General features: G+C 34.9%; 4 protein-coding genes across 7 annotated transcripts; 2 read left to right on the forward strand and 2 right to left on the reverse strand.

The window, feature by feature from the left end:
• Positions 1–284: 284 nt before the first annotated feature.
• LOC6047786 (KH domain-containing, RNA-binding, signal transduction-associated protein 2) lies at positions 285–14,482 on the forward strand. 4 transcript variants are annotated; one of them, XM_038260591.1, is made up of 5 exons: positions 285–464; positions 544–762; positions 885–1,500; positions 8,252–8,451; positions 9,033–9,352. In XM_038260591.1, the coding sequence occupies exons 2-5, from the start codon at positions 555–557 to the stop codon at positions 9,197–9,199; spliced, it is 1,191 nt and encodes a 396-aa protein (XP_038116519.1). In that variant the 5' UTR covers positions 285–464; positions 544–554; the 3' UTR covers positions 9,200–9,352. The 4 variants fall into 4 exon arrangements, with proteins under 4 accessions (XP_038116519.1, XP_038116520.1, XP_038116518.1 ...); XM_038260592.1 differs by lacking the exon at positions 9,033–9,352 and adding an exon at positions 14,315–14,482 and having other exon boundaries at positions 285–762; XM_038260590.1 differs by having other exon boundaries at positions 285–762.
• Positions 14,483–23,581: 9,099 nt separating this feature from the next.
• On the reverse strand, positions 23,582–31,338 carry LOC6047788 (sugar transporter SWEET1). The gene is made up of 4 exons (XM_001864765.2): positions 31,033–31,338; positions 24,087–24,372; positions 23,901–24,020; positions 23,582–23,841 (listed from the first exon to the last, which is right to left on the reverse strand). The coding sequence occupies exons 1-4, from the start codon at positions 31,203–31,205 to the stop codon at positions 23,749–23,751; spliced, it is 672 nt and encodes a 223-aa protein (XP_001864800.2). The 5' UTR covers positions 31,206–31,338; the 3' UTR covers positions 23,582–23,748.
• A 5,348-nt stretch (positions 31,339–36,686) lies between these two features.
• On the reverse strand, positions 36,687–37,500 carry LOC119769688 (proteasome subunit alpha type-2-like). Its single transcript, XM_038263068.1, has one exon. The coding sequence runs from the start codon at positions 37,465–37,467 to the stop codon at positions 36,763–36,765; it is 705 nt and encodes a 234-aa protein (XP_038118996.1). The 5' UTR covers positions 37,468–37,500; the 3' UTR covers positions 36,687–36,762.
• A 4,146-nt stretch (positions 37,501–41,646) lies between these two features.
• Positions 41,647–48,109, forward strand: LOC6047791 (sugar transporter SWEET1). Its single transcript, XM_001864766.2, has 4 exons — positions 41,647–41,957; positions 42,010–42,298; positions 47,737–47,856; positions 47,933–48,109. Exons 1-4 carry the CDS (start codon positions 41,788–41,790, stop codon positions 48,059–48,061), a joined length of 708 nt encoding a protein of 235 aa, XP_001864801.2. The 5' UTR covers positions 41,647–41,787; the 3' UTR covers positions 48,062–48,109.
• The last annotated feature ends 20,959 nt before the right edge of the window (positions 48,110–69,068 follow it).

A 69,068-nucleotide genomic window follows, 5' to 3' on the forward strand; every position in this document is an offset into this window, starting at 1 on the left:
TTGGGGATCTGTGCAGGTCAAAATGTGAGGCATTGTGAGCTTCACAAAATGGCTTTCTTAACTCAATTTGACCCAAAATGCACGTACGATAAGTTAGCACGACGGCGACGATATGTTATCTAATCTGCAATCATAACAAATATATCTGTATCAGAGTCCGTTAATAGACCGCAAAAGTCTGTAACAAATACGCACACAGAAAAAGCTCCAACTGGCACTGCTGCGCAGTCATTACCTGTCATCATCGCCGTCATCCTGTTTACCTCCGCCCGTCCCTGTCATCATCATTCTTTCTACCAACCGCACCGAAGCCAAAAGTGACACATTCATCGTGCGGTGCTGCCTGCTTGGATCTCCTTCGTCGGCGTTCCCCGGAAGAAAAGTGACCACGGAAAAGCTGATTTTTGTCCAGTTTAGTGCGCCTACTTTGCCGGTGACGGAACGTTGTTCAACTTGCTGAAAAAGTAAGTTTTAGTGCAGAATCGACAATCGGCGTTGTTCCGGCGGAAGATTTTCGACTCAACTCGACCTCATCAAGCGCAGCAAGACACAAAATGGCTGACAACCAGGAGAATGGCTACGACGAGGCGAGCGACTTCAAGCGCAAAAACAACAACAAGCAAACGCCGGATGCGGACGAGGACATGGACGCCGAGAGCCAGCAGCAGTCCCAGAAGGCGCAGGAGTACATCAAGGGCATGATGGCCGAGCGGCAGGCGCTGGACCGCAAGTATCCGATTGCGGACCGGCTTCTGGAAGTGGGTGAGTTGGCGGGAGTGGGAGGGAAGAGGTAGGGGAAGGGGTGGCTTGATGCTTGGCAGGGTGGCTACTTGGATTTGGAAAGGGATAAAAAAATCTAAAACTTTAAAAATTTTCTTCCTTAGAAATTGAATCCGTCCAGAAATCGGGCAAACCGCCGGCGCGTCGTTACATCGACATCTACCGCGAGAAGCACATCAAGGTCGGGGTGAAAATCCTCGTCCCCATCAAGGAGCACCCGCGGTTCAACTTTGTCGGCAAGCTGCTCGGCCCGAAGGGAAACACGCTGAAGCGCCTCCAGGAGGACACCATGTGCAAGATGGCCATCCTGGGACGCGGCTCGATGAAGGACCGCAAAAAGGAGGAGGAACTGCGCGCCTCGATGGACACCAAGTACGCGCACCTGTCCGACGATCTGCACGTCGAAGTCAGCGCGAACGGACCGCCGGCGGAAGTGCACGCCCGGATCGCTTACGCAATGGCTGAACTGCGCAAGTACCTGATCCCGGACAGCAACGACTTCATCCGGCAGGAGCAGATGCGTGAACTGATGGAGGACCAGGACCCGGAGGTGGCGGTCCCGCCCAAGAAGGTGTACAAACCGAAGCCGATCCCGATGGAGCAGCCGACGCCGCCGCCACCGCCGCAGATTGCCATGTCGCGACCGCTGCCCGCCCAGAAGAAGGTGCTGTCGATTTTGGACAAGGCGCGCGCCGCCATGGAGGACACGCACGGACCAAGGTAAGATGGCGGGGCTATTCTAAAATAATTTGATTTCTTTCGATCTGAAATCTTAACAGCAAACAGCGAAAATTTAGAAGTGGGATGGAAGCCAAATCCTGTATCTCTACCTCAAAGAAATCAAACTGGTTGAGTACATTGTCGGAGGAACTCAAGATGAAACACTGCAAAATCAAGTTGAAGTTGTGTCCAAAAATAAATAGTTGGAGTTATCTCAACAAACTTTTTCCGTCTGTGTTTGGGAAGTGGTCTGCAATAAACAATTGGACGTCGTCGTGCTATCCTGTCGCACGTCGCTTTTTGACGTTACGAAAAAAATGTTTGATGTTTGACCGTGTAAACAATAACAAACACGTTTTGTTTGCTTGACCATGCTCTGCATTGTCCCGAAGCACTCGTGCTCAAACTCAATTCAATTCAACGAATCATCCTTGCGGTTAACTTTACGAAGTTGGCCTGGCCGCTTCAAGGTTTGTGATGTTTCAATGCAAGTGTTAATAATGACAAGAGGATGCTGGGCGTTAATCAACGTTCAACGTCATTATTGTTCATCGTACATCCGAAATTCGATAAAATTTGGTTAATTTTGACAGATGGCTTACCGATCTAATCTTTACCATTTTTTCAACTTCCGGATTCGGTAGAAAAAAATCCAAGTGTTTAGAATTACTTTTAAGTTATAACGAAAAATATTATCAGGAATTTGGATAATCTGTTGTTACTAAAACAAAATTGAATTTTCTATCGAAAAAGTTGCTTGTATTTTCTTAATACACACTTAGTTTTTTACCGAATTCGGTAGTTGAAAAATCGGTAAAGTTTATATTGGTAAACCATTTATCAAAATGAACCGATTTTTTATTGTTCAAAGTTGCAGAAATTAAAAATTCAAATATTTTTTGATTTTTTTTTTCAAATTTTTAATTTAGATTCAAAAATTTAAAAATCCTGAATTTCTAAATTCAGAATTAAAAAAATGTATTTCGAAACTTTAAAAAATTAAGAATTCGAATATTTCAAAAGTCAAGAATTTAAAAGTTTTCAAATTCTTAAATATTTTTTTTAATTTAAGAATTAAGACTTTGAAAACTTTTAAATTTTCGACTTTTAAAATTTTCGAATTCTTAAATTTCAAAAGTCATGAATTTAAATGTTTTCAAAGTCTAAATTCTTAAATCATTTTTTTTTAATTTAAGAATTTAGACTGAAAACTTTTAAATTCTTGACTTTTAAAATTTTCTAATTCTTAAATTTCAAAAGTCATGAATTTAAATGTTTTCAAAGTCTAAATTCTTAAATCATTTTTTTTTAATTTAAGAATTTAGACTGTGAAAACTTTTAAATTCTTGACTTTTAAAATTTTCTAATTCTTAAATTTCAAAAGTCAAGAATTTAAAGGTTTTCAAAGTCTAAATTCTTAAATATTTTTTTTAATTAAGAATTTAGACTTTGAAAGCTTTTAAATTCTTGACTTTTAAATTTTTCTAATTCTTAAATTTCAAAAGTCAAGAATTTAAAGGTTTTCAAAGTCTAAATTCTTAAATATTTTTTTTAATTAAGAATTTAGACTTTGAAAACTTTTAAATTCTTGACTTTTAAAATTTTCGAATTCTTAAATTTCAAAAGTCAAGAATTTAAAAGTTTTCAAATTCTTAAATATTTTTTTTAAATTTAAGAATTAAGACTTTGAAAACTTTTAAATTCTCGACTTTTAAAATTTTCGAATTCTTAAATTTCAAAAGTCATGAATTTAAATGTTTTCAAAGTCTAAATTCTTAAATCATTTTTTTTAATTTAAGAATTTAGACTGAAAACTTTTAAATTCTTGACTTTTAAAATATTCTAATTCTTAAATTTCAAAAGTCATGAATTTAAATGTTTTCAAAGTCTAAATTCTTAAATCATTTTTTTTTAATTTAAGAATTTAGACTGTGAAAACTTTTAAATTCTTGACTTTTAAAATTTTCTAATTTTTAAATTTCAAAAGTCAAGAATTTAAAGGTTTTCAAAGTCTAAATTCTTAAATATTTTTTTTAATTAAGAATTTAGACTTTGAAAACTTTTAAATTCTTGACTTTTAAAATTTTCTAATTCTTAAATTTCAAAAGTCAAGAATTTAAAGGTTTTCAAAGTCTAAATTCTTAAATATTTTTTTTAATTAAGAATTTAGACTTTGAAAACTTTTAAATTCTTGACTTTTAAAATTTTCGAATTCTTAAATTTCAAAAGTCAAGAATTTAAAAGTTTTCAAATTCTTAAATATTTTTTTTTAATTTAAGAATTAAGACTTTGAAAACTTTTAAATTCTCGACTTTTAAAATTTTCGAATTCTTAAATTTCAAAAGTCATGAATTTAAATGTTTTCAAAGTCTAAATTCTTAAATCATTTTTTTTAATTTAAGAATTTAGACTGAAAACTTTTAAATTCTTGACTTTTAAAATTTTCTAATTCTTAAATTTCAAAAGTCATGAATTTAAATGTTTTCAAAGTCTAAATTCTTAAATCATTTTTTTTTTAATTTAAGAATTTAGACTGTGAAAACTTTTAAATTCTTGACTTTTAAAATTTTCTAATTCTTAAATTTCAAAAGTCAAGAATTTAAAGGTTTTCAAAGTCTAAATTCTTAAATATTTTTTTTAATTAAGAATTTAGACTTTGAAAACTTTTAAATTCTTGACTTTTAAAATTTTCGAATTCTTAAATTTCAAAAGTCAAGAGTTTAAAAGTTTTCAAAGTCTAAATTCTTAAATATTTTTTTTTAATTAATAATTTAGACTTTGAAAACTTTTTAATTCTTGACTTTTGAAATTTTCGAATTCTTAAATTTTTTTAAGTTTCGAAATACATTTTTTTTATTCTGAATTCAGAAATTCAGGATTTTTAAATTTTTGAATCTGAATTAAAAATTAAAAAAAAAATCAAAAAAAGGTTTGAATTTTTAATTTCTGCAACTTCGAACAACAAAAATTAAAAACAATTAGGAGAACAAAAAATAAATTTCTCCAATGCTTGGATTCTTGGATTCTAAAATTTTGGACCTTTTACAAAATGAAAAACTGCACAATACTACAATTCTTAAATGCTAAAATTGTTGTCACCATCTTAGATTAGAGAAAATCCGAAAGCTTTGGAGCCTTTTTGGGGTCACATTTTAGGTTATCGAAGTTTTGGGAAGATTCTTCGATTTTTCTGAGTGACACTTTGGCTAGGATCATAAAGCAGAACTGTGTTTAAAACTGCGAAATCCCTAGATCAGATGTGCCCAACCTTTTGGCCCTGCGGGCCAGATCTGATTATTCTGAAGCAGTGACGGGCCGGAATTAATATTTGATAAAAGTAGAAAAAGTAAACACATTTTTTTATGATAAGGATCTAAATAAATAAAAGAACTAGTGTTGCAAATACGATTTATATATCTTGATTTCAAGAATGAAAAACGAAGATGAACGATTATTATTGTTATTTTATTAACTGTATAGTTTTTGTTTTTGACGATTTTTTGACCATAATATTATTTTTATTAAATAAAAACATATTTCAATGGTCGTTGTGTTTTTTTAAGTTAAATTTCCTCAACATTTCAGTATAAAAATTTAAAAGAAATAATACAATTTATTCAAACAAAGGTTGGATTCGAATACCCTATACAAAAGTAAACTTTTGCGTTGTTGTGCACTTTTATTGAAATATTAAAAAAAAAATATGTTAAATTGATTTTTGCAATTCCGTCGTGAAACTACTAACTTTTCCTGTCATTCTTGAACGACGAAATAGCCTACTTTTCTGTACCAAAAATGGCAGAATCGAATAGCAACACTATTCAAAATAAATGTTGAAAAGTTCTACTTTTCAGCACTCAAATGGGTGCTGAAAAGTTGAACTTTTCAGCACTTGTTTCAAAAAGTAACTCTTTTCAACATTTTTTTGATTTGAACGATTTATTGACAAAATACATGAAAATTTGACATAAAATTTCACTCAGTGTGTGTTTTTTGGAATTGCAAAAAATGTTGTATGGAACTCGTTGCAAAACTTGATTTTTTCAGCACTCTTCGTATTTATCCAACTCGGTGAACCTCGTTGGATAAATGTGCGACTCGTGCTGAAAAAAAACCACTTTTTGCAACTTGTTGCATAAACTACTATTTAAACACACTCAAAGTTAAAAAATATATTTAAAAAAAATTATTCAATTTCAATTCGTTATTCTTCGCAATTCAAAGTTTTAGAAAAATATTTTTTTCACTTCCTAATTTCTTGACTAGGCATTTTTTATTTTATTTTTTTATATTTGCAGCGATTAGTATGAATAATTTGCTTTTTTAAGCTTTTTTTTACAAAGTTGAGCAATTCTCTACGAAATCGGTCTTTTTTTCTTAAATTTTAATTTTTGTATTTTTTAATCCGAATGAAACTTTTTTGGTGCCTTCGGTATGCCCAAAGATGCCATTTTGCATCATTAGTTTTAGTGTCTTCGGCAAAGTTGTAGGTATTGATATGGACTACACTGAAAAAAAAAAAAATGATACAAGGTAAAAAAAAAATTGGTGATTTTTTATTCAACTTTATGTCACTAAAACTTGATTTGCAAAAAAACACTGTTTTTATTTTTTTTATATATATTTTTTAGAGGACATAAAATGCCAACTTTTCAGAAATTTCCAAGTTGTGCAAAAAATCTTTGACCGAGTTATGAATTTTTTAATCATTATTGATTTTTTCAAAAAAATCGAAATATAGGTCGAAAAAATTTCAACTTCCTTCTTCTATGTAAAATTGAATTTGCAATCAAAAAGTACTTCAGTGAAATTTTCATAAAGTGCACCGTTTCAAGTTAAAGCAATTTTTAAATAACTTTTTTGAAAACAGTCGCAGTTTTTCATTATTTTAAATCAGTGCACATGTTTGCTCACTTTTGAAAAAATATATTTTTGAAGAGCTGAGAAAATTCTCTATATTTTGCGATTTTGAACTTCGACCCTTAGTTGTTGAGATATTGCCATGCAAAGGTTTAAAAACATGTAAGTTGATGTTTTCAAGTATCACCCAAACGACCCACCATTTTCTAACGTCGATATCTCAACAACTAATGGTCCGATTTACAATGTTAAAATATGAAACAATCGTGAAATTTTCCGATCTTTTCGAAAACAATATTTTCATTTTTTTTTAATCAAGACTAACATTTCAAAAGGGCTAAATATTCAATATTACGCCCTTTTGAAATGTTAGTCTTGTTTGATTTTTTTTTTTGAAATTATGGCAATATCTCAGCAACTAAGGGTCGTATTAACTAAGTTTAAAATCGCAAAATATAGAGAATTTTCTCAGCTCTTCAAAAAAAATTTTTTTTTTCAAAAGTGGATGAACATGTGCGTGCACTGATTTTAAATAATGAAAAACTGCGACTGTTTTCAAAAAAGTTATTTAAAAATGGCTTTAACTTGAAAACGGTGCACTTTATCAAAATTTCACTGAAGTACTTTTTGATTGTAAATTTGATTTTACATTGAAAAATGAAGTTGAAAATTTTTTGCGACCAATATTTCGATTTTTTGAAAAAATCAATAATGATTAAAAAAATCATAACTCGGTCAAAGATTTTTGCACAACTTGAAAATTTCTGAAAAGTTGGCATTTTATGTCCTCTAAAACATATAAAAAAATTAAAAATAGTGTTTATTTTTGCAAATCAAGTTTTAGTTTCAAAAAGTTGAATAAAAAATCTCCAATTTTTTTTTACATTGTATCATTTTTTTTTCAGTGTAGTCCGTATCCATACCTACAACTTTGCCGAAGACACCAAATCGATCAAAAAATTCCTTCAAAAGATACAGATTTTTGAATTTTCATACATCATTTTTGTATGGACAGCTGCCAAATTTATATGGAAAATTATATGGACAAACTAATGATGCAAAATGGCTTCTTTGGGCATACCGAAGGCACCAAAAAAGTTTCAGTCGGATTAAAAAAAAAAAACAAAAAAATCGAATGACCGAAATCTGAGAGAACTGCTCCACTGTAAAGTTGTTCGAAAAAATACACTAGTTTTTGCTTGATTATTTTAAAAAATAGAAAGAAGAAAAAAAACACAATGGAAACTGAAATATGTTTAAATTGAGTGTCATTTTGTACATTTACGAAATGGATAATTTGGCCGGTCAAAGAACCATTTTGAAAAGCCATCGCGGGCTGTTGGGCAGGCCTGCCCTAGATTCATGTATTTAAAATTTCAAAAATCAATTTCGATTTTTTTATTTTTTAAATCTAATTTTCATTTAGTTTTTATATCTCAATTTTGTAAATGTTTCAATTCATATTATTATTTTTTGCCAACATTATGTTATGGATTTTCTCTTTGGTTTACTTCATCCTATTGTATTTATTTGGCGCGGATTATTTTTTCGACTTCTTCTTTTTTTCTCGGTTTTTATTGAATATTTCCGGATTGAAATCGAATTTAGGGGATCTGTTAAGGTCAAAAAGTGGGACAATGAAAGCTGCACAAAATGGCGTTCTTGACTCAATTTGGCCCAAAATCGACGTGCGGCAGGATAACACGATCACGACGATTTGTTAAATTGCTATTGAAAGACAATCCAAAAAGGACATTGAAACTTTATCAATGTGAGGAAGGCACCAACCACCTTAGGTGGATTAATTAACTGTTTTTATTGAAATATTCAAGAAGAAAGAACTAAACCAAACGAGGCATTTTACAATTTTTCTAATCAACCCCTTCGGCAGCGCTTCCACTTTCAGACAAATGGCCCCGGCCCAGCGCTACGAGGAACCGGTGTACGAGCACGGGTACGAACCGACGTACGCGTACCACCCGTCCGGTCCGCCCGCGCCCCGCCCCAAGTACGCCCCCGCCCCGCAGGAAGCCCCCGAGTACGAGCAGGAGTACCGCCGTGAGTACTACCGAGAGCCGGCCCCGTACGCAGGTAATTTGTACCCTCCTTCCTCCTACTACCGTCCTCCCTACTGATGACGATGCTGGCCACCTTCGGAACCGTTGTTAATTCTGCCACTTGTGTGGGTTGTTGTGCTGCTGCTGCCGCTACTGCTAACTGTGGCCATCGTCAGGGAAAGAGCACTTTCGTCGTCGTCGTCGTCGTCATTGGGTCGTGTCCCGCGATTTTTGGGGGGGACTTTCTTGTTGCTCACGTAAAATCAGGGACAACAGCCGAGAGATTTAAACCTCATAAATTGCAACCGATAAATGATTTTTTTTTTTTGAATAACATTTTCAAACCACCAACTTGGCAATTTGTCGGATTTGCTGCCTTAAAACTAAAGTTTTTCCACTAATTCCGTTCCCAAATCTGAGGTTCCGTACCTGCGATGCCTTGCAAACTAAACGAAATAACCATCAACAACCACAACAACAAAAAATATCAATTTTAAACCCAAACTCCGCACCAAATCAAACCAGCATAAAAAAACTTTTCTCAAACATCTCAACCTTCAAAATTAACCTAAAACCAACTCAAATCTTCTTCGTCGTCGTCGTCGCGCAACGCAGCCGCCAAGCCAGCCCCGGTCACGCCCGGCTCCCGCACCTGGAAGCCGTCGTCGTCGTACGTGACGCAGCCGCCGTCCCGCGTCGTCCACCTGGAGGAGGCGACCATGATGAAGCGCGAGCCGGTGCCCCGGTACCGCCACGCGCCGTACACGCGACCGCAGAAGTAAAGATCTCCCTCTCCCCCCCCGCGCGCCGCTGTCTGTCCAGCGTCAACTATTTTTGGGGCACTGTTCAAACAAAACTGTAACGAGAAAACATGAAATGGAATAAAAACCGATTTGAAATCAATTTCTTGTGGGGCCACGTCAAGCGGTATTTGGCAAAAATGTAGTTTGTAATAGTATTTTAAGATATTTTCTATAGCAGTATCAGCCAAGCTTGCTAACTTAGCCAACCTTTGAATTGTATTTGTGGAAATATCACAGCTTCTCTAGCGCTAAATTTAATGTTCGTTTATGTAATGCCAAGTTTCGAGAATTTGTCGGTCCGAGACGCCACAATCGAGCTATTTTTTATGGGGTGTTAGAAGCTGTCAAAACAATGAAGTACCACCAAGGTATGTAGATTAGTAAGGTAAGGCGGGGTTTGAAGCTGTCAAAATAACGAAACCCGGATTTTCTATGGCAATTTTCAGTCAAGTGAAAATTTTAATTTTATCAATTTTACGCAAATATTTTTCAAAAAAAAATTCATCTAAACGCGTTTTTCGGTTCAGTTTGGCATGCTTAACAACCCCACAGAAGAAAAAAAACCGGTGAAATTTGCCCGAAAAATGGTCAAATTTTCACTATTCTGAAAATTTCCATATAAAATCTGGGTTTCGTGCTAACTATTTTGACAGCTGGGAATTTCCGCCTTACCTTATCTAATCCACATACCTCATGGAAGTACCATTTGTCAAACTTCCTTTGGTCTCATCGAGAGTGGCTTCCTACTGAGTTTGACAGCTTGAGATTTCAAAGGTTGATTGGCGAAACTTCCCAGTCAAATCAATCCGAATTCTGAAACGGAATCTAATTAGAATCGTATACAAATTCCGTTTCAAACGCAACAACCGGTTCGAACACGGAACCGGTTGTTGCGTTTGAAACGGAATTTGTATACGATTCTAATTAGATTCCGTTTCAGAATTCGGATTGATTTGACTGGGTTGAAGCTGTCGAACTATTGGCCGATGCACGAAGTGATTTGTTTACATTTGTTTGGTACACTCCGCAAACGTCAAACCATACAAAATTGCTGCCGGGTCTCTTCCGGTTTTGACGTTTGCTGAGGGTGCCGAAAATTTTGGTTATGTGCTGCTTGCAGAGTCTCGGCCTGAAACTTCAAACACGAACAAAAGCAGCGAACCGAAGATTGGCAATGACGTTTTGGAATTTTGACAGTTTGGAACGCATGAATTACCCCATTATCGGTTTCCCGCATGGGTGATGTAGAAATTGTTGCACATGGCTGAATTGGAAATTTCGGAACTTATTTTAATTTATGCTAAATTTCAAAATTTAAACACGAATCTACAGTGAATCGAAGTGAAAACTGAAGATACACTAAAGCCACGATGATTTGATGTGCAATCTTGATCAGAATCGCGATAAAAGAGTTTTAAATTGAAAAAAAAAAAATAATAAAGCAAATTTTGGTCTAAAATTTAACGAAACTTTGTCTGTTTTGTAAGACTTAATGTTATTGCACAATGGTTATAGATTTTTTTACTAAAAAGTAAATTTTTCGGGTCGTCCACAAACAATCTCATGTTTGTAAACAAACGACGCCATATTGCCAATGTTGTTCGGTAGCTTATATCAGGACATCGCCGGGGCCCTGGCTGCTTGCAAAAGACAATGCAAACATCTGGCTTTCTAGTCGTAAATTTACGAAAACATTCAAAGTACGTTTACATGGCAGCTGGAGGTTTGTTTGCATCAGGTTTCCTGTCTCTTTCTAGCGAAAGATTGTTGTCATGCGACTCCTAGCGGGTTATTTTTACTGACCGCTCGATACGTCCGCCAACATACTTTGCAGGGCTGTGACAGCTCGAGCGCGATCATTGTTTGCATCAGGACACTGTGACAAGAAGTTCGTCATTTTTGGGTTAAATTTTATTTTTTTCACTGGGCCTAAAAAGCCTTATTAGAAGTTGAAATCTATGTTAGATCTTCAAAAAAAAAATGGTTCCATTGCAAAGTCTAAATATATTTTTTTAAAATTTTGGAATTATTGTTTTTTTTTGCTTTCAGATTTTTTTTATTAAAAATTTTAAATTCAGGGTGCCTCTCAAGTCAGGAATACGCCAAAATCCGCCGAAAATCGAGAAAAAGTCGAGAATTCCAAGCATTCTTGTTTAAAATTTATTTTTTATCCCTTGAAAACATTTGTATTTTTTTGTAGAATTTTCAAATTAAATTCACTCAATTCTGCTTTAGTAACTTACTTTAAATTGAAGGTTTTCACTATTTCCATATATTTGAGTTTGATCCAAGAAATTTTGAGTAATTGCAAAATTGTTTTAAAAAAAATGGTAAAAACAGTTAAATACTGACTGATTAATAAATTCAATATCATAAATTAGAAAATTTTAAAAGGATCTTGGCAAAAACATTTTTTTAGGAATTACTTGATATTTTTCTAAATTCTTTGAATGAATATTAACAGCAATTATGTTTTAATCATTCTTTGGGCGAAAAATAGTTAGAAAAATAAATCAGTTATCTTTAACTTTCCATTTCCAGTTGAAAAGAAGCATCAAAAACTATTTAAAAATAAGTATTGACATCTTCTTTTCTTTCACAAAGTTTATTGTTTGAAATCATTCTTTAGATAAGAAATACTTACTATTTGAGCTTCCTGAAAAAGTCGGGAATTTGAAAATGGGATTTGAATGGTCACCCTGAATTGTTCAATTTTAGATACTTGAATTTAAACCTTTTATAATTTTCAATGTATTTAATTTTAATTTTTGATAATTCTTTATTTTTGAACTTTTGAATTAAGGCTTATCTAGTTTCTTAGCCTACTAAATCTACAAAATTTTATGTACAATGACACGTGCTAACGCTACAAACGCTCGTTGGAATTGTCTCTCACGATTTGATTCGCTTTGAGAATTTCGTCAGCAATTTTCACCATTGATTGGCACAAAAAGTGATTTGTTTCTATTTTTTGATTACACCAGCAAACGTCAAACCGCACAAAATTGCTGCCGAATCTTTTACCGCAAAAAAAAGTTGAAATTGAAAAATGCGTGAAATCCTTGCAATTCTGCTATTTTTCTATCAGTCCTGATTTTCCGCTCAAAGATCAGAAATCACTCACTCATCGCCGAACGAATCTTTGCCGAGCGGAGCGCGCAACCATTCGCGAGCGAACACGACCCACTAGCTGCCAGCGCTTTGGCCAATAGCTTCACACAGCGAAACAAATACTTCGTGAATTTCTTTGCCTACTATGTCCGTCAACCCGACCCACAAACGAATATGTTCGGAGAGGAGAGAAACAATAAAATCTCAGCGAAGCGCTCACTTAGCCTGCACTACAGGCACAGTTTGTCGTCAATTTACACTTAGCATGGTGTTTAACAAATGATCAAAACAAAACCGATCGCAGACTATTTCAAGTCAGCTCTGAGCGACACAGCGCAAATCGCTGTACTACCCGGTTGGAATGAGAGGGAGAGCAAAGAGAGAGAGTATTCAGCGGCGATCGGTGTGGAAGAGACAAACGGTAGGAAACGGTCAGAGCAGTTTTTCGTCGCGTTCGATTTGTGATCGCGAGTGAATGAGTCTTTTTTGAGCAACCAGCACCCTTGATCTAAACAAAACAATTAGGGCCGATAAGGTTGGTTAAGTTAGTAAGCCGGCTCAGCACTGCTATTCAAATCTCTAAATTTAAATACGCAAGATTGAGAAGAGAACAAGAAATCTAACTCGCCCATTCCAAAACAATACACTTTTTGCGAATGAACAAAAAATAAAGAATTTTAATATTCGCATGAGCAAAACTTTTTTTTAAAGCGGATTGAAATTGCCAAATATTCAGCGTGACGAGAACCCTCTTCATATAAATAGTGTTTTGTTTTTTTGTGGCATTTGGCGCTGGACTCATCGAGGGAATGGCAAAAAAGACAGTGAAATTCAACAGATTTTTTTACTTTTTGAGATTTGGGAGACAGTCATGAAACAAAAGAAGAAAAAAAAACAACAAATGTTTAAAAGTAAATGTTTAAACCAGCAAAACGACGATTAAAAACCCATTAAATATCAACATGGCGAACAGTTTTGAGCTCTGCAAAATAACAAAAAAAAAACACAACAGCCGTTAATATTCAAATATTGTAAGCAAACAAAGCAAAACTCACATGCAAGTGGTACGAATAACAAAATATAAAAAAAATCTTTGAAAAAAAATAATATCGCAAAAATTTTAGCAAGTAGAAAATATTCAAATGGAAATAATAAAACCATAAAATATTTGTCGCTTAACACTATAATAAAAAATAAATAAATACACTTTATTGTCCCATAAAGCTTCTAATAAAGTATAACCAAAAAAAAAAAAAAAAAAAATAAAATTATAAAACAAATTAAGCAAACAAAACAAGTCTATTTTTGTGGCAAGATGTCACCTTGAAAAAAAAAACGACAGAAAAAAACACTTTATTTGATAGTTTGCACCCTAAAAGGTGTGATTTCGAACATTTGGTAGAAAGTCAAAAGTAAATTAAAATGATCAAAGGCTGTTTGTATTGTGTTTGCATTGAAGAGCAATTTGAAAACAGTTTTCGTGTCATCTATTCATCGAAGTAATGTCAGTTAAAATGCATAACAACTAAACTTGAAAGTAAAGAGTTGCTGAAATCATAACAACAAAGAACAATTGTAAGAGAAATACTTTGGCAAAATTAAATAGTTAGTAATAAAAGCAAATAACAGTTACAGAAAACATTGTCAAAAGAGAATACCTACAACAAATGCAAAAAGTGAATAATACATACATATAAAGGAAAGTAAAATTAAAGTAAAAGTAAACATACCTGTAATTTGCAACTTTACTCATAAATATTCTTCAACTATTCAATAACTACAACTAAAATTATATAAATAAATCATCATAAAAAGGAAAAACAAAAAAAAAACAATTTGTGTGGAATAAAATCTCCCGTCTCAGACAAAGAAAAACCAAGCTTTTATTCATTCCGTAGCAAATACTAACACATCCATTTAAATTTTAACTTACGATTATTGTTTGTCACCTACAGGTCGCCCTTTGTTTTGATTTCGTTCCAGCACGAGGTTTCGTCCGGGGCTCGTATCGGGGTATTTTCATGCCACGGCGGGGGCATCCTCCGCCGGCGACAGCGACGACGGGGTCGACATATCAGTGAGATTTTACTTGATAGTTATTTAAGAAATACGATTTTAAAAAATATTATCAGCGTCGCTGTGACATTTATTTATGAATTGTTTTATTTTCGTTGAGAAATTTGCGGCTCGAAATTCGCTAAATTATAAAATTTAGTTAAAATAATAAAGTCTAATTTTACTATTTTCATAGATTTAAGCTACCTAAAAAGGATTTGAAATTCTACACATAAAACATGTTTGTAGTAATGTAACTTTACTTCAATACCCTGAATGGTATTTTTATTGTGCTTTTTTAATTTTGTTTAATTTTATTTTATTTTTTGGATTTTGCATTGCCAAATTCCTCATCAAACATCTTACACAAGCCTCCTATCAACTCCATTTCCATTAGAATTTTTGAATTTTTGAATTTTTGAATTTTCGAATTTTTGAGTTTCTGAATTTTTGAATTTTTGAATTTTTAAATTTTTGAATTTTTGAATTTTTGAATTTTAGAATTTTAGAATTTTAGAGTTTTAGAATTTTAGAATTTTAGAATCTTTGAATTTTTGAATTTTTAAATTTTTAAATTTTTGAATTTTTGAATTTTTGAATTCTTGAATTTTTGAATTTTTGAATTTTTGAATTTTTGAATTTTTGAATTTTTGAATTTTTGAATTTTAGAATTTTAGAATTTTAGAATTTTAGAATTTTAGAATTTTAGAATTTTAGAATTTTAGAATTTTAGAATTTTAGAATTTTAGAATTTTAGAATTTTAGAATTTTAGAATTTTAGAATTTTAGAATTTTAGAATTTTAGAATTTAAAATTTTAAAATTTTAAATTTTAAATTTTAAATTTTAGAATTTTAGAATTTTAGAATTTTAGAATTTTAGAATTTTAGAATTTTAGAATTTTAGAATTTTAGAATTTTAGAATTTTAGAATTTTAGAATTTTAGAATTTTAGAATTTTAGAATCTTAGAATTTTTGAATTTTTGAATTTTTGAATTTTCGAATTTTTGAATTTTTGAATTTTCGAATTTTTGAATTTTTGAACTTTAGATTTTTGGAATTTTAGAATTTTAGAATTTTAGAACTTTGGAATTTTGGAATTTTAGAATTTTAGATTTTGAGAGTTTTAGAATTTTAGAGTTTAAGAATTTGATGATTGACGTTTGACCATTATTTTTTTTTTAAATTCTCAAATTTGGTACAATTTTTAAATAATACACCCAAACGGCGGTCGCATGATTGTGATGCATGGCGGCATGAAAGTATATCAGAATCTGCATGAAATCTGTCCTCATGCATTTTTTGCGATATAGGAGTATGACATTTTTGCCCGTTACCGACAATTATCGACATTACCGACGGCTTTTTGGTTGTATTTCACAAAAAAAAAACACTTAGCAGAACGAGGATTGAACCACCAACTTCTTGGTTATTGTTCCAACACGCTACCACCGCGCCATGGACGCTTGATGAAAAGTGAGTGAAAGAGCACCAACATATGCTTCTCTTTGGAGTGTTGCTCGGGGACGGGCCAGCTTTATATGTGTTGGTGAGAAATGCAGATCGCTGAAATATTTACACGCGGGCAAAAATGATCTACGGGCTTGCTGCAAAAAATGTTATAAAATATGACATTTTCTGCAGCAAATCCAATGTTGCAGATTTTGAGATATATTTTTCCTTTGGGTGTAGGTAGGTGTTTTTGTTTGACGTGAAGAGATGAACTGTTTGTTTACAAATCAAATCCATATTGGACCACACATTGTATTGCTTGTTACGTACAAAATAAAATACAATTTATGTATATGTTAAGTTTTTAAAATAACCTTTTAAACAGTTACAATCATCTATGTTCTAAAAATAATATATAACTTGTAATTGAATAGTTCCAGAGGCTTGGTAGCGGAAGTGTTGAATAAAATCCACTTGGAGGAAGAAAAGCCACCCTCTTCGTGGTGAAAAATATTGAAAATTTATATGATTTGAGTGAAAAATGTTCAACCCTTAGCAATTTTGAGGCTTATATTTAAAAATAGAACTGTTTCAAAAATGTTACCCCATTTTCTAAAATGTTTGTCCAAATAAAGACTAAAGAAGATTTAATAAACGGAATAACTTCCAGGGTTGTTACGGACGGCGCGGATGGCGCGTTTCGTGCGAATAGCGCGGATTTGGCGTGGATTTTCTGACTTATTTGGTCAGGCGCGAATTTCGCGCGGATTAAGTTATTATTAAGAAAAATATTATCAAGAATTACGAGAATTTGTTTTTTCCATTGAGTGCAATTTCAATTTCTTATTAATAGATTTTTTTCTGAAAATGTTTGTTTGTATTTTCTTAATACGAACCGTTGAAAAATTAAGATGAAGAATATCTAGGGATATTTTTTTAAATGTATGGTTGAGAATTTCTTTAATAAAATTATTACTACACTTAACTCATTTCTTAATATATCCGGCTCTGAATATGTAATTTCATTTGAGTTTTGAGTAATGTTTTTTTTAACCTTATTTATTTTTAATTTTACAGTGGATAAATTCAATTTGCCATTGAATTTAAGATGGGATTTACCCGTAGAAATATTTTTTTAAATTTAAAATTCTTTCTTGGCGAAAAATAAAAAGATTTGAACATTCAAAAATTTTTTTTTTTTTTTTTTTTTTTTTTTTTGAATTAAATATACTTTATTGAATCTTTCTTATAATAATTACATTTGGTTTACATAATAAGTGGTCAGCTGTGGCTCTTCAGCTTTAGTTTGCTTTTCGTGATTTAAACACTGTTCATTTTTATAACTTTAAAAGTATATGATTTATCATTTTTGTAACACTAGGTACAATGAGGAAAAAAATGTTAAGAAAACATAACCTAACCTAAAACTAACTTAATCTTACCATAAACTAAACCAATCCTTGAATCAAGGGGTATTCAGATATAGCACATTTTTCCCTGAATTTCAAACATTTTTCTTGAATCTTCTGATCCAACATTTTAACTTCTGCTAATTCATGAACCTCACTTGATCTTGTCCAGCCAGGAACATTCAAAACCATTTTGAGTACCTTGTTTTGGACACGCTGGAGCTTCAATTTATGAGTTCTAGCGCAACACTCCCAAACAGGTACTGCATACTCAATAACGGGGTAAATTATTTGTTTGTAAACTGCTAACTTATTTTTCAAAGATAGCTTTGATTTTCTGTTAATTAAAGGATACAAACACCTGATGAGAATGCTGCACTTGTTCAATATTTTATCTACATGCTGCCGAAACAAAGTTTCGAGTCAAGTATGAGACCTAAATAGACAACTTCCTTTGACCAGGGTATCGAAACATCATTCATTTTAATCAAAACATCATCCTTTGGGACAAATCTGGCCGATTTGGAAAGTGGAAAAATGATGGTTTGAGTTTTGGCTGCATTTATGCGAATTTTCCAGTCGCCAAAGTATTCGGAAAGAACGTCAAGACCCTTCTGAAGACGGCCAACTAAATATCTGGTTATTTTACCCTTATAAATAACGGCAGTGTCATCAGCAAAAAGTGACAACACACCATTACCAGGAAGAGTAGGCAAATCAGATGTAAAAATATTGTACAGAAGTGGGCCAAGAATACTTCCTTGGGAACCCCAGCATCAATGTTGAATAATCCAGAAGCAATCCCATTCAGAAAAACCTTGAACGATCTCTCCGAAAGATAGTGCTGGATAATTTTGATAAGATACATTGGAAAACCGTATAAATACAGTTTATGTATCAAACCATCATGCCAAACATTGTCAAAAGCCTTCTCAACATCCAACAAAGCCATAGCAGTTGATTTAGACTCAAGCTTGTTCTGCTTGATGATTTTAGTTACTCTCGTAAGCTGATGAGCAGTATTATGTCCCTTTCGGAAGCCAAACTGCTCGTTCAAAATTATATTATTATCGTTGGTAAAATCCAAAAGCCTTGAATAGATGACCTTCTCAAAGAGTTTGGACAGACTACTCAAAAGACTAATGGGACGATAACTTGTTGGCGATGTTGGATCTTTTGAGGCTTCAAAATTGGTATGACTTTGCCCAGTTTCCAATTGGTGGGGAAGTAACCAAGTTGCAAACATTTATTGAAAATATTGGCTAGATGTTGAAAGAACTGATCACTCTGTTTTTCAACACTAGATTAAAATGTTATCAAAGCCTGGAGCTTTCATATTTTTCATTTGTTTAACTGCAACTTTGACTTCCTCACCAGAAACATGGGAATCTGCAGGAAATTCAAAGGTAGAGTCATTGATTGTTGAAATACTATTGGCAACTGATGTTTCTTTACGGCTGGTCATGGAAGCGCCAAGATTATGTGAACTAACAAAATGAAGCCCAAGTGCATTTGCCTTTTCCTCGGATGTAATCAAAGGAGAATCCTCAACAATAAGAGGAGGAATAGGCTTTGGTTTGTTTTTAAGAACTTTTGAAAGTTTCCAAAATGGTTTTGAATAATTCCCAAGCTGGCTTACATGTTTTGAAAATTCTTGATTTCTGATATTGTCAAGTCGGTCTTGTATGATTTTGTTCAAATTGTTCACTGAAATCTTTTGTCATAGTCCCCAGTCCGTTGATATTGTCTCCTATAAACATTCCTAAGTCTAATCAAGTGTTTAGTATCTACGTCAATATCAGTTACCTTAAAATTAACAGGAACCTCCCGAACGTTGGCAGCCTCTGCTTGGTTGATAGCCTGCTGGATCACCTCCAGCGAACGATCAATATCAGCAGAAGTTTCCGGGTGTTGATCATAGTCGATGTTGCTGTCGACCACTTGCTGAAACTGCTGCCAGTCAACGTTGTGGTAATCTTTCCGGGTTGGTTGCCGCTGCGGAGTAACGGAAGCTCCAACCTCCACAACCACCGGATAGTGATCAGAACTCAACTCTTCAAACACCTCAGGATGAGCCACGTTCTCAGCCATATTGGTAATGAAGAAGTCGATGATTGAGTGATTCCCAGACCGAGCCACCCTCGTTGGACGATCCGGACTCACAACGTTGTAGTATCCGTTTTGCAGATCGTTGTGCAGAATCACTCCGTTCCGATTCCTCCTGCTGTTGCCCCAAACTTCATGCTTCGCGTTGAGGTCACCAGCGATGATGTACTTTGCGCTCCGCCGTGTCAGCTTCTGGATATCGCTCTTCAGTTTTGCTGCTGAACCATCTCTGGCATTCACCTGACGTGGGCAGTATGCAGCAATGAAGAGTACTGGGCCAACCGAAGTGGGAATTTCCACTCCAACGGCCTCGATGATGTCCAGCTTAAAGTGTGGCAGCCGGCGTGGCTTGAGATCACGATGAACAGCGACAAGCACACCTCCTCCTCCAGAGGTGGTCCTATCGAGCTGCGTCGCGATCTTGTAGTTTTGCAGATAAACTTTTTCACCGGGCTTCAGATGAGTTTCCGTGATGGCAGCTACGTCGATCTCCTTCTCGCGAAGAAAATCCACCAGCTCTAAATTCTTCCTCCTAATGGAGCAAGCGTTCCAATTCAGCAGCTTGAGGGACCTACGATCCATACTGGATGACGAACGAGGTCAGCACTTCAATCTGCTGGGTCTTGGTTTTGCATCCACGCAGTGCAGCGGACATCTGTTTGAAAATATTGAGGAGTTCGGTTGAGGTGTAAAGATCATTACCATTTTCCTCAACTGCTGGTTCTTGGGTTGGTCTTGGCTCCTGGCTGAAGCCCGGTGGTGGCGGTCTCGGCTCCTGGCTGGAACCCGGCCGTGGATGATTCATCTCAGCTCTCTTCCTGGGATCCAACGGCAACGGTGCCAAGTTCGGGACCTGGCGTCGCGGTTGAAGAGGTGGAAAATTTTGCTCCACCAGGGCTGGAGGAGTTCTACGACGCTGAGGCTGATTCTTCGTCGATGCTTGCTGCCGAATTTTCACGAACTCAGCTCTCTTGGGGCACTTTCGGTCGGTTGACGAGTGCTCACCGTTGCAGTTGAGGCACTTCACCAGCGAATCTTGGATGCACTGGGATGTGATGTGCGCATCGGTACCACATTTGGCGCAACGACGCTTCAGGTGGCAGTTCTTACCTCCGTGCCCGAAGCCCAGGCAGTTGAAGCATTGTGTGACGTCACGATGCACTGGTCGGTATCGCTCCCACGACACGATAATGTTGAAAACCGCTCGAATTGCCTTCAGCTCAGGAAGCGTCGTCGATCCCTTAGCCAAATGCAGCAGGTAGAGCTGGTCACGGTACTTGATGTCTTTGTTGCGTCGGCTCATTTTGTGCACGGCCAACACATCCAGTTTCAAAACTTTTAGCTCGGCAGCTAATTCCTCCACTGGCATGTCGTACAGACCTCTGACGACGATTTTGTACGGCTTATCCATGGCGACATCATGGGTAAAGTACTCCGCCTCGTTTTCGGTCAAGTAATCCTTGACCAGTTGATAGTGCTGCCTGGATTGCACCAGCACCTTAAATCCGTCCTGACACAGACGAATGTTGCCTAGGACTTTCCCAGACTTGATGAGTTCAACCAGCCCCGCTCGAAAGTCGATCGTTGCTGCTGATTGCCGCACATAAAAAGGAGGCAGTTTCTCCTTTCGCTGTTTCACTTCATTCTCCTTTGCTTCCGCTACCTGGTCCTCGTCAGGCAGTCCAGCAAACTTGTTGTTCTTCAATAGCTGCTCCTCGTGCGACGAAGAGTTCTCCTCCTCCTCATCCATCGGTACAGTACCGTCGCTCTTTTTCGTCTTTTTGCTGTTCGATGTCACTTCCAAAAGCACCTTCCTTTTGGAAATCCCCGGTTTTTGGCCATCAGTTGAGGCCTCAACCTTTCTTTTGGAAATTCCCACTTTTTTGCCTGCTTGAGCCGCAGGTAGGGCAATATTGCCGGCGTTTTGCGCCGGGACGCGACGAGTCATGTTGATTCAGACAACCTTCACCAACGAATGCTCGGATAACAATCACATTCAAAAATTAATGCTCCTTCATTCATATATTTTAAAAGTTGTTTTAATCAAAAAATTTAAAACTCAGATTACAAATGTTTCGAATTTCTTTCGCGCAATTCCCACTAACTTGGACTTCGCACTAAATTATTGCTATCGATCGCACTATTGTGTTTTGCCAAACTGCCTTGGGAAATTTTTTTTTTTTCTAAAAAAATATCAAATTACTCGCTTGTTTTTCAGTTGTCAATCGCACTTTTAAAATGCGAATGTCTAGTTTTGTGGAAACTGCGACTGGCAGTGTAAACAAACAACAACTGGTTGCCTAGTTTTTCGAATTCTTGTTGTCAAAAGTGCGAGAGAAAATTGCTGGCAAAATCCAAGTTACAGTGCAAGGATCAATAAAATCGTAATAAAAAAATCCGAAATTTCTAAATTCAATATTTAATGAAAAATTTAAAATTACAAATAATCAAAATTAAAAAAAAACAGTATGAAAAATAAATCAAAATTTAAAAACTAATATTTTTTAAGTTCAAAACAATTTTAAAAACAAAAAAAACGAAATCTCAAATAAAATTTAAATTCTTAAATTGTTAAATCCTTAAATTCTTAAATTCTTAAATTCTTAAATTCTTAAATCCTTAAATTCTTAAATTCTTAAATTCTTAAATTCTTAAATTCTTAAATTCTTACATTCTTAAATTCTTAAATTCTTAAATTCTTAAATTCTTAATTTCTTAAATTCTTAAATTCTTAATTTCTTAAATTCTTAAATTCTCAAATTCTTAAATTCTTAAATTCTTAAATTCTTAAATTCTTAAATTCTTAAATTCTTAAATTCTTAAATTCTTAAATTCTTAAATTCTTAAATTCTTAAATTCTTAAATTCTTAAATTCTTAAATTCTTAAATTCTTAAATTCTTAAATTCTTAAATTCTTGAATTCTTAAATTCTTAAATTCTTAAATTCTTAAATTCTTAAATTCTTAGATTCTTAAATTTTTAAATTCTTAAATTCTTAAATTCTTAGATTCTTAAATTCTTAGATTCTTAAATTCTTAAATTCTTGAATTCTCGAATTCTTAAATTCCTAAATTCTTAAATTCTTAGTTTTTTTAGAAGAAAATATTTCAAATATTGGAAATGCAATTTGTTTTGGAATGACATTTTAGTGAGGAATTTAAAATACAACCGGTATTAAAATTCATATATTTTGAATTAAATAGTTAAATTTCATTTATTAGATTTTTAAATTTTGTTTATATTGTTTTATAATTTTCTATTTTGTTTAAATTGGTCGAAATTATTGTAGTGTCTGATTTGCAAAAAGATTTTTTTTGGTGACACTTTTCTTGACGTCTCTTGATGTATTCTTAAATGGATTTTTTGCTTTCATTCCTTCAAACATAAAACGAGTTTCATTATTTTATAAAATACTTTCAATATTAGTTTTATTTTCTTTTGAAATAACATTTCTTGAATGGTGGTCGCGATTTTTTTATATGTCGTTGATTGAAGTTACGGTCGGCGCGGATTTGGCGCGGATTTTTTTTTCGACTTTCCCGTAACAACCCTGAATGGTAGCTAATTCTGACCCGCACTCTGGAAATGTAGTCCAAGCACTGATTATGTACATAAATTAGTTTAATGTTATATTTTAATCAACCAAGCACATAATATTGAATCCAACCTACCAAAGCATAAATCCTCTTGAATCAATTCAAGCTAAAAATGAGCTATTCCAATTCATACATCATAAATTTTTTCCACAAAGTGATATTTCCACAGCCCTACTGCGCCTTAAGCAAAAAAAAAAACATCTAGAAATGAAAAAAAAAACTTTCCCAAAAACGTTAAATGATTAGCCTCATACAAAATGAGCGCTCCGTGAGCGAAACATGAGCGCGAGCGTGGAGCAAACGCGAGCTAAAAAATCGGAGCAAACGTGAGCTAGCTCGCGCGGCGCTCCTCCTCACGAATGAGCGAAAAGTGAGCGCTCAGGAGCGCGCGAGGAACGCAACACTGCATGCCAAACACAAATTTATAGGCCCAGTAAATAAATATAAACTCAAAAATGACTAATTCCTCGTCACAGTTTCCTGTCCCAGTACCTTCTAGTAAGACGTACTCTACGTCAAAATACAAATTAAATCCATGTCCGGTTTTGGTGGAAAATTGCTCAGTTGCAACAAAATTGATTCAAATTTTGCTTGAGCGTTTTAATTTTTTTCAAATATAAACCAACGCAAAGCGATTTTTCATCTACTTTATTTTATTTTAAGGAACGTCGATCAATAATACTACCGGTCCAACCAATATCTGTGATAGGCACATTGGACAATCGAACTCAACCTTAGAGGTTAAGCTAACGCTAGTGTATAAAAAAAAATAAAGAATTTGCTACTGCTAATCATAACTTTTAGTTTTTCTTTTTCTTCGAATCCTTGGACGGGTAAATGGCAAACAGTGCCAGCTGGATTGCACTGAGCGTCACACCGGCCAAATTTTGCAGCTGAAAAATAAATTGAATTAAGTTCGTCAAGTCAAACTCTGGTTTCCAGATCAACTTACAATCACAAACATGTTGTTCAGAATCACGCCGTACAGCAGCCACATAAATCCGACGATCGTTCCGGACAGAATCATCGCAAACGGAAGTCCTTCGGTGCTCTTCTTGCGCATAATCTCGGGCTGTAAACGACAAAGTGTCCCATAAGTCTACCTACAACATACCCCCCCTCAAAATATGTGTCATACCAGTCCAAACAGTGGCTGCGCGATCAGCATCAACATCAGAATGGTCACGATCAGCCCGAAGCGGTCTTCGACGACGGCCGGATTCTCGACCTGGGCGTAGGCTAGCAGGGCCGCCGTTAGAGCCGTGGACATGGCGACCTGCTTCCAAAAGTCCGCACGACCATTTCGGGGGGTGTACAGCAGGAAGAACGTGGCGTAGACTGCGCTGATGCCGAAACCGACCACGTTGGCCTTTATCATGGCCGGATCGCCCATCAGGAGGGCGTGCTGGAGGAAGAGGACGGTTCTGGGGAGGTGGAGAAGGATTAGTCCTAAGTTGCTTTCTTTCACGAATATAAAGTAATAAAATGTATAAAAATGTAGTTTTTTTAATCATATAATTCTTGAATTCCCATATTTATCAATTCTTAAATTTTTGAACTCTTTAATTCTTAAATTCTGATTTTCTGATATCTTACATCCTTAGATATTTAAATTCTTAAATTCATGAATTCTTAAATTTTAAATATTTCAAGTTTTGAATTAAATAAATTAAATAAATAATTTTTAAACTCTTAAATTCTTTAAATTTTAAAATCTTTAATTCTTAGATTTTGAAATTCTTACATTCCTGAACTCCTTAATTCATAGACTCTTTAATTTGTAAAATATTATTCGCCCTTTTTGTCAACAATTACAAAAAATCAGTTAATTTTGGAGCATTTTTGAAGTCAAATTTTAAATTGGAGACCCAAATTTCAATAAATTGTATTTTACAAAGCCAATATTTTTGAACTGTTGATTTTTGAATTTTCGAATTTATAGTTATTTATTCTGAATATAATCATGTAGGAAACTGTATTTAAATTTCGCATATCCCGAGATTTCGTGGGGTGTTAAATTTCCATATTTTGCAATTCTTAAATTCTTGAACTCTTATATTCTTAAATTCATAAAACTTTAAGATCCTTAAATTCGTAAATTCTTAAGTTCCTCATTTCTTATATTTTTGAATTTCTTAAGTTTTGAATTTGTAAATTTTTAAATTTTATTATTTTTAAATGTTTTAACTCTAAAATTCTTAAATTTGTAAATTCTTAAATTCTTAAATTTTTAACTTCTTAAATTCTTAAATTATTAAATTCTTAAATTCTTTATGTCTTTAATTCTTTAATTCTTGAATTCTTAAATTTCTAAATTCTTAAATTTTTATCTTTTGAAATTATTAGATTTTTAAATTCTCAAAATTTTTATTTTTTGAGATTTTGAAATTCTTCAATTCTCTAATTGTTAATTTCTGTAATTCTTAGATTATTAGATTCTTAACTCTTGAATTCCTTAATTCCTAAACTCTTTAATTCGTAAATTATTATTCGCCATTTTTTGCCTACAATTACAAAAAAACAGCTAATTTTGGAGAATTTTTGATGTCAAATATTAATTGGGAGACGCAAAATTAAACGAACTGCCTTTATTGCGCCTTGCAGCAATTTCTAGAGTTTTGTGTCAATCGTGCTATGCCTAGATTTTTTCATCACACTGCCTTGCAGGACTGAGAACTGTCAACTTTGCGCACTTTGCACCTCAGTAGAGTGCTGCGGGATTATTTTCATCACAGTTGGCAAACTGAATTTCAATCACACCATCAAAACAAAACAAGTGAAATGCATCGACTTCTGACCCCAATCTAGTCACCAAGCTGTGGTGGCCGAGGCAGTTAAGTCATTGAGATGGTCTGTTTTTTAAAAGGTTCCTGGCTCGATTCTAAGGGTTGGAACTTTTGAGATTACTTTTTATTTTTTTATTTATTATTTATTTTCTAGAAAGGCTCAATTGATGCCATATTCCACCTTTGGCCTGAACACTCAAATACCGGAAGTTATTAAAATTTGAATTATGATTGTTTCGTTAATTGTCTAAATGAATTTAATGACCTAGACAGTTTTTGATGTTTTATAAAGATCATATAATGTACTGAAGAAGAACCGTTTATATTTTAATGTCCAATTTTGTGCCAATCTATGGAATACTTTCAGTAGACTTCATGATTTTGCCAACAGGAATTTATTTTACCCTTCACATCAGTAGTGAGGGGACTTCTGCAACCTGGTGTCATAATGGATAAGACGTGATCCTCGGTGTGTTGATCATCAATGACCGCACAAAAGATGGAACTCAGAGATTTCGCGAGCGTGCGTCCGTTTCGGTTTTATCGGCCTGGACAGTGTTAGTCCTGTATGGCATTTGCCTACATCCAACTGTTATAAGAGCACCTCTGTCGTCTGGCGCCTCATCGCGCCGTCAACGCCAATGACGAATACTCAGAAGCCACTCGCCTCCAACGCCAAGGAGGGCACGCCCGCCCTCTCAGCACAGATCAGACGCTAGGGCTGCCGATTCAACAGAGAAGGAAGATTTCTGCGTAAAACGAATCCAACAGCTGGTCGTCCATCCACATCCGGCACTGAAGTCTAAGTCGAAGACAGCCTCAAAACCGCAGTTTAGAAGCTACATCCGGCAACAAAGACTGGAGATCGCAGCTGGGAAAACCCGCCACCGCCAAAGCTAAAAAGCCAAGAAAGTGAAGTTTTTTGAGTGTTCAAATATTTCACACATTTTATTCCCACAAAACTGTCTTGCACTTCCAATGAATCTGTTCCGTCTCTCTTCAGATTGGGTCCTGAAACACAAAGGATGAGTAGAATTTTCGTAACATGGCCCGACATTCCAAAAATAGAAATCAAAACATACCTTGACAACCCTTGGAAACGACACACCTGTGATGAAAAATCACTGTGATAAAAAGTTACTGTGATGAAAATAACTGCGCAAGACTCTAGTAAAGTGCAAAATGCGCAATAACTGTATTGACATTTTTCCTAAGCCGTAATTTTGAACTTTTGATTTATGAATTTTCGTATTCATAGTTTTTTTTTATTCTGATAATAATCGTTTAGGAAATTTTATATTTTAAGGTTTTTCTATTCTGCAATATTTTAAAAAAATTTAAATTGCTGATTTTTTACACGTTTTTATTCCTAAATTTTTCAGCATGTAAATTTAAAAATTATTATTTTTATTTTTTTATTTTTTCAATATTTAGATTTGTTAACTACAACACGTTTCAAATCTTTAATTTTAAATTATTTAACTTTTGAACTCTCAATTTTTTTATTTTCAGAATTCTTGTTTTTTTTTACTTATTTCAAAATAATTTTTAATACATAAAATATTTAAATATAAGAATTTCTAAATGATTCATTCTTTGAGTTTTGAAATTTTCTTAATTTTTATTTTACCGACAAATGACAAAACAAATCTTCGAACCTTGGTGGTCGATTGGACAAAGGCGCGGTCCCTATTTGTCAAATGGCTTGGGTTCGATTCTCGGCATCGGTACATTTCCAGAGTTTTTTTTTTAAAGGACCTATAAGCTATTATCTTTCATTTGTTTATAGGACCTTTTCAAAAACAACTCTAGATTTTTATAGTTGACCTTTTTGAAAAACAATCCATGAAAAAAAGTTACTTAATCCACCTTTAGGTGCTTGGTGCCTTCCTCACATTTATGTAGTTAATAAATTCAGTCAGAATTGCATCATTTCCCCTGAACACGTTTAACAAATAATTAATACTTCATGACTATCTTTTTTTAACACTCTTCAGCCCAATTTTTCGATTTTTTTTATTTTCCTCGTATTCAGGAGGTCATTTTGAGCAACTTTTGTCCTACGAAAAACTTTACTTCTCTTGTTTCTGGTTTTTGATTTTTCTTGGTATATCTTTTGACAATTAAAACGGATTTACAAATCTTAAACAGCGTTTTAAAGGTGACAAATTTCTCTACAAATTTGCAATAACAAATATTTTTTAAAGATTGATCCACCTATAAGGCCAGATCAATTCAAAATCTGTACCAAAACTAAAAAAACCCTAAAATTTTGAAAAACGCAATTTTCACCGATAGATTATTTTCATATATGAGCAGTTCTCTAGGATTTCGGTCATTCGAGTTTTTTTATATTTTAAAACGACTGAAACTTTTTTGGTGCCTTCGGTATGCCCAAAGAAGCCATTTTGCATCATTAGTTTGTCCATAAAATTTTCCATACAAATTTGGCAGCTGTCCATACAAAAATGATGTATGAAAATTCAAAAATCTGTATCTTTTGAAGGAATTTTTTGATCGATTTGGTGTCTTCGGCAAAGTTGTAGGTATGGATACAGACTACACTGAAAAAAAATGATACACTGTAAAAAAAATTTGGTGATTTTTTTATTTAACTTTTTATCAGTAAAACCTGATTTGCAAAAAAAACACTATTTTTATTTTTTGATATGTTTCATAGGACATAAAATGCAAACTTCTCAGAAATTTCCAGGTTGTGCAAAAAATCTTTGACCGAGTTATGATTTTTTTCAAAAAATCGAAATATTGGTCGCAAAAAAATTTCAACTTCATTTTTCGATGTAAAATCAAATTTGCAATCAAAAAGTACTTTAGTGAAATTTTAATAAAGTGCACCGTTTTCAAGTTATAGCCATTTTTAGGTAACTTTTTTGAAAAAAGTCGCAGTTTTTCATTTTTTTAAATAGTGCACATGTTTGCACACTTTTGAAAAAAATATTTTTGAAAAGCTGAGAAAATTCTCTATATTTTGCTTTTCCGGACTTTGTTGATACGACCTTTAGTTGCTGAGATATTGCAATGCAAAGGTTTAAAAATAGGAAAATTGATGTTTTCTAAGTCTCACCCAAACAACCCACCATTTTTTATTGTCGATATCTCAGCAAGTAATGGTCCGATTTTCAATGTTAATATATGAAACATTCGTGAAATTATCCGATCTTTTCGAAAAAAATGTTATCAAAATTTTTAAATCAAGACTAACAAATCAAAAGGGCATAATATTGAATGTTTGGTCTTTTTAAAATGTTAGTCTTGATTTGAAAATTTTGAAAATATTTTTTTCGAAAAGATCGGAAAATTTCACAAATGTTTCATATTTTAACATTGAAAATCGGACCATTAGTTGCTGAGATATTGACGATAGAAAATGGTTGGTTGTTTGGGTGAGACTTAGAAAACATCAATTTTCCTGTTACCTTTGCATTGCAATATCTCAGCAACTAAAGGTCGTATCAACAAAGTCCGAAAAAGCAAAATGTAGAGAATTTTCTCAGCTTTTCAAAAATATTTTTTCCAAAAGTGTGCAAACATGTGCACTATTTAAAAAAATGAAAAACTGCGACTATTTTCGAGAAAGTTACCTAAAAATGGTTATAACTAGAAAACGGTGCACTTTATCAAAATTTCACTAAAGTACTTTTTGATTGCAAATTTGATTTTACATCGAAAAATGAAGTTGAAATTTTTTTGCGACCAATATTTCGATTTTTTGAAAAAATCAGTATTGATTAAAAAATGCATAACTCGGTCAAAGATTTTTTGCACAACCTGGAAATTTCTGAAAAGTTGGCATTCTATGTCCTCTAAAACATATCAAAAAATAAAAAAAAAATAAAAATAGTGTTTTTTTGCAAATCAAGTTTTAGTGATAAACAGTTAAATAAAAAAATCAACAATTTTTTTTACCGTGTATCATTTTTTTCAGTGTAGTCTGTATTCATACCTACAACTTTGCCGAAGACACCAAATCGATCAAAAAATTCCATCAAAAGATACAGATTTTTGAATTTTCATACATCATTTTTGTATGGACAGCTGCCAAATTTGTATGGAAAATTTTATGGACAAACTAATGATGCAAAATGGCTTCTTTAAGCATACCGAAGGCACCGAAAAAGTTTCAGTCGGATTAAAAAATACAAAAACTAAAATTGAAGAAAAAAGACCGATTTCGTAGAGAACTGCTCATATATAGATTCTGATTCAGGCCGGTAAAACACAACTTTCTACGTATAAATCTCCGATGTGGTATCTCGGTTTATAATATTTTGTTCCAGGCACGCCGTGGGGAAAATGATCCTCAGGACCATACGAAAATTATAGGCTACTTTTGAAAATTTTTATTTTTGGGCCATCAGGCCTAAAAGGGTTAAAGCCAATTTGCCCTGTTTTTTATGTTTTTATTAATTTTATTCAGTTTTAAATACGGAATACGTTTTCATCAAAATATCTGAGATCCGGCATCTGAAAAGTGTATAAATAACAGTGAGTACTTATAACTTTTGATAGGGTTACCAGATCTTCAATGTTTTGGACTGTTTAGAATAGTCTTTCAATTATCTTTTTAGATTTTTTTTTAATTTGAATTTGATTCTGAGTCGATATGATTACGTGAAGGTGGGTCTAGAAGGTCAAATTAAGAAGTTCATTTTCGAGTGATTTTATAGCCATTCCTCAGTAGCTAAGAAAGGCAAAACGCTCTCGGCAATCTCGGGAGTTTCTAATGTGAAATTTGCCGCTCTTCAACTTTGTCGAAGAAGGCAAAGCAATCCAAGTTGATCCTGAAAAGTTACCAGCTTTAACGTTCTATGGCCACTCCTGAACCTTAACCATTTAGGCATAAAATTGGCACATATGCCTAATTTTTCTGGTTGTCATCCTAGTGTACATTGTACATTTTTTATTGTTCAATGAGGCTACAAGTGTTAATGATAAAGTTCCAAAAATCACTGACTATTTGCATAAAACCTAGCAGGTGAAGATGCCGTTCCAAGTACAGATTGTCAAGGGAGACAGATTGGTCGATGCAAAATAAATTGGCACTGGCAACGTATGTTTTGCGCTTGCAACACTGCCAGTTTTGCTGGACGTGAATGGCGGTTGGTGTCCAGCGCGTTTGGTGTCCAAAAACATTGGCCAATCTGTTTGCCTTGACAATCTGTAGTTCCAAGTACTTCCACTCAAGAATCCAGCGTACCGTCACCGCGCGTCGCAATGACACGGCACAAACGTTGCCCATCAGTCAAAGTCTAATCGTATACACCTAGACCTACTCACAGCGCACAACCGCCGATGAACGGCATCGGCGAGAAACCGCTGGACGTTCCCTTCCGGCGGATGTCGTTGCAAACGAAGCAACCGCTGAACATCTGCAGCACGGTCACGATCGCGGCCGCATTCCCCACCAGCTCCTTGTACGGCTGCAGCACCTCGGACAGAGCGTCCAGCATTTTTATTTATTTTTTTTAAATATATTTTAGTGACGGCGAATTACGACCTTGAACCTCAATGAATGGAACGGAGCGCTGAACGTAACTAGCACGCGCACGAAGCCGGTTGAACTGAGTCTGCTCAAGTGACTGCTGACTGCTAGATTGAGAATCTCTCACGGGGTGTGCGTTATCTGGTCATTACTGTACGGCGTACAACTACTACTACTGAAATAGAAGTCGATTGTGTCACATTAGACAAAGCTATGACGTCGACCGCTGGATCATGCTGAAGTCAGTCGCTGAATCTCAATCTGATCAACATGACGAGTAGTACCGAAATGTAAACTTATTATCAGAGTAATAGAATCTAATAGGTTTTTTTTTAGATTAAATAACATTGGAAAATATCCAATACGTTGCCATCGATTCAAAAGGTTGACTTACATTGACTTCTTATCGTCGCTAGTGTGCTATCTTGTGACTCAGCCTACTTCACATTGATAAAACTTGTCATGAGATAGCACAAAAGCAGCAGCATTGTTATCAACGTGGCTCCGTTCGGTTATCTATCGATTGGTTCATGATGACATTTTAAATTTATTTTAAGGTGAGGTCAGCGATTCCACATCAAACCAGCAGGATCCACACCAAAAGAGTTCTGATTTTATTCAAATTTGGTATGGGAGTTCTTTGGTCAAAATCGCCACGTTGCAAAAGGATGACGATAAGGTGGGCTTCTAATGAAAAACATTACTTAATCCACCCTTAGGTGGTTGGCGCCTTCCTCACATTTAAAGGGTGCTATCCAAAATGCAAAAAGTGCGTTGATATCACTTAAGTGCTTATAACTTTTGATAGGTTTGTCAGATCTTCAAAGTTTTGGACGCGTTAGAAAGGTCTTTTAAATACCTATCCAACGATAGGTCGTATGAGAGGTCCGGACAACGTTTTCATCAACATATCTGAGATCCGGCCTCCAAAAAGCGTATAAATAACACTTAAGTGCTTATAACTTTTGATAGATTTGTCAGATCTTCAATGTCTTGGACGCGTTGGAAAGGTCTTTTGAATACCTTTCTGAAAATGTATAGCATGACGGGTTTTCTTACAAAAACCACCCTTTTTACAATCTTCCGGACTTTTGTTAAATTCGTTTTTTTAGCATAACTTTTGAAGTACTTAACTAAACTGCATAATTTTTAATAGCGACTTATGGGACCCCAAGACGGATCGAATGACGCCAAAACGGACAAAATCGGTTAAGCCAATGTCGAGATAATCGAGTGACAATTTTTTGATCAACATCCCACCACACACACAGACATTTGCTCAGAATTTGATTCTGAGTCGATAGGTATACATGAAGGTGGGTCTAGGAGGTCTAATTGAGAAGTTCATTTTTCGAGTGATTTTATAGCCTTTCCTCAGTAATGTGAGGAAGGCAAAAACTTAGATATTTTAAAAACATTTACTGATCGAACGAAAACTTGATATGCTAATTTGGAGGTTTCGGAAATTTGGAACTCACTGCTGAGAATATTTTCTTATGACTTTTCCGAGCAGACAGAAATAACTTAAGAATAACTTTTTTTGATATTTGAAAATACTAGGCCAATAACATTTTATGTTATTTATAACAAGATTTGTTATTGGAATAAGGGTCATTCCATCTGAAGCGGAACAGCACTTGAAAATTACCATCTCCGATTCTGCTCAAATTTGGCAGAGCTGATGAGACTATCAAAACATGCAAAAATCCCGAATTTCATCCAAATCGGACCACCCTTTCCATTTTTGTACCCTCCCAAAAAATCGACTTTTTGGCGATTTTTGAGCGAAACCCCTATCTTGAAACGGCGATAACTCAGGAACCACAAATCTTAGAGGGTCGGTCTTAGACTCAATTTTGAAGGAAATTGGACGTAGAATCCATTTCTGTGATCAAAATTTAGATTAAAATATGTTTTCTACCTGTATTGCGCAATTGAAAACTTTAAATGGCCGTATCTCAAAACAGCCCTATTTATTTTTTGAATTTGACCTCACCATCGTATTCCCCGTCCGATTTTACATAAGAATCACTTATCGACAGAAAGGAATATGTTTCGTTCCAGAGATATCGAATTTTAAAGTTTTGAGTATTTGAGATTACCTACATCTGCTACACTCGCCGCCTCTGCTAGAAGCACTCAGGCGCGCTGATGAATAATTACTACCTGGTGTTCTGTAAGATGAATCATTTTTATAATTTTATACCATTTTGAGATAATCAATACCTTGAACAACCTATTTTTTGTTTTATTCCTCATTTCTTCCCATTTTATCAAATTATTTCTTTTATTTGAAGTGAGAACAAATGTAGAGCTGGCTGTGGTAGATGAAATAACTCTGTGCGGTAGCAAAATATTGCCATTCAGCAATAACTTCAAAAAATCTGCCTTACGGTTTGAAAGGTTGATCATATTAAACCGATTTTTATATTGTGAGCCAGTTTCATCTGAATAATTGACAGCAGCTTTATCGTATTTCAAGATTTCTAAATGATAATCAAGTTACTTTTGGCGTTTCTCTTTGTTTCGTCGTCCGTGTCTGTCGCGGGTGACCATGAACGGCCATGATCGATGACGACCAACTTTTTCAAAACTTTTTTTTCGTAAAATCGCGATAACTCGTGATGTTTATAAGCAAACCCCTTATGTCTGTATATCAAAATTTTTGTAATTGTCTGCTCTACAACTTTGTAGAACATTGTTACACTCTAAAAAATAACCCTGCAAAGTTAGAAAAAACACGAAATTTTAAAATGAAAAATTTTGTTCTAAATGAAAAAATGACCCTTCTGGGACAATGTAGATTCGAAAAGTACATTAAATTTCCCATAAAATGACATGTTCCAAAAATTTTTACAGTCAAGTAACGGAAAATGGGAGAATTTTTAAAAATTTTTTAGTGTTTTTTTCGATGAAAAATACGTTTATTCGGAATTCTGAGTACGCCATCAAATCGGGCGTCTAATTTTACACAAAAGTCCCTTTGACACCAAATTTCTATCTCATTTCCGTTTCAGGCTGCAAATTATTGAAAAACACCTCTTTTTCACATGTTCAAAAATGGAAGGGGTCGTACCACCCCTCCGTCACGAGATATCAAAAAACGGACCTCGGATTCGTGATCAGAGACAAAAGTTACCCCTTAGGACAAAGTTTCACGCAAATCGAAGAGGGGTCGGGGCAACTGCTGTGTGAGTTGGCGGAGAATTACCCAGGTAACAGTTATTGATCAGCGCGCCCGAGTGCATCTAGCAGAGGCGGCGAGTGTAGCAGATGTAGGTAATCTCAAATACTCAAAACTTTAAAATTCGATATCTCTGGAACGAAGCATATTCCTTTCTGTCGATAAGTGATTCTTATGTAAAATCGGACGGGGAATACGATGGCGAGGTCAAATTCAAAAAATAAATAGGGCTGTTTTGAGATACGGCCATTTAAAGTTTTCAATTGCGCAATACAGGTAGAAAACATATTTTAATCTAAATTTTGATCACAGAAATGGATTCTACGTCCAATTTCCTTCAAAATTGAGTCTAAGACCGACCCTCTAAGATGTGTGGTTCCTGAGTTATCGTCGTTTGAAGATAGTTGCTTTGCTCAAAAATCGCCAAAAAGTCGATTTTTTGGGAGGGTACAAAAATGGAGGGGGTGGTCCGATTTGGATGAAATTCGGGATTTTTGCATGTTTTGATAGTCTCATCAGCTCTGCCAAATTTGAGCAGAATCGGAGATGGTAATTTTCAAATTTGCATTTTTTCTTGCACACTTCAGGTGGAATGACCCATATGTATACCTAGGGGAGTGTGGGGTAATTTGGACACCCTAAGGAAATCACTCTGTCACGGGCTGTATGGATATTTTAAAGGAATGTGGATGACACCAGAGGATAATAGAGACCATATTTGACGGAAAAATATCATTCATTTCGATAAATTTTGATGAAAAACCCATTTTTATCCTAAAAATTAAAAGGTGTCCAAATTACCCCCACATTTTTGTGTAGGGGTAATATGAACACCCCTATGGGGTAATTTGGACATGCCTTGTGGGGTAATTTGGACATGCCTTGTGGCATAGATTATTAATTACCTAGATGTCTCACTTCGAGATTTTTCCATACATCCAGTTGGCGACACCCCTTTAGCGCTCCGAGCGCCACCATAGTCAAGTTACAGGTACTAAATTGTTAAACAAAATCGTAGCACCCTTGCACTTTCGACCAAAAGTTGGATGACATCAAAAAGTGTCACTTATTTAGTTTTGATTGCTGGTTTGTGATAAATAAATTTTCACGGAATAAAAACGGTGGTGTTGACGGCTGTGAATGAGTTCCAGTGGACACTACAGGGCACCGATGGACCGAGAAGATTCGACAGTCAGCGGATGAAAAAATGTCACGCCAAGTGTAAGAAAAACATCTCTTATCGATAGAAGCAAGCGCCAAAACGCTTCTCTTCTGATAAAACAGTTATTTCGTTTTCCTTTTTTCAGGTTGACCAGGAGACAACAGCAGTAAAATTATAAAATGCATAACCACAATCTGCAGCAGCCGGTTGGACCAATCGTTGAATGTTTGATACTCGATATGAAGGCCCGAAAGATGATAGCGGAAATGGCGATTACGTGAGTCCAGCGAATCGCTGATTGATAAGGCCTTCGCAGAAATCCACAGCCGCTCTGTCATGTTGTCAACAACCTGATTGAATGCAAGTCCGTTCGGGGTTGTTCCGTGGGTTGTTCAAATAACGTCCAGAGATTTTCGGGATTTCAGACCCTATTCCCCTGTCACGCACTGTTCCTATCTATTTAACATGGGCTGTCACAAACTCTAGAACAACCCTCCCCCTTACCCACTCCTCTTTTCATGGACGTAGTTTTTGAACAAAACCTTCCTGGCAGAGTACCTCAGACCCATTCAGACCTCTTATCAAGTTTAATTCTGGTATTGTGAAAAATGTGTGCGACAAGAATAATAAAAATAAATTCAGTTCGTTTTTTATTACAAGGAGTCTTTTATTTCGAAAACATACATTAAAACTGATTGTTCCTCAGTAATGGGACATAAGGCTGCGTTACATTCGTTCTAAACTGTTTCAAAACTTGGTTCCAAGGTGCGTCTCGTGTGATGATCAGAGGCCAAAGATGAGCTTTTCCGGCATAAACGAGGTCGGAACTGCATGTGCCGAATGATTTGTTCCGTGAAGAGCCACAAATCACAGAAGCTTCTTATGCGGAGGTCAGCATTTGTGCCGATGCTTGCTCAGTAATCGGGGTCGTGATGGCCAGAAAGGTGGAAGTGGTCGTGACTGGAGGCCAAATTACTTGGTAGCGTCAACGTAGAACTGAATCTTGTCCATCGGCATGCAGAAAGCATTCAATTTCAATCACTGTGGATGGAAAAGCCGACTTCCGTTTCATTAACCTTCCAAGAGTTTGAATACCAAGTGCAAAAGATCACCAATTTTAATCATTCAGAGCGAAAAAATAATGAATGCGTTGTATGTTAAGCCTAAACTTTGCCACATTTACGGGATGTTGGCTAGATAGTCCTTGACGTCGGACGGGTCCAGCCGGCGAAACCCGTTCGCATCACAGATTCCCACCTCGATGTTGTCCGCGTTCATCTGGCCCTCGAAGCCCTCCTTGAGCGTCAGGATCGCCGTGTGGACGGCATCGTCCAGCTCCAGGTCCTCGCTGTAGCGCTTCTCCAGTAAGGTCTTACCGTTGATGGCGTTCTTGCCCATGGCGGTGGCCATCCAGGCAAAGTACGCCCCAGACGGATTGCACTGGAACAGATACGGACGGTCCTCGTCCCAGCCGCAAATCAGCAGCGAAACCCCGAACGGACGAACGCCACCCGACTGGGTGTACTCCTGCATCACGGTGGCGATCTTCTGCACTAGCTGCGACGTCGGAATCGGCTCGCGGTACGTCAGGAAGTAGTTCTGGGCAATCTTGTGGGCCTGCTTGACCAGCAGCCGATAGTCCGGTCCCATTCCGGAGTAGATCATTCCGATGTGGTTCGTGACCATCTCGACCTTGTGGACGCTGTGCTCGTCGTACAGGATCGACTTCTGCTTGTTCTCCGTCGCGATCACGACCCCGTTAGAGGCCTTAATACCGACCGACGGCGCGCCGGCCGATACCGCGGCCAGAGCATACTCGATCTGGACCAGCTTCCCGGAAGGGCTGAAAGTGGTCAGCGAGAAGCTGTACCGTTCGGAGGCCATCCTGAACCGGGTGGACCGTAACTGGGAGACCGATTTATCGGGATATTTCGGGTTTTAAACGCACTATTTCCGAGACACCGAACCAGCTTGCTCCAAACGCGGCACCGAAAACCATCGGTTTCATCGCTTCCACCAAAGCATGGCCATAGTTTTCCGCAAACTCACGTGACTACGAAAAACAAAACAAGCTGAATTATTTATAAAGGATTTTTCGGTTGACCCTTTTTCTCACCTGCTTCTTGAACAAGAGCACATAATTGCACCAGAATCTTCATGTTTTAGCATTTTCAGACATTTTCAAACTTTTCGCGAAGGGTGTCGACGGATGCAGCATGAATGAAAATAACCGGAACGCCAGTGTTTTGACATTTTGTGAAAAAATCAGTTGCCACCCGAGTTGCTTTGATTAAATCACTGTTCGCTGAACTGAAATTGGTGAAGTCAACTTTTTCAAACATTCCCTAAGGGCATCATACCTGTGAATTGCCACCAGGTGCAATTTTGGCGTGGCGGTAGTGTCGCCAGCCCCAACAGTGGAGTGGCGTATCTATATATATTTAGTCTATGCTTGTGGGGTAGTTTGGACATGCCTTGTGGGGTAATATGGTCATACCTTGTGGGGTAATATGAACACCTTTTGTGGGGTAATTTGGACACACGTTGAAGAATAAGTTTAACATTTGATTTTTGAGCATGTTTTTTATCCTTCAACCTGGTTTTGTAATTGCTTTATATTTTGAAGTGTTGTTTTGCTCACAATATTTCATCAAAGGTTTAAATAATGATTTTGTGATAGAACTATAATTCAATAGGAAGATAACAAATAGTTCAGTGTAGTATACATAATTTAATCATAAATACTGAAATGATTTAAACATTGATTCTGGATTAGGCACAAGTATAGTTTTTAGTGAATAAGGTATCGTTTATGTTTATATAAATCAATCTTTATATAGAATTTATTAGTCTGAAAATATCATTTTTTTTAATTTTAAATTCTGTAGCCCTTCAAATTTAAATATTATTGTAAACCAGCATAGAAATTAGAAAAGTCAAAGAAATTAATTAAAAGCAATCAACATTAGAGTCTTGTTGAACGCCAAACGTACAGTAATCAGATTTTCATTAATTCGAATATTGGAATAAAGTTATCTAAATTTAAAAAAATAGGGGTTTCGTGAAAGTTCTCATTGCTCACATTCCTTTTTGATTGTTTTGACATATTAAATCCCTCTAAATTTATCTAAATCCCTTTAAAAACTCATCCAACCATGAAAGTTACTTTTTTGTTGCCTGACAGGTAGACATTCAGGTATGTCCAAATTACCCCACAAGCCATGTCCAAATTACCCCCACAGCATGTTCTATCATTAATCGCAATTTTTGATGATAAAAATGGATAAAATGCACAATTTTAATACGTACATATCTCAGGCATCGTCCAAGCAACCCCCTTAAACAAAAAATGTCCACTTTTTTGCCATATAACCCCTGCAAAACCTTATTTCCTAACCTTCAAATATTAGAATTTAAGGCCGTGCCAACCGGCTTTTGGAAACTTTTACATATTATACCAAAACTACTTAACCCATTCCATTTTTTTTGGTTTGTCCATACTCCTAGGCCATTACTAGTACTAGCCTTATCACTTAAATTGCCGTTTTCACTTTATATCCGAAGAAAATGTGATTTTTAAAGGGGTGTCCAAATTACCCCCACTGTCCATATTACCCCAAACTCCCCTAATAGAAGCTATTACTGAAGAATTAAGTTTAGGTTTAGAAATTAGATTTTGATAAAAAAATAAATTTTTCGTTTGGTTTTCCAAAAAACCAATGCACAGTGGTCCGAAACCGAAATCTAGCGTGACAAAATTGATAGCGGCCACACGTTAAGATTTAGAGCTTTGGTGTCTTCAGGACAAATGATCAAGGTCAATTGGGGCATCTTTTGGTATGGTGGACATTAGGGTGGTCCAAATTTTAGGGTGGTTCAAAATTTTTATGTTGGCGGGATGACGAGATAGCGCCTTCAGAAAAGTTGTAGAGAACACCATTCTGAGCAACTTTGCTGAAGAGCACAAAGCTCTATCTTCAAACGGGAAGTTTCTAGAGCCATTTTTGTAATTTAGGTTGAAGTGTTTATGAAAACATGAGTTTTTTGAATTTATCAACTAAGGCTTGTGTCTTAGCGAGTTGGTTTCTTCTAGACATTTGTAGAACTTTTCAAAACACACATTTATCTTCACCCAAAACTGGCAGCGCTAGTCCGAGAGAATGATGGTCTCGAGTCGAGAGAATAGTGGTACCATTCACGGACGCAGAGAACACAGCTCGAGATGGGCGATAGAACTATTCTCTCGAGGTTCATTTGCAAAAAAAAGTTCATCCGTCAAACAAAAAACCAAAAGTGTCGACAACGGGAATCGAACCAGAGACCTTTGACAAACCAATCCAATGACTTAGCTGCCTCGGCCACCACAGCTTGGTGACCAAGGAGAAGTCAGAAGTCGATGTATGGCACTTGTTGGAGATTTATTGATTCAACTAACGAATGAACTCATTTGTTATGATAGTGTGAGTTGGTACCATTATTTATCGATTTTGGCACTGAGCCCTCAATAAATTTTGAGAGAACGATTATCTCGATTCTGAATTTTGGGTGTTCCAAGAGAGCAAAAATCGGACCTTTAAAACAAAAGCTATAGCCATAATACGACGAAAAAGACGCCATTTTGAAATGTGAATAACTAGAAAAGGTGGTGGAGTTTGACCTCGTTCTTAGAAGCATCTGAAAGTACACATTTTAGAGTACATTTGCTGAAAATATCTCAGAGGTCTTTTTTGTTTAACTTATTTAATCTCAATTTGAAAATGAGCACTTTTTAATCGTTTTTTGCTCATAACTTTTGATAGAATTGACCAAAATTCATTTTTCAAGAAAAAAAATGTTCATTTTGACAAGTTCTACAATTGTCTAGAAGGGCTCAAAAATGTACAAAATGATCTAGTGGTTGTAAAAGAATAAACTAGTTTTGCCTGAAATATTTCAGGAATTAACAAAATAATTAAATTTATTCTTAGACAATTGTAGAACTTGTCAAAATGAACATTTTTATTCTTGAAAAATGAATTTTGATCAATTCTATCACAAGTTATTGGCAAAAAACGATTCAAAAATGCTCATTTGCAAATTGAGATTAAATAAGTTAAACAAAAAAGACCTCCGAGATATTTTCAGCAAATGTACTCTAAAATGTGTACTTTCAGATGCTTCTAAGAGCGAGGTCAAACTTCACCACCTTTTCGAGTTATTCACATTTCAAAATGGCGTCTTTTTCGTCGTATTATGGCTATAGCTTTTGTTTTAAAGGTCCGATTTTTGCTCTCTTGGAAGATAAATGTGTGTTTTAATAAGCTCTACAAATGTTTAGAAGACACCAACTCGCTACGACACAAGCCTGAGTTGATAAATTCAAAAAACTCATTTTTTCATAAACACTTCAAGCTAAATTACAAAAATGACTCTAGAAACATCCCGTTTGAAGATACAGCTTTGTGCTCTTCAGCAAAGTTGCTCAGAATGGTGTTTTCTGCAACTTTTCTGAAGACACCAAAGCGCTATCTCGTCATCCCGCCAACATAAAAATTCTGAACCACCCTAAAATTTGGACCACCCTAATGTCCACCATACCAAAAGATGCCCCTATTGACCCTGATCATTTGTCCCGAAGATACCAAAACTCTAAATCTTAACGTGTGGCCGCTATCAATTTTGTCACGCTAGATTTCGGTTTCGGACCACTGTGCAATGTCACCCCCGCTTACGGTACCAAAATTCGATCTCGTTCAACCCGATTCGAGCAGTCCTGGATGGAACGGGCCAACTCATGACGTGCTGCTGCTGTTACAATCAATGGTTGCGACCTCCCAAAAGTATGCCGTCAGCGTGCGCGCCAACAAACTGCTAATCCATCAACCAAACAAACTGACTGCCCGGTATCAGCCCGGTCACCGTTGGTTGCATTTCCACTATCTCCAGCGTAGTAAAGCTGGTTTGAGGGTGGTTCTTAAAAGTATATTATTCGTTTTTCATGGGAAGTATAAAAATAAGTATTTTTGATGAAAATTTGAGCAATATTAGATTAGACAGGAAAAAAAATCATTGACATTTTTCGTAGCACAACCCTAACCAAGCAAAATCACGACAAGAGGCTTGCTCTTAAAAGTGCGATTTTGTGGTTCAGTGCGCGATCTTCAGCGCGCGCCAGTATTGTAGCAGACTTCCAGCGGAGAGGCAACTCGCAGATCGTAGGACGTCATGGATTCGCTAGCACGTGGTTTGCTGCCCTACCGGGATGTGATCGGTAATGTGGCCGGCATGCTGACCGTGGCCCAGTTCCTGAGTGGGTGCTTCACGTGTAACAATATCCGACTTAAGGGCACTTCCGAGGGATTTTCCGCGCTGCAGTTTGTGCTGGGATGTGGACTGTGAGTAGAATTTAAAAAATGCTTAAACTCAAAATTAATTAACTCCCACCAGGACGGCCCTCCAGCTGCGGTACTCCCAGATGGTCGGTGCCGTGGCCATGATCCGGACCAGTGCGTACGCGTTCGCGATCTGCGCCGTGTATTCGGTGTGGTTCGCGGCGTACACACCACGAGGCCCACGGCGAACGGAGTTGTGGCAGCTGGTTCTGCGGACGGTGCTGGTCGTGGGCGGGATTCTGCTGTATGCCGGATTTGAACAACCCTCGAAGGTGGAGTACCGGTTCGGGTTGGTGGTGACCGGACTAACGCTGGGGTACATCGGACTGCCGCTGCTGAAGTTGGTGAGTTATGGTTGTAAATATCAGGGTCAAAATGGCAAAGGTTTCAAAACTATTTGTATTTTTTTATTGAAAAATACGAAAGTTCAAAAATGTTGTTGGCATGAGTGCTTTCCTTGGTACAGTATTTTGGAATTGCAAAAAAGAACATTTTTCAAAGAAATTTATCTCAAGGTGCAAGTTTTCAAGAACAAACTTTTAAGGAAAAAATAGTCATCGCTACTTCTAAATGTGTCTTATAGGAAATTTTCTCAGCTTCCCTATGATTCAAAGGGCGAAATGTTTTATCAAGACATTTCTGAGATATCTTATTTTAATGGTTTTTTTTTTGTTTTATATTCCTTCATTATTTATTGCAATTATTAAAATAACAGTTCTAGAAGCTTGTCAAGCGATGTGTCTTATAAGTAATAAACTCATCAAAATGTGCAAAATAATACATGGAACAACATTGTTAATGGTTTTAAAAAGATACACATTTTGAAAATTAAATTAGTAGAGTTTAAAACATGTGAGATTTTTTTCAGAAATTAAAATTATAAAACCATATTAAAATATATAATTTACAAGAAAACATAGATTATTGCATTTATCCTGAAGTTTATAACAATAATTTGTAGTGCAATTTTGATTATAAAACATGATTTGTATCCATTCAACTGTTTAATGTTTGGTAAAGGAAATATGTTATTTATTCACAAAAATCCAATAATTTCCTTAACAATCTCAAACCTGCAAAAATTTAAGTTGTAGGGGGAGAGGGGGTAATTTGCACCCCCGGGGCAAAATGCACCCCTGCTTTCCTCGGTTTTTGTAAGAATTTTCCGGGGAAAAAATCATAGAAATTGGAAGCATATCATTGCTAAACCATGCTGGAAAAAATTGAGCATCGTAGTATGAAAACAGCTTAAGTTATTTGCAAAACTTAAAATGTTGTGTTTTCATCTAATTTTCATTGAACTTTCATTATGATATTTGGACAATATAAAAAGCATTTATTGATATTGTAAGTGATGAGGTATATAGTTTTTGCCATAATCTTCCTTTTTCTATAGATAGATGTGTCCAAAAACATAAAAAAATGTATTTTTATTAAATTTTCTGCAAAAAGCGTGTGATGTCATCTAGTGGTGACTAGTGAAAACTACTTTTACCCGGTGCATTTTGCCCCGTTGTTGTAGTGCATTTTGCCTCAATGTTGTGATGCATATTGCCCCGCATGTTTGTATGAAATGAATCAAAAATGTTTTTGGAAATTTTATATTTTCGAACAATTTTGAGGTTTTTTAAGACTCTTTTCACATGGATGACAAAGAATAATAGTTGTTTTAGAACATCGAACAAAATTCTTCCACAGTAATGCTGTAATGGTTGAGAAATCACAGTTTTCCCTTAGGGGGTGCATATTACCCCCTCTCCCCCTAGCATCTAAATCCAAGATAAATCAGAGCAGATAGGTGATATTATGCAATAATCTTTTTCTTGTAAAAAATATATTATAATTCATTTTATGATTTTAATTTCAAAATAAACCCCACATATTTAAAGCTCGGTTAAAACATAATTTTCACAATGTTCAGCAATTTGCAACCTTTCATAATGTTGTTCCTTGTTTTATTTTGCACATTTTAATGAGTAAATGACACATAAATCACATCATTTGACAAGCTTCCTGAACTGTTATTACAAAGTTTCCAATAAAAAATTAAGGAATTTAAAACGAAAGACTTAAAAAATATATTTCTCAAAAATTTCTCGTTGAAACATTTCGCTCTAAGCAGCATTTGAAAGCTGAGAAAATTTCCTTTAAAACACATTAGAAAGTAGCGATGACCATTTTTTTTCTTCTTAAAATTGCCAAGAAAACACGCCGTGTGAAAACAAATAAAAAATGAAAATAACAAAAAAAAATTATGGTGAAAAAATTAAATAAAATGAGATTGTTTAGCATGTACGTTTTATTTTCCTGAAAAGTCGTACAACCTACAACTTTGCCGAAGACACCAACTCGTTAAGAAAATCCCTTCTCAAGATAGAGATTTTCAAATATTCACATGCTCATTTTGTATGTATGAATAAATAGTATAATAAAAACGGAATCTCAAAGAAATTCTCATTCAAATCAAAAATATACCAAAAAATCTTATCTCAGCAAATATTAGTCAAGTCGGTAATGTGTTGTATGAAATTATGTGATCTTTAAAATAATTAAATAAAATAAATAAATAAATTTTTCAAGAAATTTACCTGTAAGTGACTAGAATATGCTAAGCTTATGTAAGCCATTTTTCTATTTATGAAGCAAATTGAACTAGAGAATGACATTTGAGAAGGGTGTAACTTGTTTGAATATTTCGTCTTAATTTTAAAAGTTGCTGTATCTCGAAGCCGTATCAAAAAGTAGTCAAATCAAACTTGTAGAAAATTTTTGACGGGCTTTCTGTTAACAAACACTGAAATAATAATACACGCCGTTTCTATAAGATGTTTTGGTCATAAGGCTCAAAAGTTAAATTTGAAGGAGAGCCCTTGATTTTTTTTTTTCGTTGAATTTTTTTTAGAAATAGCCTAAAATATTGCAAATAGCCTCACACAAAATGCCGAATGGTTTGCCTCTCTGAGAAAAAATAATTCAACTATTTTTAATTTTTTTAAAAGATTTTTCTGAACGTAATTTTTTTTAAAGCCATCGCGGGAATCTATTCTCCTGACAATTTTTCATAAAAGTTTCTATATTGGCCTTTGTCATAAGTGCAAACCTTGTAAAGATTCAGTGGTTTAAAAAATAAAAATGTAGGAATACTGGAGTTTTGGCCGTTTTCTGTAAATTTTCACCATTTATATATGCGATACTTGATTTTTGATAAGTTTAACTTTGACAGCACTGCGATTTACCGTTTAGACCACTTTTCAAAAAAACTTTTTAACATTTTTTTGAAATTTTATTTTCTGTGTTAAAAGTTAATTATAAAAATGTTTTTTGAGCCGTATAATGCTCCAACATGGTTAAGGAATCATCCATATACTACGTGGAAACCTTAGGAAGGGCAGGGGGTTGGTTTCGATTATCCAAAAAAGATTTTATTTGTATGGAAATTGTCCACAAAAAAGTGTCCACGTGCTTTGTGGATGATCCCTAAACATCTGTTCTCAATTGGCCCGATTCGCCCCAGTTGATGGTGCACGTATTTTTCCTAAGTTTTTTTAACTCTACTTACATCTTTGCCGAAGATACCAAACAAATCAAAAAGTTACAGATTTTTCAACATTTACATAGCATGATTGCATGAACACTTGCCAAAATTGTATGGAGACTTGTATGAACGAAAGGATGATGCAAAATTGCTCTTTTGGGCAAACCAAAAGTGTATACAAAGTTTTAGCCCAAACAGTCAAGACTCGTTTATCCGATAAGGCTGGTACAAATATTTTTAAAAGTTTTTGTCACCCCCCCTTCAAAATTGGCCCGAAAAATCAGGGGGCAAAAAAAATATTTTTACAATAAACTTCAAAATTTCAATGAAAATTCAAGTGCAACCAGCACAGCAGAAATCAAATTAAAATACATTCTTCTGCGTTTAAAATCATTTTTTGCATGTTTGGGTTTATTAAAAAATCTTAAGATTTTTTTAAAATTTTCGATACAATTTTTGTTTTTGTCAGATCTAATGATTGCAAAACAACTGAACTAGTGTAAAATGCATTTTAAAACACTTTTTTCATTTAAATGTGAAGACTATGGCTTGTTATTTAAATTTTTATTTTTTTATTTTTTTGCCCCCCCTTGACCTCGGCCAGGGCCGAGGGACAAAAACTTTTTTAAATATTTGCATCGGCCTAATCTGTTGATTGACTCGTTTTTTAAAGTATTTGGTTATTCCAACTCAGAGAAATTTCAGCGATTTAAAAAAAAATTGTGGATAAATAAAAAAAAATGAAAATCAGCTTTAACATTTTTGAGTTTCAAGTAATTTTAGCGCAAAATTAATTACCTCGTCAAAATTTATAAAAAATTTGCTTTAGTTTCAGAGGAATTTGATAAAACATTTTAATACCAAAATATTAGCAAAATGTGCCATCCTGACTTAGAAAATTTTCCACAATTTCAAGCCATTTCTTTAGGGGGTTTATCAAAAATGTTTAAAATCAAGTTTGAAATTTCCGGTTTTCAATGAAAGCATTCGCTTTGAGACATCATTTTAGCGCAAAATTAATTATTTTGTCAAAATTTTCTCATAGGTTCAGAGGAATTTGATTAAACACTGTAATACCAAAAGAATACCAAAATGTGGTGTTCGACCATTGACAAATTCTGCAATTATGCAAACAATACCTTAAATTGGTATGATACCACATTTTGCTCTAGTATAATCTTTAAGACAAATTTTAAAGGGTCCAGAAACGCATTTCCTTTGTTATTTACCCATGCTCGGGTACAAACTTAATAAAAGCATAAACAAGAGCATGTGTGAGATCTCTGTTAAATGAAATTTTGGTGAAATGATTGCACGCATGAAATTCACGACAAATATTTTTTCAAACTTCTAAGCTCGTTTTCTCAATTTGCAGAAATTGTATATGGGACATTTATGCGAACAAGGCCAGTGTAAGCTGTTGTGTTTCATATTTTTATAGGACCTACTAAAAAAACTCTAAATTTCATTACCGCCATCTTGGATTTTAAATCTATGAATCACTTTTGAGTAGATAAGGGGTCATACGTAAGCTCGACAATCAAGAATGGGACAAAGAAATAAATCGCGATTCGACTATCGGAAGATTCGATAACTCTTAGACTTAGTGTATTTTTTCCAAGGCCTTCGCTGCCGTTCTACGCATAATTGTCCCATGTTCAAAGAAGTGCAACTGAGAAAAACGCGATTGAAATTTTTCGACCGATTTCTGAGTTTCTACGCATAATTGTCCCATGGGTTCCTATTCGCTCTATGTGTCCCTAATGGCCCCAGTTAGTAGTTAATCACCCTTATTTGTGATTCTCTTGCTATACAACAGGTAAACAAGACATATTCCTTAGTAAAACTAATGATTCCGTGTAAGAAAATACTTGGTGGGACAATTATGCGTAGAAGTACAACGATGGGACAAACAGACTTGGTGTTGTTTTTAATGAGTTTCCGAACAAAGTACAAGATTTTATGTGTTTTTCTTAAAGTACACGTCAAACTAAACTTAAAAATGTCATAAAGTCAAAATCGTCCAAATCTGACATGGGACAATTATGCGTAGAACGGCAGTTCGGATAATCAGTCATATTCATCGTTTACAGATGTTCAGAGTGTCTTTCCTTACTAAGGTGATTTTTTTCTGTTTAGCAAAACTAATTTTCATATGATGAAAATATAAATTTGATCTGATTTGCAAACAAAAAAAAACGACGACAACTCCAACCGTAACTAAATTAGCACTTTTCCCTTCCCCAGGGCGAAGTGATTCGACGTCGCAGCACCGAGGGATTGCCCCTGCCGGTGATTCTGGCCAGCAGCGGCGCCTCGGTCCTGTGGCTGCTGTACGGCATCATCCTGCACAACTACTTCATCATTGTGAGTATATTTGCACTCGGAGAAAAACTTTTGCCGCTGTTTATGTTACTAATTTTTGGTCCCACACATCTCACAGGTTCAGAAAGTGATTGCCATCGGGCTGTGCACGGCACAGTTGTCACTGTTTGTGATTTATCCACGGTCCAGCGCCCCCAAAGCAGCAGCCACGACGAAAGCCGGAGGACGACGGGCGAAGCGAGATTGAATTCATGAGGGTTGAACGATTTCCTAGATAGAGTGAATAAATTGCTTAGAACGATCTTGTCGTGGTAGATTGGATGATAATGCGAAATGGCTGCTTTGGTCATAGAGTCAGAACAAGAACTTTAAAGTTCAGATGACTTCAAATTCATTACAAAAAAGTAGCTTCACCTTTTTTCACTGTGCCTTCGTGGCTTCATGCCCAACGTGCACTAGAAATTGCAAGCTTTTCCAAGTGTTAATTTACAGTCTATTGTTTTAGATTCAACGTGATTTGAATCTGTCTACATAAATAATCCCTTCCCGTGTATTGCATGTGTTTTGCACTTCTGGAACGTGAATAGACAGATATGCAAAAGGGATTTCTTCCTCGTCACAACCCTGCTCTGAGTATATTTCCCGTAAGTCTAGCCTCCCACCGACTCTTCCATGTTCCGAATACCTTACATTATATTCTATTAGCAGGATCTGGGAGGGAGAAGCGAAGAGGTCTTCTTATTCTTATTCATTTTCTTGTTGTTGTTTTTGTTTTTTGTGCAAGATAATTTCTCTTCCCATTTAAATTTCCAGTCAGTCGTCATCTGCCCTTCTTGACCAAACAAATTTTCTTGCAGCTCATTTCAAAATAGTGCTCAAGATCGTGCATGACTCATGTGATGCAACTTTCTCCGCGATTTTTTTTTTTTATTCATAACTTATTTTTATTTGGTCCTCTTCGGTGCCGAGACGAGGTAGGACCGCAAATCATGAATGTGACATAAAAATAATGAAAATATTTTTTCAACTAATGACAGCAAGGGTCATTTCACACCATACTTGCAGGACATGAAACCACAGAGTAACACAGAGCGAGCAGTCCGAAGAAATGTCGTTTTATTTTTGGCTCAATAAGGTTTGCTGGTAGCAGGCGTGCGATGTACCACAAAGTGGAACCAAAATCGAATGGCAGTAGTGACTCTGCCTTACTCTGTGATGAAACCGATCACTTTTAATTAATCTGGGTGGGTTTGCTGCTTTTCAACTGGGTGCTGAACTCGTTGAAGATCCTCCACAGCTCAGCCGAACTGTAGAGTACCTCCTTGCCTTGTTCCTTCGTGACTCCACAGGCGTGAGGGGCCAGTATTTTGTTTGCTGCTTCCTGCTTGTCGAAGGCGATCCTTCTGTTTTTTTTCCGGAACCGCACCAGACAGCGGAGGAAACTATGCCGCCGTGAGCGCCGGTACTGCCGGACTTAGTTTTCTGTCATTTTCCTTTCTGGTTGCAATAAAATGCAAAACCCGAGCATTGGAGGAAGTAAAGTGAATTCGCTGTGACATGATCATTCTTCCGAGATGCCGGCTTTGCAGAGCGATTGTTTGAAAAACGGTGGCTTATCTTAAATTGGGTACTAAAGCCCTATGTCAATTTTTATGAACAACGGTAAAAAACACGATTAAAAACCATTTCTGATCACTTTTTTTTTCATTTTAATGCAAAAAAAAATATTGACAAGACAACATTTTTTCGATGGATCAACTATGGTCCCCTTGGAACGAGTTGTCAAGTAGGAGCTTTTCTGTCAAGAAGGACCGCGGGGTTAATTTTTCAAAATTGATTTAAAAATCCATTTCAAACTCTTTGTGGTCGTACAAAGGGTCATTGTACTCAAAAAAATAAGCTTTATCGCTGTAAACAATAATATCAGCAATCTAAGCATTTTAGGACCCAATTGAACGATCTTAATTTTTAGGCAAATTTTACGTACGATGATTTTTTTTCCATAAAAAAAGAAAACGTTCCGCTTCCTTTCTATTCATGTCAACCTCCAGCTCGCCGTTTTTTCCCGCTTTGTTCCTATTTCCATCCAGAGATTTTTTTTCACTTCCTCCACAGCTCTGGTTGTATTGAACGATTTATATATTTAAATACATTGGCTAACTACTACTAACTTAATAAGTCTTAGTTTAAGCACATGTATGTAAGACATTGATGTATAACATTGATTGATTCATGGTCACATTGGAAATATATCTCATGAATATATATTTTAAACTAAATCTTATCAAAAATAAGCAAAAATTGAAAAATAAATAAAGTTAATTATTTTATTTTAGCCGAAATTGTCTCAGTCCGAAAAAACATTTGCAAATTTAAAAACTTTTTTAAATATATTTTGCTAACAAATACAATACTGCTCTAACCAAATAAGAACAGTAACAAAAATTTAAGGCGGCTCTCACTGACAGTTCGCAAGTGGCTGACACTGACAACTAGGTGTATTCTTCTCCGCCCGACTCAGAGCAGGATGAGTCGCACACATGCCTTAATGCCTTATTCAGAGGCTCCATCTTCCTCCCGTACCTGTTGTAAGTCTCCCGCTAAAAGGCCTCTTTTGCCCATAGGCGGCCCCACGTCCTGAAGATGTGTTTACCTGTGGCATTTTACGGGGGGCAGGGATGATCTTGGTGCGATGTGCTTTTATTGCCACTCCACTCCACTGGCAGCCACGTGGTGCGGCGATATGAAGGATAGGAGCAGGTCCTTTCCCCACAGTTAACCGTTTTGTTCTGGGGCGCGCGAATGTGCTGTGCATGCACGACGACGTCGGGGCTATGAATATATTATTAAAGAGGACTCCTCTCACACCCCCACCGTCACATATGGCACCTACGAAGCCCAGCTTGTTCGTCACCTCTGGACTGTCATATCGCTGTACCGTTGTGGGTCGATAGCTAAAAGGACATTTTGAGTGTACGCAGCAAACAAAAAAGAAACATGTTTGTTTCGCATTTTTACCTTTCTTTGAAATTTCAAATTCAATGGGTAAGAAGGGACCATCCATAAACCACGTGGACACTTTTTTGAAATTTCAGACTCTACGACCCTTAGTTGCTGAGATATTGCCATGCAAAGATTTGAAAACGGAAAAAATGATGTTTTCTAAGTCTCATCCAAACAACCCACCATTTGCTAATGGCGATATCTCAGGAACTATTGGTCAGATATTGAATGATAAAATATGAAACATTCGTGAAATTTTGTGATCTCTTCGAAAAAAATATTTTCAATTTTTTAAAAACAAGAAAAACATTTCAAAATGGCAAAACATTCAATATTATGCCCTTTAAAAATGTTAGTCTTGATTTAATTTTGTTTAATATTGCTTTCGAAAAGATCACAAAATTTCACGAATGTTTCACATTTTATCATTGAAAATCTAACCAATAGTTGCTGAGATATCGCCATTAGTAAATGGTGGGTTGTTTGGATGAGACTTAGAAAACATGAATTTTGTCCTGTATTTAAATCATTGCATGGCAATATCTCAGCAACAAAGGGTCGAATCAAGCAAAATATAACTTGGAAAAGGTGCACTTAATCAAAATTTCACTACATTACTTTTTGATTGCAAACATTGAAAAATGAAGTTGAAAAAAATTTGCGATCAATATTTCGTTTTTTTTTTTGAAGAATCAGTATTGATCCAAAAATTCGAAACTCGGTCAAAGATTTTTTGCACATTCTGGAAATTTCTGAAAAGTTGGCATTTAAAGCATATAACAAAATAAAAAAAAAGAAATAGAGCAGTTCTCTAGGATTTCGGTCATTCGATTTTTTTTGTATTTTTTAATCCGACTGAAACTTTTTTGGTGCCTTCGGTATGCCCAAAGAATCCATTTTGCATCATTAGTTTGTCCATATAATTTTCCATACAAATTTGGCAGTTGTCCATACAAAAATGATGTTTGAAAATTCAAAAATCTGTATCTTTTGAAGGAATTTTTTAATCGATTTGGTGTCTTTGGCAAAGTTGTAGGTATGGATACGGACTACACTGGAAAAAAATGATACACGGTAAACAAAATTTGGTGATTTTTTTATTTAACTTTTTATCACTAAAATTTGATTTGCAAAAAAACACTATTTTTATTTTTTTTATTTTTTGATATGTTTTAGAGGACATAAAATGCCAACTTTTCAGAAATTTCCAGGTTGTGCAAAAAATCATTGTCCGAGTTATGAATTTTTTAATCAATACTGATTTTTTTCAAAAAATCGAAATATTGGTCGCAAAATTTTTTCAACTTCATTTTCCGATGTAAAATCAAATTTGCAATCAAAAAGTACTTTAGTAAAATTTTGATAAAGTGCACCGTTTTCAAGTTAAATCCATATTTAGGTGACTTTTTTGAAAATTGTGGCAGTTTTTCATTTTTTTAAATTAGTGCACATGTTTGCACACTTTTGGAAAAAATATTTTTGAAAAGCTGAGAAAATTCTCTATATTTTGCTTCTTCGGACTTTGTTGATACGACCTTTAGTTGCTGAGATATTGCAATGCAAAGGTTTAAAAACAGGAAAATTGATGTTTTCTAAGTCTCACCCAAACAACACACCATTTTCTAATGTCGATATCTCAGCAACTAATGGTCCGATTTTCAATGTTAATATATGAAACATTTGTGAAATTTCAATACCCAAACATTCAATATTACGCCCTTTTAAAATGTTAGTCTTGATTTGAAAATTTTGAAAATAATGTTTTCGAAAAGATCGGAAAATTTCACAAATGTTTCATATATTAACATTGAAAATCGGACCATTAGTTACTGAGATATCGACATTTAAAAATGGTGGGCTGTTTGAGTGAGACTTAGAAAACATCAATTTTCCTGTTTTTAAACCTTTGCATTGCAATATCTCAGCAACTAAAGGTCGTATCAACAAAGTCCGAGGAAGCAAAATATAGAGAATTTTCTCAGCTTTTCAAAAATATTTTTTCCAAAAGTGTGCAAACATGTGCACAAAAAATACTTTTCCGCTCGTAGGCTGCCATTTACACCAAAACTAATATTTCTTCAAATATCTTTCGATGTTCCATAGGGATTGAGTTGGGCTACAAAGTCCTTTCATTAGGTTTGGCCAAAATTTAGAATATACCCAGAATCCTTGGCTGTCTCATTGTACCCCACTCACAATGAGACACTTTAATTTTTCTTCAATAAACTTTTCAAAATCTATGGAAATTTTTCAAAACATGAATTAAAAGTGATTTTTGGCATTTTTATAGAGTTTTAACTTCTTTTAACCAAAAATACAAAGTTATTTGGTATAAATATACGGATTTTACAAAATTTAAATACTTTTTAGTATAACTTTTGTTAATTAAAGTTTTATGTTGGCAAAATTGCTTTAAAATGTTCAAGGCAAGTTACCTGCAATAGAACAATACAAAAACATGATGTTTTACCAGAAAAATCTTGATTTTCGTAGTGTGTCTCATTGTTCCCCAGCTGTCTCATTGTTCCTGCCAAGTGCGTCTACAATGAGACAGTTGAATTTTTTTTATTGTCCGCCTTGTGGGCAGATATTGGGATTAGTTCACCTCGACCGTCCTAGCGACTATCTTTTGTGATTCCCTGTTATACTCTTAAGGCTGCAATTTTGCTCGAATCTTATTGAGAAGAATCAAGCTATCTGTTTACAGTCTTTTTTTTCCAATGCACATATACACTGGTAGAGTGCGCCTGAACGCAGTGCGTTGAAGCGTGGTTGTGCGAAAGGAAGAATTCTCCTCTCGTGTTTTTTGAGTCCGAACACTCATCGTATCTGTTAGCGCATCTTCGGCTAGTTGGCCAGTCAACTATCTTCCGAAGTGCACAGATCAGCCGAAGCTAAGTAGTTGTAGTTGACCTAGCGAAGGAGAAATGAGCAACTTTTGAAGAATTGTTGTGGCTCGCAGGCTGTTGATGTCCAACTTCAAATGATGAGGACGGACGGGGACTGGAGCGGTCCCTGTTGGCTATTTTTAGATCTCTCCCCTTTGTCATCAGTTTTTCGGCTCTCTCGTATTGACCCGACTGTCGTCACTTGGCATTGGAGCTCTTCACCGAGTAGTCCATTTTTGACTAACTCGAGGTTTCTCCAAAGCGCAGACAGCAGGGAAAGAAAAACCTGTACTGATTTTGCGGGATGACCAAAGCTCCAAAGCTGCCACCCGAGGATTAAACCTCTGACCTTCCGCTTGTTAGGCGGATCCCGTAACCACTCGACCACGGGAGGTTGGCATTTGACAGTTGAATAATTCTGGCTATAGAGTTCGGATCGATCTCATATTTTGGTCAATGTTAGAACACATTAAAAGAAAGAAAATGCAGCAAAAAGCTCATTAAAACACGCTGATGAAAAAAAAAATACAAAAATCGTTGAAAGTTCGAAACCAAAAGTGTCTCATTGATGACTACCCTACCCTACATTATTTGTCGCAAGATATTAAAATTTAATTAAGAAAAACATATTGGCAGCGCCGTACCTAGGGGTTGGCGCAGTTGGCGACCGCCAAGGGCGCCAGCCCTTGGGGGGCGCCGAAAACGATGATTGTACAAATTTGTCATGTTATTATAAAATCCTAGAAAGGTATTCAGAACAAAAGGGGCGCCAAATTTTAAAGTAGGACTACAAAATAACTCGATAATCTTGGTCGGAATATTACGAATATTAATTATAACACTTGGGGCGCCAAAATCAACTATTTCAATAATTGTACCAGAATTAAATTTAAAATTAAATTCTCTAGATTCATTTATCAAAGGGGGCGCTCAAGTGGCAAAAATTTCAGGGTTTTATAACAATTCTTTCAATTTAAATTTCACCATTTTTTCCAGCATCAGGAACCATCAAGCTTTTTTATGTTTTGAAGTATTTTTTTTATATAATCAGCTATTTAATTGAAATTTACACATTTCTATTGAAAATCTGAAATAAAAAGAATAAGATATTTCAAGTTTAAAGAAAATGGCATTTGAGATATTTTTATCGTTTTTAATGCAAACGTTGCGTTGAGATTGGCCTACGTTTTCGAAATACTGAAGTGTTTAAATTGAATATTGCTTTGACTTTTGTTAAATTTCTAGCAAAATATTTTTTTTTCAACATAAAAATGTTGGTTTTTTAAGAGCACATAAATTGCTCTAAATATATTATATTCTGCTGCTTGTATTCAATTGCTTGTAGCAAGAGTGAAAAAGTAAAATTTGGGTGTCTTCGACAAAGTTGCATAGATTGGCATGCCCACCAACTTTTTAGTCATAAAAGTAAAATATTATACAATTTCTTGTATAATTTTGATTTGCAGAAACACCATTATCGCGGACCCATTAGATTTTAAACCAAAGCAAAATTCCAACTCCAAAAACAGCAATATTTTTTGGGAAAACACTAAGTTCCACTTAATTTTGCTTCTAGGGTCAATAATTTGAAGAATGTTAGTAACATTTTCCTTGAAAATTTTTGTTTTGTCATGTTTTAATGGAATGGATAAAGTTGCTTATCTTTCACATACATTTTTTTTATTTCATGGATTCCATGTGTTGGGCTATCCAGTGTAATTTCGCCTAAATTTTCACAATTACACAAACGGTTCTAAAAGCTTTGTGTGTAGAGGGTGACTATTCTCGAGATTTTCGATTTCCCGGGAATAGAGAGTTGAATTTGGAAATTTCCCGGGAATTCCCGGGACCTGGTAGTGTTTATAACTATGCCAATAGTGCCAGTAATGTATAAAGAAAAGTTATAAATGTGTTTCTTTTCAATGAATTCAGTTACGTTTTATTCATGCTCATTTAATGAAACGTTAATTAGTAGCCTCATTATTTTTGAGAAATATGATCTACTTCTTGATTTTTTTTTCTGAATCTGCAATACAACTTGTTGTATGAACTTGTTATTAGATTTTTGTGAAATAACAAAATAGCTAATATATAATTTCCCAGTATCGGGATTTTTACAATATAATAAATAGCGACTCAAAACAACAATTTTAATATTTTTTTTCTTTTTTAAAACTGTAAATATGCATTGAAGAAATAGTGATCCGGAAAAACCGAATGTTCACATTTGGCGGACTTTACAAAGATTTCCAGAGTTTTTTTTTTCTAAGATATAATTTAATATTGAGGTTTAAGCGAAACACAAAATTACTCCATGACATCAAAAAAGGAAATTACCTTGATACAGCGAAATTAAAATAATAAGAATAAAAAAAATGGATTATAAGAATTGCTATGCTTGAAAGAGGATATGAAAATTATACTCTTAGAAATAATAAACAAAAATATAAAAAAATTAGACTTTCTTCTTGTGGCTAACTGCTAAGTATGCTTTAAGGTTAATTTTGGGGACCACACTATTTTAAGTTTTCCCAATTATAGTTATTGGAATTTTTAATAAGTTAAAATTTACACTTTCTGAATTAGAAGATAAGAGAAGCATTGGTTCATTCGAACTTGAACATCTTACATTGAACACCCAATGTGCTGAACAATTTCGAATTTTCATTTTTTTTTATTTGTTTATATAATTTTGCTTTGACCAAATTTCCCGGGAATCGAGAGGTTTTGGTCGATTTCCCGGGAATTTCCGCTCGTCATCTTCTATTTGAGTGTAATGGTTTTTATACACAATTTTTAGAAACTTTAGATGTCGAAAAATAAACACAAAAAATTTCAATGTGTTAAAAAGATAAAAACTAATTGCCTTTGTTTGAAGCTATGAATTTTCAAAAAACAAATTTTAGGAATTTTATATCAATCAAAAAACACAGTCACAGAGAAGAGAAATATTGTTTTCAAAAATAAATTGAAAAAAAAAATAGTTTCAAAAGGAATCCATCCAAAAACAAGTTTGAAAAGGAGTCCATTTTCTAATCAGTTAAACTATTTTTTCAGGAATGCAGGAAAATGCTGATACAATGAAATTTAAGCTAGGTCAGATCAAATTCTGTTTCAAACGATAAAACAACACTCTGCTATTTTCAGTCAACATTAATCCTAAAGCACCTTTTCGTTACAACCTATCTGTATTGGAAAGATATAAATCGATTGAAATGGTTTAAAAATAATATAACATTAATTTGAATATTCTTCAAAGAATTAAATTGTGGTTGGATTTTTAGCTGTTATATTTATTCAATCAATTACCATTATATTATTAAAACTTTTTGAAGCAATCGCTGAAAATTTAAGTAAACATATCAAAATGATGAAAAATTTGGAGGGGCGCCAAATTGATGCTTTGCCAAGGGCGCCGTGGACCCTAGGTACGGCTCTGCATATTGGATTGACATTATAAGAAAAAAATGAAGGGTACTCAGTCTTTATTGTTAGTCTATGATAACTTAAATAAAATATGTATCGCTATTGCACTTTGTCGATCTATTATTAGAAGCCAGAAAGAACACTTTCACGCGCAAGCGTAAAAGCGCTGGCGTTGAAGCTTCGACTTGACGGCTTCGACTCGACGGCTTCGACTCGACGGCTTCGACTCGACGGCTTCGCCTCGACGGCTTCGACTCGACTCGACTTGACGAGCTTTCGAGCGAGAACAAGCCAAGACTTCGAATTTGATGTTCAGTATATGATTCTGTATAAAACCAAAAATTTAATGGGAAAAAATAGGGTAAAAATAAGACGAAAGACACTAAAATGGCTATATCTAAGGAAATACATTTGTAAATCGAAAAATAAAATGTTCGTCTCCGACCCCACGGCTACAGATCTGAAATATAAAAATTGTGGGTTTTACGAACGGTTTTCCAGTGATGGAAGACACAAATTTTTAAGAGCGGATACAGACATCGCTCATGTATTTCAGTAAAAGAGCTCTCAAAAATCAGACTTTGAGTTCCGGGTTTCAGGCCAAAATTCAATCGAAAGAGCGCATCTAAACCTTCAATTTAGTAATAGGATTTTTTTCTGGGACGAATCCTCGCCGTGCACGATTTTTTTAGATTTCTGAGAAAAGCGTTTTTCCAAAAGCAAACCTTAAACCTTTCTTTTGTAAGAAAGGCAAAAAGTGTCCACGTAGTTTATGGATGGTTACATACATGTAGAAAATCACAAAATTTCATAATGTAGAAAATTTATTGAATCCTCTAAAAAGATGATTTTCAATCACTCTTGAAAGTTATGAAGATCTTATTTGGGAAATTCAACTTTTAGTGATAAAAATTGGGTTTTTTTTTTCAGAAAATTTCAAATCGATCAGAAAATGCATTTTCATGCATCATAATACACTCAAACCCCGATGGTTTGACACCAACTGTTGTCAAACGGGTCACTTTTTAGTACGACACCCCTTTTACACGGAGTTCACACACACACACACACTACTGAGCGTTTGTTTCGTTAGTGTGCGTGAGCACCGCGTAAAAAGTGACAGTTCGTCACTTTTTAGTTTGACTTTGACCAACCAACGCGACACAAACTGAAAAAGTGTCAAACAAAATAGTGACCAACCACCGGGGGTTGAGTGTACAGACTTTCGAATGCTTTGGGAGTGTTCTCTTATTGCGTAACATAGTGGGGGGTTGGAGGCCGTGTTACGCTCCATACATTTTTATATTTGTATGAAAATTTTGTTACGAGGGGGGAGAGGGAGTCTAAAAATCCGATTTTTTGCGTTACGTAATTAAAGAACGTTCCCTTACAGCCAATTTTGTATGAACGCCGCCAAAATGGAAAAAAATGATTCTTATGACATAGGGAATGCATGGACACTGTTTCATCTCAATAAAAAAAAAAACAAAAGAGTGAAAATCTCGAAAAAAGAATCTAAATGTTTAATTTCGTTTAACATCGTATTCTCATTTAAATTTAACTGTTTAAATTTTAAAGCAAAACCAAATCCCACGGCCATGATCTGTGTAATAAACATTTCAGCTGAGATATAAAATTTTGTTGGTCTCGGTCCAAGATGTGAAGCAGTAGTCCCTCGTATTTTGTCCACGTGGACGAGGCGACAAAATCACATTAAGGGCCCCGGCCTCCTCATCAAAGCGGAGCTTTAACTCAACTAACCGGAGCTGGATTTGTTTCTCCCTCGTTGACATCGTTAGGCAGTCGGCAGCAGCATGGAGTTATTGTACTGGGGGTTTGCTTTAATCTTTAAGAAAAAGTTGTTTGAAAATGATTGTAATTAACTTCGCTAAATTAATTATCAAAAAATACTATTTGAAACTAATGTCCCCATTTACCCCACTTAACAGTACTGTCAGCCACACTTGAGATGATCAACACCAACAACGAGGTAGCGTTTCCTTATAAATACCGAACGTCTTTGGCGTCTCCAAGAATACGTTGCCCGGCTTTTGTGGTTTGGGTTTGTATGGGCCTAAGCGCGCTGAAAGGAGTCGAGCTGAGCTTCTGCAAAATTTATCACTCAATTCATTCCGAAAGGCTGTAAGGTAAGTACCCGAGCCGTGAACACTAACCCAGGCACGTTGAATCGACTCACGGCAGCCGGGGATAAAAGGAGATTTCGAGGCAATTTAGTCAAGTGATTCACTTGACATTAGAATGGCTTTTGTTGAAATATTAACAGGGTTCTGAAAAAGCTCATTTGATTACATTTTTGATGTAAATTCAATCAAATAAATGGTAGCAATATTCTTGACATTATACAAATGTAAAAACGGATCAGTTCATTTGCAGTAAAAGATGCAAGTCCCCACAATACAAATCCCAAAAAAATCGTAAAAAGTGCAATTTGAGTCACAAACAACTCCAGGTGGCTCTTTAAAGTTCCCGTTTTTATTTCCCGCCAAAAATCCCATAAAAAAGCTTGCCGACTCGACACCGAAATGTGCTCTCTCAAAAGAAAAAATAAAGAAAAATCACGACGACCTGCTCTTTTGGCGGCGGTGTGACGTGGGCAATAATTACATTACAGCCACTGCTCTTTAAATCTGGGTGAGGTTTTTCCCGCCAGCCTCACTCGAGATTGTCGAAAAAGACAGTGTTTTCTACTCACGTGAAAGAGAAAGAACTAGGGGATGACACTGCTAGTTGAGATTTAAAACGGAAACGACTAACGTTGCGGGGAGGAAGCTCTTTTGCTTTTCTTTTTTTTTTACTTTTGCTGCTGGATTGCAACAGCTAGTTGTGAAAATTGTTGGGACTTGGTACATCAGACTTGATGATTGTGGGGTTGAAGGAGAGACGCTGGATTTAACTGTGAGATGTCTTTTTTTCACTGTTTTCTTTTACATCGATTTAAAAATAAAAACTTTTTTCAAGTATCATGCGTCTCCATTAAATCAAAGATTTTTTTGGGAATTATGGAGACACAGTGATTTTTTTGGAGAAACACATACAGACATGCCTCGGTTTAGCACCGCATATAAAACGAAACTATTGGCACTACGCCCCCCGGGGCATGGCCTTCCTCTAACGTGGGATTTCTGCTCCAGCGCCTCTGACGAGACAGGAGAAACCGGGACCGACGTTTTACTTCACCATCCGATAGAAGCTCAGTGGATAAGGCGGGAATCGAACCCGCGTCTCATAGCATCATCGGGATCGGTAGCCGAAGCCGCTACCCCTGCGCCACGAGACCCAGCACCGCATATGGGGGTTGCAAAACCGAGGCGTGCATAACCGAGGCACAGAACTTATAGGACATTGGCTATAATCGTATGAAAAATCATGCAAACATAAGAAAATTATAGTGTTTTGGAATCGGGATAATGTCAGCTTTCCATTAAAATTATGACTTCGTGAAAATTTTCAAAAAAATCGTTTTTTTCCTGTATTTTGAAAATGCATTTTTTTTCTCTAAAGAAACCAAGAATATAATGTTTTTGCAATATCGGTATCAAATGATTAGTTTTTTTTCATAAATTTCGAATGTTTAATCATTTTTTTTAAACACTCAAAATTTTGGCAATACTACGTATTTTTGAAAAAAATAATCAAAATTTCAGTTTTTACAATGTGGGTATAAAACGATCAAGATTTTTTCAAACAATTCAAATGAAATAAAACAATTTTTTGAAAATAGTCAAAATTTTCACAAAACTACGTATTTTCGAAAAAAATACTCAAAATTTCCGTTTTTATATTGTGGCTATCAAACGATTGGAATTTTTTCATAAATTTCGAATGTAATAACAATTTTTTTGAAAAACTCTAAATTTTCACAAAACTACGTATTTTTTTAAAAAAAAGCACTCAAAATTTCAGATTTTACAAAATGGGTATCAAACCATCGGGATTTTTGGAAATTTTTTAGTGTTTTCAAAAAATGTTTTTATTACATTCGAAATGTATGAAAAAATCCCGATCGTTTGAAACCATTAGCATTAGCATTAGCATTAGCAATTTAGGACGCCCTATCCACGGATGGCTCCACAACGCTTATCCCTCTGTTTGGTCTGGTTGTGTTAGACCCTCATCCGGAACAATAATCCAACACGGGAGATACCATGTCTTCATCTTTTGATGAGTGTGTAATACAGGCCAGGGCATAAGGGGGTCCTCGCCGGGTCCAAGCTATCCTTTGGGGAACGGAAGGAATGTTAGTAAACACCTATCTAAAGTGCGCAAGGATCCCTGCGTCACCTTAGTGGTATAGATGTTTGTAGGGAGGTTTTGGACTCAATGTTAGTAGACAGGTAAGACCCTAGGATATACCTCGAAAGGTATTGCGGGTGATAAGTAAGTTTGTTTAACTGTTTGGGTTTTTTTTGCTGAATAAGCATTTTTGTTAGATTGTTGTATTTAAACTCATTCAGCCGGCTTCAGAGTGCACATAATAAGATTTAAAGTTTTTATTTTAACTATCCTAAACAATTTCTTTTTAAATCTAACTGGTTTTGTAATTTAACCTGTAAACTATTTACATATTGATTTATCAATATTTTAAAGTGTTGTAAATTTATAGTCTGTACTGAATATCAAAGCGATTCTTGATTTTTTTTAAAGAAAAGAAGAGAAATTTTAAGGAAATCGATACGACAAGTGACAACTATTAAGTGAGTGCTCCATATGAAGACATCTTCAAACTTATGATTTAATTAAGAAAGAAAAAGAAAACATTTGTTAAACTAAGAATAATGCAAAGATTACAGACTGAGTTTTTTTCTAAATTTTAGTAGGTTGATGTATTTTATTCTCACGGCATGCAATCGGATGCTGCTGTCAAGAAAATTAATGTTTATTTATTAGAGTTAAAGGATTAGTTAATGGCATCTAAATCTAAGACAGGCGACTGAGGAAAGATTTAACTCACTAACAAATCAACGAATAGTTTTGAAATAAGACCGATTCAAAATCTACATCTAGTTTATACTGCCTGTCTATTTTATGCTTTCTGTCCAGAGCAAATTTCAGTTACTTAATTATTTTTTTTGATTGAGTTTTTTGAATTTTAAAGTTAAATGCATGATGAATGATAAATACCAAAAGAACAAACTTTTTCTTGGAACGGGACCATCCATAAACCACGTGGACACTTAAGGGGGGAGGGGGGTGTAAGGCGATTGTCCACGCTCCATACAAAAAAGATTTTTTTTTTGTATGGACAATTGGGTCCTAAAATGAAGCTTAGATTGCTGATATTATTGTTTACAGCGTTAAAGCTTATTTTTCTGAGTACAATGACCCTTTGTACGAGCACAAAGAGTTTCAAATGGATTTTTAAATCAATTTTGAAAAATTAACCTCGCGGTCCTTCTTGACAGAAAAGCTCCTACTTGACAGCTCGTTCCAAGGGGACCATAGTTGATCCATCGAAAAAATGTTGTCTCGTCAAAAAAAAATTTTGCATTAAAATGAAAAAAAAAGTGATCAGAAATGGTTTTTAATCGTGTTTTTTACCGTTGTACATAAAAATTGACATAGGACTTTAGTACCCAATTGTCCACGAAGGGGGGGGGGGGGGGTGGGAATCCCAAAAAAGTGTCCACGTGGTTTATGGATGGTCCCAACAAACTCACCGGGATTCTGCGAGGAAGGCATCACTGAATTAGTTCCACCACCAACCACTGTCAAACGTAATGGCGTGGTGGCTGACACACTGGCACAAAGCGCGTCACCTGTCAGCTCTTTTCTTTTTCACAGCTCACTCCAGTTTATGAAGCCCGCGGTAGCAACGGCTCGCATCTTCATTTTTGTGTTCCGCGAATGACGGAAAAAGGGAAAGAAAAGTCCCGGAATGACTCTCCTCTCTCGCCACTGTCCCTGATTGTGTTGATCTGCTCCCGCCTGGAAAGCCTGCACGTACACTATCACTCCCTCTCGCTCTCCATCCGTCAAGACATTCACGTCTTCCCTCTTCTTCTATGCTGATGTAGCACAAACACACACGCAATCAATCTCGCGCGAATTTCTTTTTTCATTCGTCTTCTCCCTTTTCCGTCTCAAATGACGCTAATATTGCGCTCTCCACACGCACACTTTTACATTTTTCTCTCTTCGTCGACTTTTATCGAGACTTCGTTCCAGAAGAAATAAAAAAAATGGCTGGCTCTTTTGACATTTCACAAAATTAAAACGCCGGAACAACATAAAAACAGCGATAAATCCCCAAACTTTCATGTTCCTCGGACAGAACACTTCGAGGCGAATCCAATAACACACTTTTTAAAACACAGTCACAGTATTTTCACACATAAAAACGTGTTTTTAACGGGAAACCGGCGATACGCGTGATGATCTTGACGGACTCGCTCTCCTCTTCCAAATCCCGATCGTTTGAAACCATATTGTAAAACCTGAAATTTGAGTATTTTTTCTAAAATACGTGGTTTTGTGAAAATTTTTAGTGTTTTCAAAAAAAATTGTTATTACATTCGAAATGTATGAAAAAGTCCCAATCAATTGATGTAAAAACTGAAATTTTGAGTATTTTTTCGTAAATAAGTAGTTTTGTGAAAATTTAAGTATTTCTAAAAAAATTGTTAATTAATCCGAAATACGCAGTTTTGTAAAAAAAATATTATTTCCAAAAAATGTTTTTAATTCATTCGAAAAGTTTGAAAAAATCCCAATGGTTTGATACCCATATTGTAAAAACTGAAATTTTGAGTATTTTTTTTCTTAAATACGTGGTTTTGTGAAAATTTTGAGTGTTTTCAAAAAATTTGGTATTACATTCGAAATGTATGAAAAAGTCCCAATCGATTGATAACCAAATTGTAAAAACTGAAATTTTGAGTATTTTTTCGAAAATACGTAGTTTTGTGTAAATTTTGAGTATTTACAAAAAATGTTTTATTTCATTTGAATTGTTTGAAAAAATCCCGATAGTTTGTTACCCATATTGTAAAAACTGAAATTTTGAGTTTTTTTTTCTCGTAAATACGTAGTTTTGTGAAATGTTTTAGTGTTTTAAGAAATAATTATTCTACATTCGTAATGTATGAAAAAATGCCAAACATTTGATACCCATATTGCAATAACAATAATTTTGAGTATTTTTTGAGTAACATTGCATTTTCAAAATATAGGGAAAATACGTATTTTTGTGAAAATTTTCATGAAATTATAATTTTAATGGATAGCTGACATCATCCCGATTCCAAATCACTATAATTTTTTGATGTTTGCATGATTTTTCATACGATTAAAGCCAAATCCTATAAGTTCTGTGCTTCAGTTAAGCATTGGACCGTGCTTAACCGAGGCAGTTGAACGAATCAAAACCGAGGCAGTGCAAAACCGAGGCATGTCTGTATCTTTGATTTACAACTAACTCAAAACAATTTCAAATATTATAGGGAAAAACTGTAGAACTTTCATACCCACAAATAAATTTGATATTTTCAGACAGATTGGAGGTTCTTTCCTACTGTTGCAATGGATCTGCGACAAAAGGTCGAAATATATTAAGTCGCATGGAAAAAAGGTCGAATGCCAAAAGGTCGAAAGACATAAGGTTGAATGCATTTTACACTAGTTGCGTTGTTTTGCAATCATTACACGGCGTGTTTTCTGGGCAACCTTAAGGAGAAAAAATAGTCATCACTACTTTCAAAAGTGTCTTATAGGAAATTTTCTCAGCTTTCCAATGCTTCTAAGAGCGAAATGTTTCATCGGGAAATTTCTGAGATATCGCTATTTTAAGTTTTTTTCTTTAAAATCCTTGATCATTTATTGGAAACTTTTAAATAACAGTCCAGGAAACTTGTCAAATGATTTGTTTCATGTGTATTTTACTGACCAAAATGTGCAAAATAAGACAAGAAACAACTTTGTAGAAGGTTGCAAACCGCTAAACATTTTGAAAATTAAGTTTTAACCGATTTTTATAATATGTGGGATTTATTTAAATAATTAAATAATAAAATCGTATTGAAATATTATTTTTACAAGAACAAATAGATTATTACATAATTTTTGTGTACAAATAACACAAGTCTGCTCTGATTCAGCTTGTAGTAAGCTGATATAACCGACATTTCTACAGGTTTGAGATTGATAGGGTATTACAAGATTTTTATGAATAAATATCATATTTACTTAATCAAACACTAACTAGTTGCATGGATACAAAACATGTTTTATACTCGAAATTATACTGCAAATTACTGTTGCTAGCTTTAGGAGAAATACTTTTCATTAGTATGAAATGATTGTTTCAGTTTTTTTTTTTTTGTATTTAATGATCAAGGAATTAGCACTGTTTTAGAAGTTTATAAGACTTTTAATTTCAATCTCATCTTAAAAAATATATATGTCTTTATTTTTGTTCAAATAATTTGGAAAGAAAGTTTCTATTACAGTATGTAAAAAAAGTATTTACACCCCTTGGGCACTATGCACATTTTGTGATGAAACATGTAAAAAATTTAAAGTTTGACAGGAACCTAGTACTACGTTTTGTTCAGAAACTCATGCCAAACATTTTGCTACAAAAGCTCATGAAAAGATGATTTCTATAAAAGTTATATAACAAATACTATTACGAAAATAAAAAGGTGCAAAAAAGTTTGTACACCTTTCGAAAAATTAACATAAATGATGTTATTTGTTGACAAATCACCATAAATCCAGACTCCCAACTCCAAATAGGCATCCTTGACTGATTAAAAAATAATTTGGGTTGAATATTAAGTTTACTAACTACTTAGTATAAAAGTTTATATAACTCTGGAAATTCTATATAAAACTTATCTAAATTTAATTTTGCAAACTTTTAATTCAAATAAATGTCAATATATTACCATAGAATTGCTAAATAAACATTTTGGAGTGGGTATAACACCGTTTTGGGGGTATTTGTATCGCTAGAATAGATTTTTCGTTGGAATTTCGTACCAACCCGGAATTACGTCGTCGGAAAAACCGCCGGCATCCGAACCGGTCCACGATTCACAAGTCAACCTATGTAGAATCGGAAAGGGCATAAAATTTCCGATCTTTTGATACCCATACATCTAGGTTTTCTTTAAAACCTACGTTTTTAAATACCTGGGCAAAAGTAAGTTTGATCCACGAGAACAAAAATTACGAAATTCCATACATTTTTGGCAGGTTGCTCAAACGAAACCATAACAACGTTTTTACCTAGGTATTTAAAAACGTAGGTTTTATAGAAAACCTGGATGTATGGGTATCAAAAGATCGGAAATTTTATGCCCTTTCCGATGCCACATAGGTTGACTTGTGAATTGTGGACCGGTTCGATGCCGGCGGATTTTCCGACGACGTAATTCCGGTTGGTACGAAATTCCAAAAATCTATTCTATCGATACAAATACCCCAAAACGGTGTTATGCCCACTCCAAAATGTTTATTTAGCAATTCTATGGTAATATATTGACATTTATTTGAATTAAAAGTTTGCAAAATTAAGTTTTGATAAGTTTTATATAGAATTTCCAGAGTTATTTAAACTTTTACACTAAGTAGTTAGTAAACTTTATATTCAATCCAAATTATCTTTTAATCAGTCAAGGATGCCTATTTGGAGTTGGGAGACTGGATTTATGGTGATTTGTCAACAAATAACATTATTTATGTTAATTTTTCGAAAGGTGTACAAACTTTTTTGCACCTTTTTATTTTCGTAATAGAATTTGTTATATAACTTTTTATAGAAATCATCTTTTCATGAGCTTTTTGTAGCAAAATGTTTGGCATGAGTTTCTGAACAAAACGTAGTACTAGGTTCCTGTCAAACTTTAAATTTTTTACATGTTTCATCACAAAATGTGCATAGTGCCCAAGGGGTGTAAATACTTTTTTTACATACTGTATATTATTTTTTATTGAAATACTATTTAATTTTTGTTCAAACAAAAATAAATGTTTGTGACGGTGTTTTCAGAATTCTGAATTGGAAGACTCGAGTTTTATTGCTACTTTTAAGTGCATTTTCTACAGATTTTTTTTTTATAAAATTTTATCTCTATTTTATACTCATGAAAATATGACTTTTGAAGCTTGCTATAGTAATATGTAGTACATTTTCGATTTCAAATCATATTTGTATTTATGTTCCTGGTTAATGTTTGCTTGAGAAAAAAAATCAAATTTATTCATTAAATTTCAATAATACCATTAACAATCACAAACCTGTCAAAGTTTCGGTTGAACAAGCTAAATCAGAGTAGACACGTGATATTTGTACACAAATTATCAAATAATTCTTGTAAAAATACATTTTTACACTGTTTTATGATTTTAATTTCAGAATAAATCCCATATATTCAAAAACTTAGACAAAGCATAATTTTTAAAATGTTTTGCGGTTTGCAACCTTCTACAAAGTTGTTTCTTGTCTTACTCATCAAAATGTGCAAACATTTTGATGAGTAAATGACTCATGAAACACATCATTTGATAAGTTTTCTGAACTGTTAGTATAAAGTTCCAATAAATAATAAAGGAATTTAAAACCAAAAAACTTAAAATAGAGATATCTCAGAAATTTCCCGATGAAACATTTCGCTTTTAGAAGCATTAGAAAGCTGAGAAAATTTCCTATAAGACACATTTGAAAGTGGCGATGACTATTTTTTCCTGATAAGGTTGTTCTAGAAAACACGCCGTGATTAGTTTTAAAAAAGTAAGATTTGGCGAAAACAAAATAAAATACCGCAAAAATAAAATTTTGCGATACTAAACATCGAAAATTTTCAAAAGGTGTTAAAGTCATCCCAAACATGCCAAAAATGATTTTAATTTCAATTTCAGCTGCTTTTCGGGGGGTGACAAAAATTTTAAATGAAATTTGTACCAGCCTTAGGGACCATCCACAAACCACGTGGACACTTTTTTGGAAATCTCAACCCCCTTCCCTCGTGGACAATTGTCCATACCCCCCCCCCCTAAAGTATCCACGTGGTTTATAGATGACCCCTTGACATCAAATTCGAATTCTGCGAACCCATTTTAGTCAAATTTGAATGGTTGAATGCCTATTTTATTACAAAATGCACTTTTTCCATACTTCGTCACCGCCATTTTGGGCGCCATCTTGGATTTAAAATATCTAAATCACTTTAGGGGTCATACCTAAGCACAACAATTAAAAAAAAGACAACGAAAACAAAATTCCGATTATCCGAAGTTTCGATTATTTATCCGAAGTGAAATTTTTGCAAGGCCTTCGGATAATCGAGTCTGGACTAAAAAATTGCAGAAAATTTTTTTTCGTACAAACAAATCTGATTTTTTCTGTTAGTTTATCCACACTTTTCATAATGATCTTTTTTTTTAATAAGCAGAATAACTTCCACACAACATTTTGAGAACCTTTCCATTCTTTAAAATATGAGCAGTTCTCCCAGAAAAAGTTCGACTTCTAAAATATTTTGAAGGTTTATTTTTATTTTCAAATACAACCTTTTCTTGTTTGTCGTAATATTTTTGTGAGTTTTTTCCATTCTTTGAAACATGAGCAGCGCTTTGAAAAAAGTTCTACTTCTTAAATATTTTGGCAGTTTATTCCTTTAATATTTTTAAAGTTTTTGTTAAATTATACAACCTGTTCTTGACTGTCGTAATGTTTTTTGTGAGTTTTTCCATTCTTTCAAATAGTAGCGGTTCTTTTTAAAAATACTACATCTAAAATTAGTTTTTATTGTATTTATAAAAAAATCGTTGAAATATTTTAGACACTTTTACATTCATTCAAATTTAAGGCCGTTGCAAATATTTTTCAAAGTTTATGTTGCTTAACAGTTTATGTTATCATAACACAATTTGTTATTGGTCTGATATTGATTGAATGCCAAAACAACTTTGGAA

This window comes from Culex quinquefasciatus, chromosome 3 (genome assembly GCF_015732765.1).
Source record: "Culex quinquefasciatus strain JHB chromosome 3, VPISU_Cqui_1.0_pri_paternal, whole genome shotgun sequence".
NCBI lineage: Eukaryota > Metazoa > Arthropoda > Insecta > Diptera > Culicidae > Culex > Culex quinquefasciatus.

Bases quoted from the DNA above. Each gene is read 5' to 3' on its own strand.
- LOC6047786 (XM_038260590.1), top strand. From the start codon at position 555: ATGGCTGACAACCAGGAGAATGGCTACGACGAGGCGAGCGACTTCAAG. The intron at 1,501-8,251 runs GTAAGATGGCGG...CCCCTTCGGCAG, and splicing joins GAGGACACGCACGGACCAAG to CGCTTCCACTTTCAGACAAA. The intron at 8,452-9,032 runs GTAATTTGTACC...CGCGCAACGCAG, and splicing joins AGAGCCGGCCCCGTACGCAG to CCGCCAAGCCAGCCCCGGTC.
- LOC6047791 (XM_001864766.2), top strand. From the start codon at position 41,788: ATGGATTCGCTAGCACGTGGTTTGCTGCCCTACCGGGATGTGATCGGT. The intron at 41,958-42,009 runs GTGAGTAGAATT...AACTCCCACCAG, and splicing joins TTTGTGCTGGGATGTGGACT to GACGGCCCTCCAGCTGCGGT. The intron at 42,299-47,736 runs GTGAGTTATGGT...TCCCTTCCCCAG, and splicing joins GACTGCCGCTGCTGAAGTTG to GGCGAAGTGATTCGACGTCG.
- LOC6047788 (XM_001864765.2), bottom strand. From the start codon at position 31,205: ATGCTGGACGCTCTGTCCGAGGTGCTGCAGCCGTACAAGGAGCTGGTG. The intron at 24,373-31,032 runs GTGAGTAGGTCT...CCACCTCCCCAG, and splicing joins TTCATCGGCGGTTGTGCGCT to AACCGTCCTCTTCCTCCAGC. The intron at 24,021-24,086 runs GTATGACACATA...TGTCGTTTACAG, and splicing joins CGCAGCCACTGTTTGGACTG to CCCGAGATTATGCGCAAGAA.
- LOC119769688 (XM_038263068.1), bottom strand. From the start codon at position 37,467: ATGGCCTCCGAACGGTACAGCTTCTCGCTGACCACTTTCAGCCCTTCC.